The 72,089-nt window shown below is 40.5% G+C and overlaps 1 protein-coding gene across 1 annotated transcript; it reads right to left on the bottom strand.

Annotated features, from left to right (window-relative positions):
• Nucleotides 1-19,623: 19,623 nt before the first annotated feature.
• LOC128694845 (aldehyde dehydrogenase, mitochondrial) lies at nt 19,624-58,052 on the bottom strand. Its single transcript, XM_070094296.1, has 7 exons — nt 57,831-58,052; nt 45,868-45,972; nt 42,127-42,267; nt 41,712-41,958; nt 38,067-38,254; nt 20,269-20,418; nt 19,624-19,821 (listed from the first exon to the last, which is right to left on the bottom strand). The coding sequence occupies exons 1-7, from the start codon at nt 57,963-57,965 to the stop codon at nt 19,639-19,641; spliced, it is 1,149 nt and encodes a 382-aa protein (XP_069950397.1). The 5' UTR covers nt 57,966-58,052; the 3' UTR covers nt 19,624-19,638.
• Nucleotides 58,053-72,089: the final 14,037 nt, after the last annotated feature.

Raw genomic sequence — 72,089 nt, 5'->3', positions numbered from 1 at the left:
GAACCACGTGATCGCTAGCTCCAAGGGGCCTCTCGTAAGTGATGTCCTCAATGTCTGAACTGCTCAGGGTGAACACAAGATCCAGTCTTGCTGGCTCATCCTCCCCTCTCTCTCTGGTTGTGTCCCTGACATGTTGATGCATGAGGTTTTCAAGTACCACATCCATCATCTTGGCTCTCCATGTTTCGGGACCCCCATGTGGCTCCAGGTTTTCCCAGTCGATCTCCCTGTGGTTAAAATCGCCCATTACCAGTAACTTTGCTCTGCTCGAGTGAGCTCTTCTTGCCACCTCAGCCAGTGTGTCCACCACTGTGTGTGTGTGTGTGTGTGTGTGTGTGTGTGTGTGTGTGTGTGTGTGTGTGTGTGTGTGTGTGTGTGTATATATATATATATATATATATACAGTGGACCCCCGGTTAACGATATTTTTTCACTCCAGAAGTATGTTCAGGTGCCAGTACTGACCGAATTTGTTCCCATAAGAAATATTGTGAAGTAGATTAGTCCATTTCAGACCCTCAAACATACACATACAAACGCACTTACATAAATACACTTACATAATTGGTCACATTCGGAGGTAATCGTTATGCGGGGGTCCACTGTATATGTATATGTGGCATTTATGGACAGGGTGGATAGGGGGGCAATGTGGCAGATGTTGCAGGTGTATGGTGTAGGAGGTAGGTTACTGAAAGCAGTGAAGAGTTTTTACGAGGATAGTGAGGCTCAAGTTAGAGTATGTAGGAAAGAGGGAAATTATTTCCCAGTAAAAGTAGGCCTTAGACAAGGATGTGTGATGTCACCATGGTTGTTTAATATATTTATAGATGGGGTTGTAAGAGAAGTAAATGCGAGGGTCTTGGCAAGAGGCGTGGAGTTAAAAGATAAAGAATCACACAAAGTGGGAGTTGTCACAGTTGCTCTTTGCTGATGACACTGCTCTTGGGAGATTCTGAAGAGAAGTTGCAGAGATTGGTGGATGAATTTGGTAGGGTATGCAAAAGAAGAAAATTAAAAGTGAATACAGGAATGAGTAAGGTTATGAGGATAAAAAGATTAGGCGATGAAAGATTGGATATCAGATTGGAGGGAGAGAGTATGGAGGGGGTGAATGTATTCAGATATTTGGGAGTGGACGTGTCAGCGGATGGGTCTATGAAAGATGAGGTGAATCATAGAATTGATGAGGGGAAAAGGGTGAGTGGTGCACTTAGGAGTCTGTGGAGACAAAGAACTTTGTCCTTGGAGGCAAAGAGGGGAATATATGAGAGTACAGTTTTACCAACGCTCTTATATGGGTGTGAAGCATGGGTGATGAATGTTGCAGCGAGGAGAAGGCTGGAGGCAGTGGAGATGTCATGTCTGAGGGCAATGTGTGGTGTGAATATGATGCAGAGAATTCGTAGTTTGGAAGTTAGGAGGAGGTGCAGGATTACCAAAACTGTTGTCCAGAGGGCTGAGGAAGGGTTGTTGAGGTGGTTCGGACATGTAGAGAGAATGGAGCGAAACAGAATGACTTCAAGAGTGTATCAGTCTGTAGTGGAAGGAAGGCGGGGTAGGGGTCGGCCTAGGAAAGGTTGGAGGGAGGGGGTAAAGGAGGTTTTTGTGTGAGGGGCTTGGACTTCCAGCAGGCATGCGTGAGCGTGTTTGATAGGAGTGAATGGAGACAAATGGTTTTTAATACTTAACATGCTGTTGGAGTGGGAGCAAAGTAACATTTATGAAGGGGTTCAGGGAAACTCGCAGGCCGGACTTGAGTCCTGAGATGGGAAGTACAGTGCCTGCACTCTGAAGGAGGGGTGTTAATGTTGCAGTTTAAAAACTTTAGTGTAAAGCACCCTTCTGGCAAGACAGTGATGGAGTGAATGATGGTGAAAGTTTCTTTTTCGGGCCACCCTGCCTTGGTGGGAATCGGCCAGTGTGATAAAAAAAATTTATATATATATATATATATATATATATATATATATATATATATATATATATATATATATATATATACATATATATATACATACATATATGTATATATATACATATATGTATATGTATATACATACATATATGTATATGTATATACATACATATATGTATATGTATATACATACATATATGTATATGTATATACATACATATATGTATATGTATATACATACATATATGTATATGTATATACATACATATATGTATATGTATATACATACATATATGTATATGTATATACATACATATATGTATATATATATACATACATATATGTATATATATATACATACATATATGTATATATATATACATACATATATGTATATATACATACATATATGTATATATATATACATACATGTATATATATATACATACATGTATATATATATACATACATGTATATATATATACATACATGTATATATATATACATACATGTATATATATATACATACATGTATATATATATACATACATGTATATATATATACATACATGTATATATATATACATACATGTATATATATATACATACATATATGTATATATATATACATACATATATGTATATATATATACATACATATATGTATATATATATACATACATATATGTATATATATATACATACATATATGTATATATATATACATACATATATGTATATATATATACATACATATATGTATATATATATACATACATATATGTATATATATATACATACATATATGTATATATATATACATACATATATGTATATATATATACATACATATATGTATATATATATACATACATATATGTATATATATATACATACATATATGTATATATATATACATACATATATGTATATATATATACATACATATATGTATATATATATACATACATATATGTATATATATATACATACATATATGTATATATATATACATACATATATGTATATATATATATACATACATATATGTATATATATATACATACATATATATATATATATATACATACATATATACATACACACACACACACACACACACACACACACACACACACACATACAGTGGTCCCTCAATCGTCCATAATCCTTTCCTGGAAGTGGGACTATTATCGAAATGGACGATTTACGAATCAATTTTCCCCATAAGAAATAATGTAAATTCAATTAATCCGTTCCTGACACCCAGTATTAAAACAAAAAAATTTTTTACATGAAATATAGATGTAGTACATAAACAATACAGTGGCACATGATGAATTAAACATTAACAGAATAACACTTGCCTTTATTGGCGATTCTTCTTTGTGTATGGAAGACTGGAGAAGGAGACTGACTGGATGATTTATTGTTTGGAAGGGAAATCCCCTTCCATCAACACCTCGGGTACCAATTGCTTTTCTGGGGTTACTTATCTTCTCTGTTTCTTAATGCCACTAGGACCACCCTGAGAGTCACTGAAGTCCTGTCTCGCAAAAAAAACTGTCCAGAGTGCTCTGTTTCTGGAGTCTCTTTAAAACTTCCCTAAAATGGGCCAAGACTCTGTCACTGTACAAGTTGCCGATATGGCTTGCAACATCCTTCTCTGGGTGATGTTTCTCCATAAATCTTTCCATCCTACCCCACATTTCAAAAATCTCCTTAATTTCTGAAGAAGGCACCTTCCTCCATCTCTCTTCCTCCTCCTCTGCAGCAAGATTCTGAGGTGCGATCTTTTGCTCTTCCTGCTGAAGCTCTTGCAGCTCCTCAGTAATTAGCTCTTCGTTGTGGTCCTCCACCAACTCTTCCACATCCTCCAAACTCACATCCAACCCCATGGAACTCCCCAGTGCCACAATGGATTTAACAACTGACATAGGCTCATCAGGGTCAGCCCCAAACCCTTCAAAATCTCTCATGTGGACACAATCTGGCCACAATTTTCTCCAAGCAGAGTTCAAAGTCCTGGTAGTCACTCCCTCCCAAGCCTTACCTATAAGGCTTACACAATGGAGAATACTGAAGTGTTCTTTCAAAAAATCTCGTAGGATCAAGTGAGTGTCTGAGGTCACATTCAAGCACCTCTCAAACATTGCTTTGATGTAGTTTTTTAAAGTTTACAATGACCTGCTGGTCCATGGGCTGGAGGAGAGGAGTGGTATTCGGGGGCAAGAACTTTACTGTGATGAATCCAAACTCCTTCAGAATTAGGTCATCCAAGTTTGGAGGATGAGCAGGTGCATTGTCAATTACTAGGAGGCACTTGAGATCCAATTTCTTTTCCAGGAGGTAATTCTTCACACTAGGGCCAAACACTTCATTGAACCACTCGACGAAAATGTCCCTTGTGACCCCAAGCCTTACTATTAGATTTCCAAAACACACAATTTACTCTTCATAACATTGTTTTTCTTGAACACACTGGGATTTTCAGAATGGTACACTAGTAACGGCTTCACTTTGAAATCCCCACTAGCATTAGCACAGAACATTAGTATCAGCCTGTCTTTCATAGGCTTGTGTCCTGGCAGCACCTTTTCTTCCTGAGTAATGTAGGTCCTCTTTGGCATTTTCTTCCAAGAGGCCTGTTTCATCACAATTGAACACTTGTTCAGGTTTCAGTCCTTCACTGTTTATGTACTCCTTGAATTCATGCACATATTTTTCAGCTGCCTTGTGGTCTGAACTGGCAGCCTCACCATGCCTTACCACACTGTGTATGCCAGTACGCTTCTTAAATCTCTCAAACCAGCCTTTGCTGGCCTTAATTCACTCGCATCATCACTAGTTGCAGGCAATTTCTTTACCAAATCATCATGCAACTGAATAGCCTTTTCACAAATAAGCGACGTCATAAGACTATCTCCTGCTAATTGTTTCTCATTTATCCACACCAATAATAACTTCTCAACATCTTCGAGTACTGGTGATCTCATTTTTGTCAGCACATTTACCCCCTTTGCAACAACAGCGTCCTTAATTTCCTTTTTCTTGGCTATGATGGAAGATATGGTTGTACGGGATTTGTTATACATCCTGGCCAGTTCGCCCACAAGTACGCCACTATCATATTGTTCAATGATGTTTTTCTTAAATTCAATCATATTTCACACCTTTACCAAAGGCTTGGCACTAGGAGCTTTCTTTGGAGCCATGGTAGCTTATTTAGCACTTTAATAACTTGCAAGCACTAAAATAAATGAAATATTACGAAATATTTCGCTGGAGCACGCGAGGAGACCGTCGCTCACTGGTAAACAATGGCACACTGGCTGGGAAGGAAAGGCCGAGGCGGCTCGAGGCAGCTCAGAGCGTGAGTACGCGTCCAGGACGAAGGACTATTAGCGAGTTACCGGACCATTTGCGAGCCAATATTTTGACGAAAAAAAACAGGACTATTTCAAAAATGGAAGACTTTCAGGCCGGACGATTATTGAGGGACCACTGTATATATATGTATGTTATGTATGCAAAACCACCACTGTTAAAGAATAATGAAATTCCAAGCACTTTTGTGACTACTCACATTATCAAGGAACATTAAACCTGTTAAACTTTGCATTGTTGATGCAAAATTTGTATTTAATGATGTTTTACACTCAGAAGTTTGGTATGGCAATGAGAAATCCTCTTTCACCTGTTCTTAGTAACCTATACATGGAATTTTTTGAAACAAGACTGCTTAACACAATCCTCCCTAATAGAGCTAAATGGTTCAGGTATGTTGATATTTTGTGTCTTATGCCCAAGAATGTAGATAAGAACATAAGAACATAATAAGGAAGAAACACTGCAACAGGCCTACTGACCCATGTGGAGCAGGTCCATGTCTTCCCCCCCAGATTAGACCAATGACCCACCCCCCGGATTATCCCAATGTCCCACCCAGTCTGGTCATCCCCACTCATGGATGGAGCACTGTACCAGACCCAGCAGCACAAGCAAGTCAGGTCCAACTCACACCCACCAACACCCACTCATGTATTTATCTAACCTATTTTTAAAACTACACAACGTTTTAGCCTCATTAACTGTACTCGGGAGTTTGTTCCACTCATCCACAACTATTACCAAACCAGTGCTTTCCTATATCCTTCCTGAATCTGAATTTTTCCAACTTTAAACCATTGCTACGAGTCCTGTCTTGGCTGGAAATTTTCAGCACACTATTTACATCCCCTTTATTTATTCCTGTTTTCCATTTATACACCTCAATCATATCCCCCTTAATTCTACGCCTTTCGAGAGAGTGCAGATTCAGGGCCTTCAGTCTATCCTCATAGGGAAGATTTCTGATACATGGGATCATCTTTGTCATCCTCCTTTGAACGTTTTCCAGAGCATTTATATCCATTCTGTAATACGGTGACCAGAACTGAGCAGCATAGTCTAAATGAGGCCTAACCAAGGATATAGAGTTGAAGAACAACCTGAGGACTTCTATTATTTATACTTCTAGATATGAAGCCAAGAATTCTGTTAGCTTTATTGCAAACACTAACGCACTGTTGTCTTGGTTTTAGGTTACTGCTAACCAGAACTCCTAAACCCTTTTCGTAATCAGTAGTATTAAGATCTACATTATTTAATTTATGTGTGGCATGGTTATTTAACCCTTTCAGGGTCCGTCCCATAGATCTACGGCTTTACGTTCAGGGTCCAAACCGTAGATCTACGCCATGAGCTCAGCTCTCACTGATAAACTGTGAGTGGTACATTTGGGCCTAGATATGAGAGAATACATCTATGTGGTATGTGTGCACCACATAAAACAGATCCTGCAGCACACTGTGTATAATGAGAGAAAAAAAATGAAATCATGATTTTTCGATTAAAACAGCAACTTTGCAGTGTTTTTTTTGTATGTTTTTTATAGTTGTATTTGCGATTTCTTGGTCTCATTTGATAGAATGGAAGACACATTACAGAAATAGAGATGATTTTGATTGGTTTTAGCATTGGAAATGGCTTGAAACTGAGCTCAAAGTAGCGGAAATGTTAAATTTTTGCCGATATTCAAGAGTAAACAAACGACCTCACAAGTCTAATACACATCAGCTGGTGGGTCTAATATACATTCACAAATATGGTGATGATATTTATACAATTATTACAGTATTGCATAACAGTAAATCTTCTATTTTTTGGTGTGAATAAAAATTCATGATGTGAATAAAAAATCAAAATGGAATTTATTTGTAAAGCCTCAAAACATAACTAATGAACAGAGGAAATGTTAGTTTAGTGCCAGGAATGCCTACATTGTTCATTCTGGACCCTATTTTGAAATTGGAATATTTTGAACTGTGTTAAATTGGCCAAATTAACAATTTCCGATCACTTTATTTTGTAGTTGAAACAGTTGACTTGGCGATTTCTTGTGCTCAATCGATAGAATAGAAGTAATACTAGTGAAATAGCTAAGAATTTGGTTGATTGGAATAATGTAATTGGCCTAAAATGGGAGTCAAAGTCGGCAAAATCGCCGATTCGTAAATATCGCTGACACATCAAAATTCGCGAGAGCATAATTTCGTCAATTTTCCACCAAATTTCGTACTTTTTGTTTTATTACCTTCACAAAAAGATTCTCTACGATTTCATAAGAAAAAATAAATTTTTTTTTTGAAAATTCTTGGACACTGGTGCGTGACTCCAGATTTGGGCCTTGGACCCTGAAAGGGTTAACTGTCCAACATTTAGAACTTTGCATTTGTCAATATTAAACTGCATCTGCCACTTCTCTGACCATTGCGTCAGTCTATTCAAATCATCCTGGAGTGCTCTAATGTCCTCATTAGAATGAATTGGATGGCCTATTTTGGTGTCATCAGCAAAATTTTTTTTTTTTTTTTTCCCCCAACAAGTCTGCCGTCTCCCACCGAGGCAGGGTGACCCAAAAAAGAAAGAAAATCCCCAAAAAGAAAATACTTTCATCATCATTCAACACTTTCACCACACTCGCACATTATCACTGTTTTTCCAGAGGTGCTCAGAATACAACAGTTTAGAAGCATACACATATAAAGATACACAACATATCCCTCCAAACTGCCAATATCCCAAACCCCTCCTTTAAAGTGCAGGCATTGTACTTCCCATTTCCAGGACTCAAGTCCGACTATATGAAAATAACCGGTTTCCCTGAATCCCTTCACTAAATATTACCCTGCTCACACTCCAACAGACCGTCAGGTCCCAAGTACCATTCGTCTCCATTCACTCCTATCTAACACGCTCACACACGCTTGCTGCAAGTCCAAGCCCCTTGCCCACAAAACCTCCTTTACCCCCTTTCGAGGACGACCCCTACCCCGCCTTCCTTTCCCTATAGATTTATATGCTTTCCATGTCATTCTACTTTGATCCATTCTCTCTAAATGACCAAACCACCTCAACAACCCCTCTTCTTCCCTCTGACTAATACTCTTATAAACTCCACACCTTTTCCTAATTTCCACACTCCGAATTTTCTGCATAATATTTACACCACACATTGCCCTTAAACAGGACATCTCCACTGCCCCCAACCGTCTCCTCGCTGCTGCATTTACCACCCAAGCTTCACACCCATATAAGAGTGTTGGTACTACTATACTTTCATACATTCCCTTCTTTGCCTCCATAGATAACGTTTTTTGACTCCACATATGCTTATGTCGCTATTTATTCCCTCATCTATGTCGTTTATGTAAATTGTGAACAACAACGGGCCCAACACTGACCCCTGAGGAACACCACTTGTGGCGTGCCCCCATTCTGATTTCTCCCCATTTATGCAAACTCTCTGCTGTCTATTTGTCAGCCATGCCTCTACCCAGGAAAAAATTTCTCCTCCTATTCAGTGTGCCCAAAGTTTCCTCAATAGCCTCTGGTGTGGAACTCTATCGAAAGCCTTACTGAAGTCTATATACACAATATCACATTCATTACAATGATCTACCTCCTCAAACACCTTAGTGAAAAAAGTTAGTATATTCGTAAGACAGGAACGCCCCTTTGTAAAACCGTGTTGAGAATCATTAATCAATCTGTGCCTGTCAAGATGGCTACGAATTGCTTCAGCAATTATTGATTCCATAAATTTTCTCACTATGGAGGCAAGGCTTATTGGTCTATAGTTCGAAGCCAAGGACCTGTCACCTGCCTTGTAAATAGATATTACGTTTGCCATTTTCCACTTATCAGGCACTATGCCAGTTTGTAGTGATATGTTAAAAAGATTAGCCAAAGGTATGCTAAATTCCTCTTTACATTCCTTTAACACCCTTGCAAACAGTTCATCAGGACCTGGGGATTTGTTAGGTTTTAGTTTCTCTATTTGTCGGAGGACCATGTCACTAGTTACCGCAATCGTACAGTTTATCATCATCCTGTTCTACATAATCTATTATTTCAGGAATATCGCTAGTATTTTTCTGGGTGAAAACTGAGAGGAAGTAGGTATTTAGAATTTCACACATATCCTTATCACTGTCAGTGATCTGACCAGAGTTACTCTTAAGTGGGCCAATATTGTCCCTAATCTTACTTCTGTATACCTGAAAGAACCCTTTTGGGTTAGTCTTTGAATCCCTTGCGACCTTAGCCTCAATCTCTTTGCTTTTCTTATTCCTTTTTTTATTTCTCTCTTTAATTGAATATATTGATTTCTTAACTGCCCATCCCCTCTTTTGATACGCCTATATATGCCTCTCTTTTGACCAACGAGATGTTTTAATCTATTGTTCATCCATTTGGGATCATTTTTGTTAGAGCTAATTTCCCTACTCGGAACAAAAGTTGTCTGGGCAGCTAGAACTATGCTCTGAAAAACGTCATATTGGCAACCAAGATCACCTACCTGACCCATAGTCAGGACATCCCAATTTAGCCCACCCAAGTAATTTTTCAGTCCCATGAAGTCTGCCAAGCGAAAATCTGGGACAGATTTTATTGCAGTTATCTGGGTAATTCCATGATATATTGAAACTAAGTGATTTGTGATCACTTTCCCCAAGCTCATCATTAACCTCAAGATTATTAGTGAATCCTTGTTGGCAAGAACCAAGTCAAGCAGATTGTTTCCTCTAGTTGGTTCTGTCACAACCTGTTCTAAAAAGCTATCCTGAACCGTATCAAGAAAGTCCCTAGATTCAAGATTTCCTGTCATATTGTTCCAATCAATTTGTCTAAAGTTAAAATCTCCCATTATCACAACATTTTCATATCTAGATGCCTTATGAATTTCATCCCATAACAGCTTACTGCCCTCCCTATCAAGGTTTGGGCGCCTATAAATCACACCCAAAATTAATTTCTCACGACCCCTCGAGAAACTGAAGCCAAACCGATTCTGTGTTCGATGTTTCTAATCTTATATCATGTCTAAGACAACAATTTAAATTTTCTTTGACATACATTGCCACACCACCACCCTTCCTGTTGACCATATCAGTGTGGAATAGTTTATAACCCTGTATGTTGCATTCAGAAGGCAGGTTGAATCAGGTCTCTTATACCAATAATATCTATATTACCTACACTTGCAAGTAATTTTAGTTCATCTATCTTATTTCTTAGACTCCTACTATTTGTATAGTAAACCTTAACCCTTTCAGGGTCCAAGGCCAAAATCTGAAGTAGTGCCCCAGTGTCCAAGAATTTTCAAAAAAAAATTGTTATTTTTTCTTATGAAATGGTAGAGAATCTTTTTGTGAATGTAATAAAACAAAAAGTATGAAATTTGATGGAAAACTGACGAAATTATGCTCTCGTGAATTTTGATGCGTCAGCGATATTTACGAATCGGCGATTTTGCCGACTGACTCCCATTTTAGGCCAATTACATTGTTCCAGTCAACCAAATTCTTAGCTATTTCACTAGCATTACTTCTATTCTATCGATTGAGCACAAGAAATCGCCAAGTCAACTGTTTCAACTACAAAATAAAGTGACCAGAAATTGGTAATTTGGCCAATTTAACACAAAGTTCAAAATATTCCAATTTCAAAATAGGGTCCAGAACAATGTAGGTATTCCTGGCACTAAACTAACATTTCCTCTGTTCATTAATTATGTTTTGAGGCTTTACAAATAAATTCCATTTTGATTTTTTATTCACATAAATGAATTTTTATTCACACACAAAAAATAGATTTACTGTTATGCAATATTGTAATAATTGTATAAATATCATCACCACATTTGTGAATGCATATTAGACCCACCAGCTGGCGTGTATTAGACGTGTGAGGTCGTTTGTTTACTCTTGAACATCGGCAAAAATTTAACATTTCCGCCACTTTGAGCTCAGTTTCAAGCCATTTCCAGTGCTAAAACCAATCAAAATTATCTCTATTTCTGTAATATGTCTTCCATTCTATCAAATGAGACCAAGAAATCACAAATACAACTATAAAAAACATACGAAAAAACGCTGCAAAGTCGCTGTTTTAATCGAAAATCACGGTCTCAGTTTTTTTCTCTCATTATACACAGTGTGCTGCAGGATTTGTTTTATGTGGTGCACACATACCACATAGATGTATTCTCTCATATCTAGGCCCAAATTTACCACTCGCAGTTTATCAGAGTGAGCTGAGCTCATGACGTAGATCTACGGTTTGGACCCTGAACGTAAAGCCGTAGATCTACGGGACGGACCCTGAAAGGGTTAAGGGAGCCAGTCACTTGTTGCCCTCTGCTATCCCTCTGTTTGTTGATCAGTTGATTTGACATTACTAGCAACTTTATTTTGAATATTGTCTTTTAAACATATCCCTGAGGTATCCCGGTAATAACTGCTATTTTTAACCCTAATGCTGCAGCCTGATTGTTTCCCCACAAACACCCATACCTCTATAATCTATCAGTTTAAATTCCTACACAAGTCATCAATTACCCTCTCAATTGAATTGGCTAATGCAACCACTCCATTCCCAGAGATATATACACCTTTTAAATAGCTTAGCCCATTCTATAAAATTTACTGTTGAGTTTGAGGAAAATAACTCACTGCCTTTTCTAGACGTTTTAATTATTAAGGGTAATAATGAATTCAAATTTAAAATTTACAGAAAACCTACAAATAACTGTTCCAATGTAGACTATTATTATTCTTCACATCAAGTGTGAGGGAAAAGTTCAACAGATAGGAGTAGTGATCGAGTATATGGTGATGATAGTTTGATTGCCAGTCTGCTTGTTAAGGTAGGGTCAGTGTCTAGCTTCCGCTTCCCCCCCCCCCTTTTTTCCACCCGGAAAGGTGACATGTGGGGCTCCAACCAAATGGATAATCACTTGACTCGCAGCTCCCAGCACAACTGTAAGTAAAAGCCTCTGCTCCTATTCTAGTGAATATATTGGTTAAAAGCTTCACTTTTAACCAATTCTAAGACTTAGTTCATTCTGCCTTCATTTCCATGTTTTGCTTTTAAATCCTCACCATTCTTTTAAGTGCCTTACACTTATCATGGAGAGTGATTTCTCAAGCAGTGGTTAACTTTTGTCTCTTTCTAGCTTGGAATGTCAGCTTGGGTCATCTGGCAACCACAGAAACAGTGTTGAAGGAGACGAACTTCACAAGAGTTCTGGGACGTCACCTTTTTATCTACATACCCGAGTGTAGCCAACCCCAGGCAACTACCCTTCATCTTTGCAGTGGTGAAAGACCTGCGTTCCTATCATCTTGACGGATTATTCAAGGCTAGACACACTGACGAACTAGTCGTTGGGTTGTCACTCAACAGCTGTGACCCCCCCCCCCATCCTCAGCAATGGCTACTATTTCTACAAGGCACGTGTCAACATCAACCAGACACCCAAGTCTAACTGTACATATTAGCGTTGAATTCAAATATCATTTTTATATTTCATTTCTCATTCATCTTTCACGTAGGATAAAAGTTCATATTTAAATGTTTTATATTTTCAATTATAACAATAAAGTGTTTATATTTGTATGTTATTATTCTTTTTCTATTCATTAATTTTCCTAAGGAGGAGCGAGCCTTGGTAAGACCTACTTAAGATCTTACAGGGTTGAATAAGCCTTCACAAGTGGCGACCTTGCCAGGATCACTCGAATAAATCAAGATTCAACTCCATGTCAAATCTACTATTGGAACTTCAACGCCACATACCACAGACGGTTACCACCAGCCATGAGTAATCATTCTCTATGGTAGGACTACTGTACAGGTATTTAAAAGATTTGGTGATTGTTATAGTCTCAATTTGTTGTAAGTCAAGGCAGGATATACTAGTTAATTCTGCCACCTTTATTTTTGAGCTTGAAACGATTTGGAAGAATAGACTCTAGGGACCCGAGATTTTCCAGTGACAAGTTGTTTCATTGAGCTCTATTATATCAAGGGAACTGTTGTAGGACACACTTGATCTGTTGGCGAGAAGACTGGATGGTTAAGGGACCCCATTCAACTTACTGTTTGGTTGGAGCCGGCATAGAACCCTCAGTTTTCATTCATACATGCTGTTTAATCGAAGCAGGGGTTGAACCCACCGATTTAGTTTGAGCAGAGCAGGAATTGAACCCTCCATACCACGGGCGGGGATAGAACCCACGATCAAAGAGTCTCAGAACTCCAGACCATCGCGTTAGCCACTGGACCAGCAAGCCACAATAAGATTCGTCCATCTAGGTATATTTCTACACCATAGGAAGGTTAGCATAGACACCACTGACCACAAATGCAAGTTTTTACAGACGAATCTCCAGCTAGCGTGGCCGTGACGAACTCTAGCACAAGTCCCCTCAAAGCCGTTAACATGAGACACTCTGATCGCAGGTTCTATCCCCGCCCGTGGTATGGTTTGTTTGCAATCGTGTCATTACAATTTCGTGAGTCATTGAACCCTCCGTTTTCTTTGATACCCGTTTCATTTTCCCCTGGTAGTTTAAGTTATTCTTGCAAGCATGGAGGAATACCAGTTTTGGATTAACACTGGGAGTAAGTTAGGAATAACGGGGAAAAATTTAGAAGCTTTCATTAGCGCTAAGATCCAGGAAAGAATTGATAGAGAAAGAATTGAGAGAGAAGACAGTTGGAAAGAGAAAGAGAAAAAGGAGATAGAATAGAGAGAACCAAGAAAGAATTAGAAAGAGGAGAAAAAGGAGAGAGATCAAATTGAAAGAGAAAATCAAGAGACAGTTAGAAAGAGAAAGATAGAGAGCTCAGGAATTGATCACAGTTATGAATCTCTTAGACTTCATGGTTGCTGACCAGTTCCTGACAGCTCTTCCCCACCAGATACAAACATTCATTAGAGAACGTAACCTGATTAAAGCTGAGGAAGTTGCTGAGGCCGCTGACTTGTATGCTGAGGCTCACAATTCCTATAAAGACCTAAAGGGATCGAACCCTAAGGGCAAGGGTTCAACAGATCTTAAGAAATCAAAGCCTCTAGTGGAAAGTAAACTGAAGTCTTTTATTCCGGTTTGTCATTTATGTGGTGTTAAGGGACAAACGTCCCGATTGTCCTTCTAAGAAGGTGCAAAAAGTTGGTAGGTGTTTTAAAGACTGTAATGACCAGGCACCCTTCTGTTCGAGAACAGTTAATGGACTTAATGTATCTACCATTTTACGAGACACTGGATGCACGTGTTTACCTGGAGTTTACCTGGAGAGAGCTCCGGGGGTCAACGCCCCCGCGGCCCGGTCTGCGACCAGGCCTCCTGGTGGATCAGAGCCTGATCAACCAGGCTGTTGCTGCTGGCTGCACGCAAACCAACGTACGAGCCACAGCCCGGCTGGTCAGGAACCGACTTTAGGTGCTTGTCCAGTGCCAGCTTGAAGACTGCCAGGGGTCTGTTGGTAATCCCCCTTATGTATGCTGGGAGGCAGTTGAACAGTCTCGGGCCCCTGACACTTATTGTATGGTCTCTTAACGTGCTAGTGACACCCCTGCTTTTCATTGGGGGATGTTGCATCGTCTGCCAAGTCTTTTGCTTTCGTAGTGAGTGATTTTCGTGTGCAAGTTCGGTACTAGCCCCTCTAGGATTTTCCAGGTGTATATAATCATGTATCTCTCCCGCCTGCATTCCAGGGAATAAAGGTTCAGGAACCTCAAGCGCTCCCAGTAAGTGAGATGTTTTATCTCAGTTACGCGCGCCGTGAAGGTTCTCTGTACATTTTCTAGGTCAGCAATTTCACCTGCCTTGAAAGGTGCTGTTAGTGTGCAGCAATATTCCAGCCTAGATAGAACAAGTGACCTGAAGAGTGTCATCATAGGCTTGGCCTTCCTAGTTTTGAAGGTTCTCATTATCCATCCTGTCATTTTTCTAGCAGATGCGATTGATACAATGTTATGGTCCTTGAAGGTGAGATCCTCTGACATGATCACTCCCAGGTCTTTGACGTTGGTGTTTCGCTCTATTTTGTGGCCAGAATTTGTTTTGTACTCTGATGAAGATTTAATTTCGTGTATAGTCATTTCTGACAAGCTGTTCCCTAACCTTAAAGAAACTCGCACCTCTGCTATCCTTTCAGACTACTTGGGCCATACAGACTTTTCCTACCATCCATTGTTACATTAGGTCTAAATGGTTCACAGGTTGGTCCAAAGCCATACTAGCTCCCATCACCTCTTGCTTCATACTAATAGGTAATGTAAAAGGTGCCATTCTTCCTTCTGAGGTTGACCTTTCATCACCAAAGATGGACATAAGTTTTTCAGCTCCTCTTCCTGTAAAGTCATAAAACCCCCTCGACAGCTCAGATGAGGCAATGTCTCTTGATATTCATGTGGGGTTAGATACCAGTGATACTACTCTTGAAAGTGAGGTAGTAGGATCACCGGTTCACTTGTTAGATGAAAGTGAGGATATCGCCTCCAATACTATAAATGTCTTGACTAGGGTTCAGACCAAAGCCCAGGCTTCTCCTACTGTCCATCCTTTGATTTTCCCCAATTTTAAGCCTTTAGATATATCTAAGGACTCCCTTGTCAATTTACAACGTAATTGTCCTTCTCTTCAGAACTGCCATAATGCAGCTAGCAAAAATCAAGTTATCCAAAGGAAAAACTTTTCACATAAATTTGAACATACAAGAGGTTTTTTTTTTTTTATTTATTTTTTTATTATCACACCGGCCGATTCCCACCAAGGCAGGGTGGCCCGAAAAAGAAAAACTTTCACCATCATTCACTCCATCACTGTCTTGCCAGAAGGGTGCTTTACACTACAGTTTTTAAACTGCAACATTAACACCCCTCCTTCAGAGTGCAGGCACTGTACTTCCCATCTCCAGGACTCAAGTCCGGCCTGCCGGTTTCCCTGAATCCCTTCATAAATGTTACTTTGCTCACACTCCAACAGCACGTCAAGTATTAAAAACCATTTGTCTCCATTCACTCCTATCAAACACGCTCAAGCATGCCTGCTGGAAGTCCAAGCCCCTCGCACACAAAACCTCCTTTACCCCCTCCCTCCAACCCTTCCTAGGCCGACCCCTACCCCGCCTTCCTTCCACTACAGACTGATACACTCTTGAAGTCATTCTGTTTCGCTCCATTCTCTCTACATGTCCGAACCACCTCAACAACCCTTCCTCAGCCCTCTGGACAACAGTTTTGGTAATCCCGCACCTCCTCCTAACTTCCAAACTACGAATTCTCTGCATTATATTCACACCACACATTGCCCTCAGACATGACATCTCCACTGCCTCCAGCCTTCTCCTCGCTGCAACATTCATCACCCACGCTTCACACCCATATAAGAGCGTTGGTAAAACTATACTCTCATACATTCCCCTCTTTGCCTCCAAGGACAAAGTTCTTTGTCTCCACAGACTCCTAAGTGCACCACTCACTCTTTTTCCCTCATCAATTCTATGATTCACCTCATCTTTCATAGACCCATCCGCTGACACGTCCACTCCCAAATATCTGAATACGTTCACCTCCTCCATACTCTCTCCCTCCAATCTGATATTCAATCTTTCATCACAAGAGGTATCTTGTATAAATCGGTATTCAAATTAAATTCAGACGAGATAGACTATTCCATCTTACTTGTGCCAAGTCAATGCAGGGAGACTGTTTTTAAAATGGCTCATGACCTGCCAGTGGCCAGACATTTCTCACATCGTAAAACCTTGAATAAAATTAGGGAAACCTATTTTTGGCCCAAAATGTCCTCAGATATCACTACATATTGTAGATCGTGTAAAGTTTGCCAACTGTCATCCTCCTGAGGTACCCGGCGAGTACCTATGGTCAAAATGCCAATCTTTACGGTACCGTTTGAAAGAGTAGCTATTGACAGTGTTGGTCCTTTATCACCACTTTCATCTGGGAAACAGATATATTTTAACATTAGTTGATTATGCTTTGAGTTTCCCTGAAGCTGTACCTTTAACCCGTAAATGGTCCAAACGTATATATACGCTTTTTCAACATTTGAAAGCATGTAAAAAAAGCAATTTTTTTTTTTTACATTTGAAAATGTGTAAAAAAACATAGATCTACTTTTGGAGCACTACACATGTGAACGTAGATCTGCTTGGACCGTTTACAGGTTAAAGTCCATAACTACTACAGAGGTGGCTGAAGCCCTTTTGTCCATCTTCTCCAGAGTTGGCATCCCTAGAGAAATTTTGTCTGACCGTGGGACAATTCACATTTGAATTAATGCAACATCTCTACCAATCTCTGAGAGTGAAACCTCTCTTCACAACACCATATCATCCCAGCTTTAATGGGAGGATTGAGCGCCAGCATTCAATTCTCAAATCCATTTTAAGGAAACTTTGCTCCCTTAAACCTAAGGAGTGGCATCGTTACCTACCCTGTGCTTTGTTTGCCATGAGGGAAGTTCCCAGTGACAATTTGGGGTTTTCACCTTTTGAACTTCTCAATGATAGACAGGCCAGAGGTCCATTGTCCATCCTTCATGACTTATGGACTAATGAGAAGGTAAATGCTGAGGTTCAGTCTTCTTATCAGTTTCTCCTTGACCTTAGATCCAAACTTAAGACCTCTGACAGTTTTGAAAAACTTAAGCTTATCAATGGACCAGTCATTACACATCAAAGATAGTGGTTATCTTTGTACTTAGCAAATCAAAATTGTAATTACACATTGTAACCTTTACAAAGAAATAAACTTTACACACCCTAACCTGAGCCTCACTAACCTCTCAAAACTCTTTACAGCATTTAGTAACTTACTAACTATTCCATATACTTACAACATCTGCCACATTGCTCCCCTATCCACTATCATATGCCTTTTCTAAATCTATAAATGCAATGAAAACTTCCCTACCTTTAACTAAATACTGTTCACATATATGCTTCAGTAGGTAGTAGGTTGGTAGACATCAACCGCCCAGGGAGGTACTACTGTCCTGCCAAGTGAGTGTAAAACGAAAGCCTGTAATTGTTTTACATGATGGTAGGATTGCTGGTGTCTTTTTTCTGTCTCTTAAACATGCAAGATCTCAGGTACATCTTGCTACTTCTACTTACACTTAGGTCACACTACACATGCATGTACAAGCATATGTAAACACACCCCTCTTCTATTTTCTTTCTAGTTCTTGTTCTTGTTTATTTCCTCTTATCTCCATGGGGAAGTGGAACAGAATTCTTCCTCCGTAAGCCATGCGTGTTGTAAGAGAAGACTAAAATGCTGGGAGCAAGGGCCTAGTAACCCCTTCTCCTGTATAAATTACTAAATTTAAAGAAACTTTTGTTTTTCTTTTTGGGCCACCCTGCCTTGGTGGGATACAGCCGGTTTGTTGGAAAAAAAATAAATGCTTCAATGTAAACACTTTATCTACACATCCCCTACCCACTCTAAAGCCTCCTTGCTCATCTGTAATCCTATTCTCTGTCTAACCTCTAATTCTTTCAATAATAACCCTACTGTACACTTTCCCTGGTATACTCAGTAAACTTATTCCCCTATAATTTTTACAATCTCTTTTGTCCCCCTTCAATTTATATAAAAGAACTATACATACTCTCTGCCAATCCCTAGGTACCTTCCCTCTTTCATACATTTATTGAACAAAAATATCAACCCCTCCAACTCTATATCCCCCCCAGCTTTTAACATTTCTGTCATAATCCCATCAGTTCCAGCTGCTCTACCCCCCCTTTCATTGTACATAATGCCTCGGGCACCTCCCCCCACACTCACATCCTGCTCTTCTTCACTTCTAAAAGATGCTGTACCTCCCTGGCCAGTACATGAAATTACTGCCTCCCTTTTTTCATCAACATTTAAAAGTTCCTCAAAATATTCCCACCATCTACCCAATACACACACACCCCTCTTGGTTTTCTTCTATTTTCTTACTAGTTCTTGTTCTTGTTCTTGTTTATTTCCTCTTATCTCTATGGGGAAGTGGAATAGAATTCTTCCTCTGTAAGCCACGTGTATCATAAGAGGTGACTAAACTGCCAGAAGCAAGAGGCTAGTAACCCCTTCTCCTATATACATTACTGAAGTTAAAGAGAGAGACTTTTGTATTTGTTTTTGGGCCATCCTGCTTCGGTGGGATACGGCCAGCTTGTTGAAAGAAGAAAGATCCTATATCTATATAGTAGTTATTGATGTCAGCTAGGTCTGTACATGTACACTGTACATGCTATGAGAGCATAAGACTATCTTAATTCTTAGAAAATGAGGAAAACCAAAAATACATTTACTCTATATACTCAAGTGTAAAAAAAAAAATAAGAAAAATTACCTGTGGTCCTTGTTCAGTCTTGAAGTCAAATGGATCACCAACACTGCGAATCTTGGCACGCTCAACACTACGCTCAACAAATTCATCATACACAGAATCTTCAACAAAGATCCTTGTTCCAGCACAGCAACACTGACCCTGTAAAACATTTTTATTATTTCCAACATATTTCCTCAATATCTAAATGTCTTAATTTACCTGATGGCCAGTTTCTAGTAGCCTTGCCAAGCACAGGTATAGTGTGCATTTCAAAATGGAACAGTTCTTGCTCGTTTCAATGAGTATGCTGTTTTGAAATGTTTTTCACCTCTACTGGAGAATTACTTCAAGTTAACTGTTCAGCACTATGGCTTTCAGAAAACGTATTCAGTTACAAGACGAAATAAAAAATAAGTCCAAAAAAATCACCTTGGCTTAAATTATTTAGCACGTGCCAAACACATTAAGGAAAAAGGCAGAAAAATTACATTTAAAATTTGGAATTTGTTACACAAGAGGATTCTACAAGGTCACAAGTGAAGGCACTTTTCATTGGAATAAGGAATCAGATACAGATAGTAATCACAATGAATGCTGCTTACGAACCTGATTGAAAAATACTCCAAAATGAGACTGTTCAACAGCATACTCCAAATCAGCATCTTTAAAAATAATATTTGGACTCTTTCCTCCAAGTTCCAATGTAACACGTTTTAAGTTGCTAGCTCCTGCAGCTTGCTGAATCAGGTGTCCAATCTAAAATGTTTTAAACAAATGTAGAAAAATATATAGAATACTGTATATATAAATTTCATATAGTCGGACTCGAGTCCTGGAAATGGGAAGTACAATGCCTGCACTTTAAAGGAGGGGTTTGGGATATTGGCAGTTTGGAGGGATATGTTGTGTATCTTTATACGTATATGCTTCTAAACTGTTGTATTCTGAGCATCTCTGCAAAAACAGTGATAATGTGTGAGTGTGGTGAAAGTGTTGAATGATGATGAAAGCATTTTCTTTTTGGGGATTTTCTTCCTTTTTTGGGTCACCCTTCCTCTGTGGGAGATGGCCGACTTGTTGAGAAAAAGAAAAAAAAAAAAAGCTACCCTTCCTCCTGTATGAATTAATAAATTTAAAAAGAAAAACTTTATTCTCTTTAGGTCGCCCTGCCTCAGTCGGATACGGCCAGTTCGTTGAAAAAAAAAAAAATGTTCTACTGTACAATAATTAAATTTCATAAATATCACTAATCAGCTGATTTTGTATAGTATGTATTTTATGTAAGATTCATAAAAGTTGTGAAGCACTGAAACCCAATAGTCATTCAATACCTCTGAAATTTAAAACCAAAAGTTCCATAAAAAAATAACCAACATACAGGAGGGCCCTGATTGAAAACATTTCATCAATGTAGCAGTTTTTAACCCTTTCAGGGTCCGTCCCGTAGATCAACGGCTTTACGTTGTGTCCAAACTGTAGATCTATGCCAAAATTCTAGCGCCGTCAAATTTAGCGCAAAAACGCTCATAGGCCTACATGTGAGAGAACGGGTCTGCGTGGTGGGTGTGCACCATAAACAAAAAATCTAGGCGCCCGCATAGCATTGTGGGAACGTCGGCTCAGTTACCCTTGTTCACCATGCCTCGTCGCAAGTCAGCTCTCACTCCCCGGAAAATTGGGACTCTCCTCTTCCTATCTGATAGTTCCGACACTGACGGAAGTGGAAATGAAGACGAATTCTACGGCTTTGATCAGTTAGTGACCGAAAAGAATGACCAGGATATCGATAATAGTGCAGAAAACCCTGACGATCCTCAACCTTCTACCTCTGGTGTGGGCACTCGTGACTCACGGTCGGTTGTTCCTCATCGCAAGAGAAAACTAATATTTTCGCGTGGCCAGGCCTCTGACTTCAGTAATGATGATGATAGTGATGTGGACTGTGATTTTATTGCACTCGACGATCATTCGAGTAGCGATAGTGAGGAATCATATTCACCAGTGAAGCGTCGGTATGTTTGCCGCCGCATGCGCTCGAGTAGTGTACCCTATGCTGTGCCCAGGGGACGGAGTACATCCCGGAGTACATCCCGTGGCCCAACACCAGTTTTAGGTAGTGATAGTGAGGATGATGTGGCTACATTTGGCATGGATAGACCACAGGCATCAGTGGATGGTGTTAGTGGTGATGGTAGTGGCACCGCCATGCGTGACTCACCAGGCCACGCTAGGACCCACGCTGCTGACTCGTCAGTTCAAGGACAAAGCGGAGCGCCAGCCACCAGCCCACCACAACCACCCGCACAACCAGCCTATGATGTCCAGTATCCACCAGCAAACCGTATGTGGGATTGGCAGCAAAATCCCAATTTTGTTCCCAAGCCTCACCACTTTGATGACTCTCAAAGTGGAATTCTACCTACTTGTCCCCTTGGAACCACGGCCAATGAACTGGAATTCTTTGAATTATTCTTTGACCAGCCAGTGATGGAAATTATTGTCAGGGAAAGTAATAAGTATTTTGAGTACACCATGGCAAATACGGTCATAGCACCACAGTCAAGACTACACAGGTGGAAAAAGAAGACTGTTGCAGAAATGTATTTGCTTTTTGCAACAATAATGCTTATGCCTCAAGTCTATAAGCATAATATAAAAGCATACTGGTCCACAGATCTGCTAATTTCTACCCCGGTCTTCAGTGAAATCATACCAGTGAACAGGTTTATCTTACTCTTACGTATGTTGCACTTCTCTGACAAAACCAGGCCTGACAGAAGTGACAGGTTATACAAGATTAGAAATGTTTTCATGTATCTCAAACAAAAGTTCAGCATATACTTTTATCCATTCAAGAATCTTGTAATTGATGAGTCTTTGATTTTGTTCAAAGGTAGACTGTCATTCAAGCAGTATATACCGAGCAAGAGGAAACGCTTTGGTATAAAACTGTTTGTACTCTGTGATTGTGACAGTGGCCTGGTGTTGGATATTGTTGTATACACGGGTAGTAAAACATTGAAAGATACCAAGATATTATTGGGAATCTCAGGTGACGTAGTGAGAAACATGATGGCACCTTATCTTGGTAAGGGGCATACATTATATACCGATAACTGGTACACAAGCCCATTACTCAGTGATTTCATGCGAGTGAACAAGACAGATGTGTGTGGCACAGTGCGTTCTAATCGTAAACACATGCCCAGGCTCAACGCAGGTGCTCGTGGTGATGACGTGCAGGTGTTTACTGCCAATGACATCATGGCATTACGGTGGCATGACAAACGAGATGTCACATTGTTGACAACCATTCACCGTAATGAAATGCAAGACAGTGGCAAAGTTGATTGAGTGACTAATGAACGTATTCGAAAACCAGTGACAGTGATTGATTATACACAAAACATGCGCTTGGTTGACAAATGTGACATGCAGATTGGTTTTGTTGACTGTGTTCGTAAGAGTTACAAGTGGTACATGAAACTTTTCTTCCATCTCATGGACATTTCAATGCTCAATGCATATAATATGTACCAAATAAAGACTGGCAACAGACCACCGTATGGTGAATTTTGTTTGTCTGTTGTCAGACAACACCTGCTATACAACACGGTCCTCGAATTCCTCAGGATATACCCAAGCGTTTGAGGAGGGAAGGTGATCATTTCATAATACAACTTCCTTCAACTCAGAAGAAATTTGCTCAGAAGAGATGCATCGTCTGTGCACAAACAAAAAGATGGCAACAAAGATGCAAAGACACTCGGTTTATGTGTGAGGAATGTAAGGTGCCTCTGTGCATGGTGCCTTGTTTCAAGGAGTTCCACAAGCTCCAGCAGTTCTAAAACCATGTCCAGTGATTGTAAATATGTAAATATATGATAGAACATTAGTATTATACAAAATTTGTGCATGTTTATTGTAATAAAAAACATTGGTAAACAATAATATGATAATAACTTTAGTGCGGTTATTGTGTTCAATACAGTGAGTTTATATATATACATTATATACAGTATTGGTCTCTCAGGCCCCAAATGTTAGTAGGAATAGAAAAAAATTGGAAAAGAAAAGAAAAAACAACAAAAACAGCAAAATAATGTAATGCGCGTATGTGGAATTCGTTGATGTTGCCGCCACCACATCATTTTCGACAAACTTCTTGGCACTGTATCTCGGTAAGTACTGATCAGAATTTTTTTTTTTGTCTTATTACCTTCACAAAAATATGCTCTTTAATTCTGTAAGAAAAAATAATTTTTTTTTTCAAATTATTATTATTAAAATCAAAAATAAGCGCTAAGCCCCAAGGGCTATACAGCATTTTTTTTTTTTTTCAAAATTTCTTGGACACTGGAGCACCACTTCAGATTTTGGCCTTGGACCCTGAAGGGGTTAATTATACCTATTCTTTATTTATTTAAAACTTTCTACAATATATCCACATCTCACTAAGCTAACGATGAAAATATTTTAAGATAAGTAAAGTATGTACTGTATGTGCATTTTTTATGGCTAGTTCTAGTGCTCACCTAATATATAATAGTGTAAACATGTTTTCAGGCTGTTTTATGTTTTTGAAAGTGAAATACACTTTACAGCAGTAGCTTGGAATCTTACCTGCTGTATAAGCAGGGCCTGCCTGTATTTAAGTAAGTCAGCCTTTGACAAAATTATTAAAATACATTAAAATTATATATACTACCCATACTACTACTCATGGCCAATGTAATTCCTATTTTTAAAGCATGGGACAAGTCATTACTGTCAAATTACTGCCCAATAAGCCTAACCTCAATTGTAGGTCAATTATTAGTCAATTATAGCTGATAATATAAGAAATCATCTTGATAAGCATAATTTGATTAATGATACTCAGCATGGATTCACAAGGGGCCATTCCTGCCTAACTAACTTACTAACTTTCTTCAGTAAAGCTTTTGAGGCCGTTGATCACGATAAAGAATTCGATATTGTACATTTGGATTTTAGTAAGGGTTTTTGATAGAGTACCACGTCAGACACTCAAAGAAAGTGGCAGCTCACGGCACTGAGGGAAAAGTGCTGTCATGGCTCAAGTCATGGCTCGCCAACAGGAAGCAGAGAATGTGCGTAAATGGGGTTAAGTCTGAATGGGGAACTGTAACAAGTGGTGTTCCACACGGATTAGTTTTAGGCCCGTTGTTTATAATATATATCAATGCCCTTGACAAGGGAATTACTAGTGATATGAGCAAATTCGCTGATGACACGAAGACAAGATTGATGAACTGACCACATCAACTCAAGGCTGAGGGACTGATTACTTCATTCTCCTCCTGTTCAAGTTTATCCTTTGTATGGACTGATGAAGCCACTGTGTGGCGAAAGGTTTCCTCAATAAAGATACCCAAGTGTTGCTCATGCGTCTAATTCAACAACAGGTAGGATAATCGATTCAAACATAGATGTCACAGAACTTTAGGAGGATTTAGACAAACTCAATTAGTGGTCAGAAAGGTGGCAGATGCAGTTCAATGTAGATAAGTGCAGAGTTCTAAAGCTTGGGAATTTTCATCTTCATAATGTATGTGTAGAATACAGAATGCAAAAGGACTTGGGTGTTATGGTAAGCAGCAACCTTAAACCAAGACAGCAATGTCTAAGCATGCATAATAAGGCAAACAGATTACATGTATTGGGATTTATATCAAGAAGTGCAAGCAACAAAAGTCCAGCAGTTATACTAACGCTTTACACAACATTAGTAAGGCCTCACCTATATTACGCAGCTCAGTTCTGGTCTCCATATTATAGAATGGATATCCAATAAATTCTTTAGAAAACATTAAGCGAAGAATGACAAAATTAATTCATAGCATTAGAAATCTTCTGTATGAAAAAAGATTGAAGACCCTTAACTCTTAAACGGTCCAAACGTATATATACGTTCACCCGCACAGCGCCCCGAATATTTTGGGAAAAAAGTTTTTTTTTTTTATAGGAAAAAAACAGCATGTGGTACCCAGGCATCCCCAATTTTTTTCATAAGGTGCACACTGAGTGCGCACACCCATTCTCTTATGTCTAGGCGACTCAGGCTTATCGTGCCAATGTTGAATGAATGACGAATGAAACGTATATGTAAGTTTGGGGCGCTATGCGAGAGAATGTATATATACGTTTGGACCTTTTAAAGGTTAAATTACATTCACTTTTAAGTCTAAGAATGAGGGGAGACGTGATCAAAGTGTGTAAGTGGAAGATGGGTAATAACAAATGGGATATAAATAAGGTCTTGAGGATATCTCTCCAGGAGAGAACCCACACTAATGAATTCAAATTAGATAAATTAAGATTTAGAAAGGATATAGGAAAGTATTGGCGTGGAAATAGGTGATGAGCGGAACAGTCTGCTTAGTAGGGTTATTGAATCTAGGACCTTGGGTAGTTTCAAATTTAGGGTTGATAAATACATGGAGGGGGGTTGGATTTGAGGACGACTTGCACATGAGTTAGAGGATTTATCAGAGATTGTTAGGGTAGAACTAAAGTGGGTTGGGCAAATATTCTGTTAGTGGGTTGTATTTGTGAAGGACCTGCCCAGTATGACCAATAGGCCTACTGCAGTGTTCCTCTATTCTTATGCATGTCTTCACAGACACCAAGGAATTAAAGCTATATTTATAAGAACATAAGAACTTAAGAATGGAGGAACACTACAGAAGGCCAACTGGCCCATACAAGGCAGGTCCTTATCAAAATGACCTCTACTCAAAGCTTCCCAAGAATTTACTCCCATACCCAATGACAAATCAAACCCAGCCCCTCCCACTCATATTTGTCCAATCTCTCTTTAAAGCTGCCCAAAGTCTTAACCTCGATCACCCTACTGGGAAGATTGTTCCATACAGCCACAACTGTTACAAAACCAGTAGTACTTAAGAACATAAGAAAGGAGGAACACTGCAGCAGGCCTGTTGGCCTATACTGGGCAGGTCCTTTACAATCTATCCAACTAACAAAACATTTACCCAACCCAATTTTCAATGCTACCCAAGAAATAAGCTCTGATAACTATGCACTCGTATGCAAGTCCCACTCAAATCCAACCCCTCTCACTCGTGTATTTATCCAACCTAAATTTAAAACTGCCCAAGGTTTTAGCCTCAATAACCCAACTAGGTGAACATCAAAATGGTATACAATACCGACAGGTTGGTAGGTAAGACACATAGGCAACAGTTAGGCAACTTTATTCTGAAACGTTTCGCCTACACAGTAGGCTTCTTCAGTCGAATACAGAAAGTAGGCAGGAACAGTAGAGATGTGAAGATGATGTAATCAGTCCATCACCCACTGACCTCTCAGTGGCTACATTCTCACTACTACTACTACTCTGCACCTCTCCTTCCGACAGTATTTAAGTCTTTGCACTGTCGCTTGATCTTCAGATAGTTCCTGACTATGGAACTGAACTTCTCCAGGCTGAGGGACTGACAACCTCAAATTCTACGACTTCAAGGGTGATGGACTGATTACATCGTCTTCACATCTCTACTGTTCCTGCCTACTTCCTGTATTCGACTGAAGAAGCCTACTGTGTAGGCGAAATGTTTCGGAATAAAGTTGCCTACTGTTGCCTATGTGTCTTACCTACCAACCCAACTAGGTAGACTGTTCCACTCATCAACTACCCTATTTCCAAACCAATACTTTCTTATGTCCTTTCTAAATCTAAACTTGTCTAATTTAAGTCCATTACTGAGGGTTCTCTCTTGGAGAGATATCCTCAAGACCTTATTAATGTCCCCTTTATTAATACCCATCTTCCACTTATACACTTCGATCATGTCTCCCCTCATTCTTTGTCTAACAAGTGAATGTAATTTGAGGGTTTTCAATCTTTCTTCATAAGGAAGATTTCTAATGCTATGTATTAATTTAGTCATTCTACGCTGAATGTTTTCTAATGAATTTATGTCCATTCTGTAATATGGAGACTAGAACTGAGCTGCATAACCTAGGCGAGGCCTTACTAATGTATAAAGCTGTAATATAACCGCCGAACTTCTGCTGCTTACACTTCTTGATATAAATCCCAGTAATCTGTGCCTTATTACGTACGCTTAGGCATTGCCATCTTGGTTTAAGATTGCTGCTCATCATAACCCCAAAGTCCTTTTCGCAATCTGTATGGCTAAGTTCTACATTATTTAGCTTATAAGTCCTAGGGTTGTGGACACTCCCGAGCTTCAGAACCTTACATTTATCTACAGTGAACTGCATCTGTCACTTTTCTGACCAGGTATTGAGTTCGTCTAAATCATCCTGAAGTTCCCTGATATCTACGTTTGAATCAATTATCCTACCTATCTTTGTGTCATCAGCAAATTTGCTCATTTCATTAGTAATTCCCTCATCTAGGTCATTGATATATATTACAAAAAATGGGCCTAAGACAGATCCCTGTGGAACGCCACTTGTTACAGATCCCCACTTGGATTTAACCCCATTTATGGACACACTCCTTCCTGTCTGTGAGCCATGACTCGATCCATGACAGCACTTTTCCCTCAATGCCATGAGCTGCCACTTTTAAAGAAAGTCTTTGGTGCAGAACTCTATCAAAAGCCTTACTAAAATCTAAGTAAATAATATAAAATTCTTTATCGAGATCAACAGCCTCAAAAGCTTTACTGAAGAAAGTTAATAAATTGGTTAGACAAGAATGGCCTCTTGTGAATCTATGTTGAGTATCATTAATCAGATTGTGCTTATCCAGATGGCTTCTTATAGTCTCAGCTATAATTGACTAGCAATTTGCCTACAATTGAGGTCAGGCTTATTGGGCGGTAATTTGACAGTAACGACTTAACCCAATTTAAAAATAGGACTTACATTAGCCATCTTCCACATATCAGACATTACACCTGTTTAAAGAAATAAATTAAAAATACTACTAGTTAATGGTTCACAGAGTTCCATTTTGCATTCCTTAAGAACCCTTGAAAAAACCTCATCAGGTCCTGACAACTTATTCTGCTTCAGTCGGTCTATTTGTTTCATAACCATTTCACTAGTGACTTATATAATTTATCCCCTTCAGGCCCACTATAAAAATTAATTACTGGGATATTGTTAGTGTCTTCCTGTGTAAAAAACGAGAGAAAATAATTACATATTTAAAATCAAGCACATTTCATTCTCTTTGTCAGTAAGATGCCCATAATTATTTTTAAGGCGACCTACCTTATCTCTAACTTTTGCTCTATACACCTGGAAAAAACTTTTTGGGTTAGTTTTCGAATCCCTGGCAACTTTAATTTCATAGTCTCGTTTAGCTTTTCTTATCTCCTTTTTAACGTCCCTCTTAACCCTTTGACTTTCAGCCGTATATATACGTCTTGCTAACCGTCGTGTTTGACGTATATACACCTACCATCCGACTTACAGCCGAGTTCAGTTCCGAGAAACCGGTCGTAAGTTGAAATGGTCGCAAGTCGAACTTTACTACTGAATATCAACAAAACATTTTTGTAATGACTATTTTATTGTTTTATTTTGGTATTTCATGTTTTACTTTACTTTTTGTTGTTAGTATTGTATTTTACACTAAGGTTTAGGATAAACACTGTGTACAACACAAATAGTTGTTTATTTCCCAGAAATTTGGCATAAAAAACACAGTCGTAAATCGAGTGGTCGTAAGTCGAGCAGGTCGTAAGTCGGATGGTAGGTGTATACTCAAATTCTAGCAGCTTCAAATCAAGCAGGAGAAAGCTGGTAGGCCCACATGTGAGAGAATGGGTGTGTGTGGTCAGTGTGCACCATATAAAAAAAATCCTGCAGCACGCAGTGCATAAAGAGAAAAAAAAAACTCCGCCCATTTTTTTTTTTTAATTAAAATGCCGACTTTGTGGTTATTTTTGTATAGTATTTATGGTTGTATTCTCGTTTTCTTGGTCTCGTTTGATAGAATGGAAAACATATTATAGAAATTGGGATGATTTTGATTGGTTTTACTATAAAAAGAACCTGGAAATGGAACTCAAAGTACGGGAAATGTTTGATTTTTGCCAATGTTCAAAAGTAAACAAATTCAAATTCAATTCAAAGTTTATTCTCTATAAGGATTACAATGCCGAGTTTACAGAATTTGGTTATTGTGTAGTTTACATGTAGTAAAATACTAATTACAGAGGGGGCCACTAGAACACCTAGCATGGCTAGGCATTTCGGGCAGACTTAGATTAATTCTTAATTTTAAAATATTACAAATTATGAGGCAAGTTGGTATTATGGCTAAGTGACTAAATACTAGTTTGTGAGTTTAGCAATGTGAATGATTTTGTTTTGGCACAACACATCGTTTCAGTATTGGGGTATCAGAGGCCAACTTATGACTAGTTAGGATTCATTATTTTAAGATTGAGATTGATATTTCTGTTTATGGTCAAATGGGTGAGCGAGTGTAAGTGTGAACCACCAGGTGGTATTCATGTATGTAATTAGTTGACAGGGTGTATCAGGGAGATAAGATGTTTTCTAATGGTAGTTTTGAAGGTGATGAATGTGTCTGCAGTTCTAGAGTTTTCAGGTAGGGTGTTCCAGATTTTAGGGCCTTTGACATACATTGAATTTTTGTAAATGTTTAGTCAGACACGGAGGAATGTCTAGAGATGTTTGTGTCTGGTGTTATGCCTGTGGGTTCTGTCACAACTATCAAGAAAGCGTTTTAGGTCAAGTTTAATATTGGAATTTAAGGTCCTGTAGATGTAGATTGCACAGTAGTAAGTGTGGATGTACTGAACAGGGAGTAAGTTTAGATCTATGAAGAGTGGGGAGGGGGGGGTTGCCAGAGATGGGATTTAGTGATTATTCTTACTGCAAATGATGTCATTGTCCAATAAATGTCCAATTAGCCATTCTGATATGCAGTCATGAATGGGTTGACATTATTTATACAATTACAATATTGCAGTAGTCTGCATAACAGTAAATCTTCTATTTTTTGTTTGAATAAAAATTCAAAATATAAAGCAAGAATATCAGAGGGGCCTGAAGATGTGACTGATAAACAAAGAAAAATGTTATTTTAGAGCCAGGAATGTCTGCATTGTTCATTCTGGACCCTATTTTGAAATTGGTATATTTTTTAATTTGCATGAAATTGGCCAAATTGCAAAGTTCTGACCACGTTATTGGGTAATTGAAATCGGTAAATAGGCAGTTTCTTGTACTCAATTGATAGAACAAATGGAGTTCTAAAGAAATAGCTATGAGTTTGGTCAACTGGAACCATGGAATTAGCCGAAAATAGGGCTCAAAATGGGTGAAATCGCTGATTTGTAAATATTGCCGAGGTCGCTAACTTCATGAGAGCATAATTCCGTAAGTTTTCGACCAAATTTTGTGCTTTTGGTGTCTTTACCATCGGGAAAAGATTCTCTATCATTTCATAAGATTTTTTTTTTTTTTTTCAAAAATTTTTCGACACCAGGACACTTCTCAGGATTGGGGGTTTCGACAGTCAAAGGGCTAATGTCAATATACTGATTCATAAGATGACTCGCCACTTTTGATATGCCTATAAATTCCTTTCTTATGCCCTAAAAGATATTTGAGCCTATTATTCATCCATTTTGGATCATTTCTGTTTTATCTAATTACTTTATACGGGATAAATGTTCTTTGGGCAGCATGTATAGTGTTCAGAAAACTGTAATATTGATAGCTCTCTTTATTACCCCAGTCAACAGATAAGTGTTCTCTAAGCCCATCGTAATCTGCTAAGTGAAAATCTGGGACTGTTACTGAGTTATCCCTACTATCATACTTCCATTCCATACTAAATGTAATTAATTTGTGGTCGCTAGCACCAAGTTCCTCTGCAATTCTAAATTATTAACAAGGGATTCCTTGTTTGCCAGAACTAAGTCAAGCAGGTTATTTCCCCTTGTAGGTTCTGTCACAAACTGCTTCAAAAATCAATCCTGAACTACTTCTAAAAAGTCGTTAGAATCTAAATTCCCAGTTAGGAAATTCCAATCAATATTACTAAAGTTAAAGTCCCCTAGAATTACAATGTTATCGTGCCTTGTGGCTTTAATATCCTCCCAGAGTAGTCTTCCTCAGTCTCTATCCAAGTTTGGTGGATGGTACATCACGCCTAATTTTTCATGCCCCTCAGTAAATTCTACCCAAACAGACTCGGTATGTGTCTGCAACAATTTAAACGATCACGGACAGAGTGCCACCCCACCCCCCTTCCCAATACTTCTGTCTACTTTGAACAATTTAACCCTTTCAGGGTTTCGGCCGTACTAGTACGGCTTACGCCCCAGGGTTTTTGACGTACTAGCATGCCTAAATTCTAACGCCCTCAAATCTAGTGAGAGAAAGCTGGTAGGCCTAAATATGAAAGAATGGGTCTATGTGGTCAGTGTGTGCAGTATAAAAAAATCCTGCAGCACACAGTGTGTAATGAGAAAAAAAAAAAACTGACAGTGTTTTTGGATTAAAACAGCGACTTTGCACTGTATTTTCGTATGGTATTTATTGTTGTATTCTAGTTTTCCTGGTCTCATTTTATAGAATGGAAGACATATTACAGAAATTGAGATGATTTTGACTGGTTTTACAAAGAAAACTACCTTGAAATTGCACTTAAAGTAGCAGAAATGTTTGATTTTTACCAAAGTTCAAAAGTAAACAAATCATGCTATGCGTCCAATACACGTCAACTGGCAAGTCTAATATTCTTTCACAAGTGCACTGATAATATTTATACCATTTCTACACCAATGCAGTAGTCTGCATAACAGTAAATCTTCCATATTTTTTGTGAGAATAGAAATTCAAAAGAATGCAAAAGAATGTAAGAGGGGCATGGGGACATGACTAATGAACAGAGGAAATGTTATTTTAGTGCCAGGAATGTCTTTCTTGTTCATTCTGAACCCTATTCGGAAATTGGCATCTTTTGAAATTTATGTGAAATTGGCAAAATTGCTAAATTCTGACCACTGTATTGGATAGTTGAAATCAGTAAATGGGTGGTTTCTTGTACTCATTCCATAGAAAAAATGGAGTTCTAGCAAAATAGTTTTGATTTTTGTCGACAAGTACACTGGAATTGGCTGAAAATAGGGCTCAAAGTGGGCAAAATCGCCGATGCGTAAACATTGTCGAGACCGCTAACTTCGCGAGAGCATAGTTCCCTAAGTTTTCCATGAAATATACTTTTGGTGTCATTATGATCGGGAAAAGATTCTCTATCTTTTCATAAGAAAAAATAATTTTTTTTTTTTTTTTTTTAAATTTGGCCGACCCTGAGAACAAGTCTCTGAGAGGGCCTGTCGACCCTGAAAGGGTTAAAACCCTGTATGTCCTTTCTAAATCTACCTATGTCCTTTCTAAATCTAAATTTATCCAACTTAAATCCATCATTTCTGGTTCTCACCTGGTTCGACACCCTCAGTACTTTATTATTATCTCCTTTGTTTACGCCTGTCATCCACTTATACACTTAACGCTATCTCCCCTCATTCTACGTCTCTCCAGAGTGGGGAGATTTAAGGCTTTAAGTCTATTTTCATACAGGAGATTCCTTACACAGTAAATCATTTTAGTCATTCTTCTCTGTATGTTCTCCAATGAGTCTATATCCATCCTGTAGCAAGACCAAAACTGAGCGGCATAATCTAAATGAGGCCTCACTAGTGATGTATAGAGCTGCAAAATAACTTTTGGACTTCTGTTACTTATACTTCTAGAGATAAATCCTAGTAATCTGTTAGCCTTGTTGCTCACACTAAGGCACTGCTGTCTTGGCTTTAGATTTCTGCTTACCATGACTCCCAAGTCTTTTTCACATTCTGTATGATCAAGCTCTACTTCACCTAGTTTATAGCTTCGAGGGTTATTTTCATTACCAAGGACTAGTACCTTACACTTATCCACATTGAACTTCATCTGCCATTTTTCAGACAAAGACTAACCCTTTCAGGGTCGACAGGCCCTGTCAGAGACTTGTTCTCAGGGTCGGCCAAATTTAAAAAAAAAAAAAAAAAAAAAAAATCTTATGAAAAATAGTTTATTTTACTGAACATTATAGGCTAAACAAAAATTTTTTATCAATACTTACAGAGATATGGAGGTGTGAAGTTGATGAAAAAGGGGCACCATGTGGCTACATCGCCGACTTCCGTCACCCGGTATTCTTTTATTTACTTTCTTATGTACTAATTTCTATTATTTTTTAATTTTTCTTTTTCCAAGTAACTTTTATGGCCTGTGAGACCAGTATGATCAGTATTTTGTAAGTTATTTCTTTTTCAATACTACACAATAAGGGCATAAACACTGTTGTCATTGTTTTGTTTACAAAAAATATTTGCCCAAACAAACAATATGAAATGTTGTTTATTACTATTTTTCTATATTTTATATACACATATACAGTCACAGGGAATGTTTCTAGTTCTGCAGCCTGTGGAAGTCTTTGAAACATGGTGTCATGCACAGTGGTGTTTTACATTCTTCACACATAAAACGAGCGTCTCTGCGTTGTCGTGGGCGTTTTCTTGTATGTGCACAGACGTAACACCTCTTTTGAGCCTTCTTGAAAGCAGTAGCAGGCAGTTTTACCAGGAAGTGATCACCATGCTTCAAACGAGAAGGAAGTTGTTGAAAATTTGGTGGGCGGTCTATTGCAGGTGCTGTTCCTTGGTACTTGAATACTATTTGTCTGATGACAAACAGAATTCGCCGTATGGTGGTTTGTTTCTGGTCCTCGTCTTATACATATTATAAGCATTCAGCATGGAAATGTCCAGAATATGGAAAAAGAGTTTTATGTACCGCTTATAACTCTTGCGAACACAATCTGCGAACACAATCTGCGAACACAATCTGCGAACACAATCTGCGAACACAATCTGCGAACACAATCTGCGAACACAATCTGCGAACACAATCTGCGAACACAATCTGCGAACACAATCTGCGAACACAATCTGCGAACACAATCTGCGAACACAATCTGCGAACACAATCTGCGAACACAATCTGCGAACACAATCTGCGAACACAATCTGCGAACACAATCAGCAAACCCAATCTGAATGTCATATTTGTCCACTGAACGCATATTGAGGGTGTAATCCATCACAGCTGCAGGTTTTAGAATGGGTTCATTGCTTTCTCTATGCTGCCTGCCAGTGTCTGCCATTTCATTAGGGTGAACTGATGACGACAGTGTGACATCTCGTTTGTCATGCCACCGAAATGCCATGATGTCATTGGCAGCAAATGCCTGCACCTCACCTCTACGAGTGCCAGTGTCAAACCTGGGCATATGTTTCCGATTTGCACGCACTGTGCCACACACATCTGTCATGTTCACTCGCAAAAAATCACCGAGTGTGAGGCTTGTGTACCAGTTATCTGTATATAATATATGCCCCTTACCAAGATATGGTTCCATCATTGTTCTAACCACATCACCAGAGATGCCCAATAACTTCCTGGTATTTTGCAATGTATAACTTCCAGTGTACACAATATCCAATACCAGACCACTGTAACAATCACAAAGCACAAACAACTTTATACCAAAGAGTTTCCTCTTGCTTGGTATGTACTGCTTGAGAGTCTTCCTTTGAACAGAATCAAAGACTCATCAATTACAAGCTTCCTGAAGGGATAAAAATACATACTGAATTTCTCTTTCAGATACACAAGCACATGCCTAATCTTATATAACCTGTCGCTCCTGTCAGGTCTGGTTTTGTCTGAGAAGTGAAGCATACGTAACATTAGCACAAATTGATTCACTGGCATTATATCACTGAAACCTGGGGTTGCAGTCAGGCGGTCTGTTGACCAGTATTTCACACTGCTTATACACATGTGGCATAAGCATTATTGTGGCAAAGAAAAAAATACATCTCAGCCACAGTTGTCTCCTTCCACTGGTGAAGATGTGATTTTGGTGAAAGTATCGTGTTTGCCATGGTGTACTCGTAGTATGTGTTGCTCTCCATGACAATACTTTCCATCAGGGGTTCGTCAAAGAATAACTCGAAACATTCCAGTTCACTGGCATTGTTCCCGAGTGTACAGGATGGCCGTATTCCACTTTGGCTGTCATCAAACTGGTGGGGATTTGGAACAAAACTGACAGCTTCCTGCCAATCCCAGGTGCGGTCTGCTGGTGAGTACTGGACAATGACAGGTGGTTGTGGTTGTGGAGGTTGTGGAGGCTGGTGTGGTGGGTGGGTGGGGGATGGTGGCCTTTGTTGTAGTTCAGCTGAGGCAGCGGCGTGGGTGGCAGCGTGGGTGGCAGCATGGCCCACTGCTGGTGCCTCACGGCCGGCACCACCACTACCACCACAATGCACATTTTCCATCCCAATTGCAACACTATCATCATTTTCACTGTTCCTGTTGTACAGCCATGGGATGTACTCCGAGATGTACTCCTTCCCCTTGGAATAGCATATGGCACACTACCAGAGCGCATATATCGTCGTATATACTGACGCTTCACTTGGGAATATTGCACTTCACTATCACTACTGGAACTAGTTTCAAGAGCTTGTAGTTCATATTCACTATCATCACAAATGCTCACATCTGAGTCTGGGATTTAAGAAAATAGGAGTTTCCTCTTTGATTCTGGTACAACTGAATGTGAACAAGACGGCCCAGCACCAGAGGTGGAAGGCTGAGGGTCGTTTGGGTTTTCCTCACTATTACCGATATTATGGTCATTAGTTCCGGTTAAAACCTCACCAAAACCTTGAAACTCATCTTCACTGGCACTTCCATCTGTATTAGAACTGTCACTGGGGAACAAAAGTGTCCCAATTCGCCGAGGAGTGAGGAACTTCTTACCGCGAGGCATGGTGGGTATTCTTTACAAAGATGGTGTTCCCACAATGCACCACTGGGTCCCAGATTTTTTTCCTACTGCGCACACCCACCACACAGACCCATTCTCTCACATCTAGGCCTACCAGCCTTTTCCCGCGAGATTTGACGGCGCTAGAATTTATGCGTACTAGTACGTCAAAAACCCCTGCACGTAAGCCGTACTAGTACGGCCGAAACCCTGAAAGGGCTAATTAGTCCAAATCCTCCTGGAGTTCACCGCTATCCTCCTCAATGTATTTTATGACCTATCTTTGTATCATCAGCAAATTTACTCATGTCACTCGTAATCCTTTCATCATGGTCATTAATGTAAATTATGAACAAGAGAGGGCCTAAAACTGATCCTTGTGGAGTGCCACTAGTGACTAATCCCCATTCAGATTTGACCCCATTAATAGAAACTCTTGCTTTCTATTGGTAAGCCATGCCTCTATCCATGCTAGAACTTTACCTCCTATACCATGAGCTGCCACTTTTCTTAGAGTCTCTTGTGAGGTACTTTATCAAAGGCTTTACTAAAATCCAAATAAACAATATCATAGTCTTTATCACTGTCTACTGCCTCAAATATTCTATTGAAGAACGTGAGTAAATTTGTCAGGCAGGAACGACCTCTCGCAAACCCATACCGAGATTCACTAATCAAATTATGCTCAAGGTGACTTCTAATAATGTCAGCTATAACTGATTCTAATAACTTGCACACTATAGATGTCAGGCTTACTGGATGGTAATTTGAAGTAGTGGACTTATCCACTTATCTTACACTTCACGCATTACTATTAAAAATGCTCTGCAGTCAAAAGGTTTTAATCTTCATAAACTAAAAATTTACCATACCCCCGGCCGGGATTGAACCCGAGGTCATAGTCTCAAAACTCCAGCCCGTCGCGTTAGCCACTAGACCAGCTAGCCACAACTAGGTAGAAATATACCTAGTTGGATGAATCTTATTGTGGCTAGCTGGTCTAGTGGCTAACGCGATGGGCTGGAGTTTTGAGACTATGACCGCGGGTTCAATCCCAGCCGGGGGTATGGTTTGTTTGCAATCGTGTCATTACGATTTCTTAAGTCACTAAAAATTTAATGCAACAAACATCTCTCACAGCCCATTCCTTAATATACTGTGCATCTGGCAAAATATTAACCATACCATACATCTGATATTTAATATCTGGTGAAAATTAGTCTAGCTCAGCAGAAAAGCAATGCATGTTTTTTCTTGAGAGGGAATGAATGTATTGTATATTAGAACCTATTATTCATGTTTACAGAGCAGTTATGTGTACAACTGATTTATAGTAAAAAAAATCTTGACTCAGATTTTTATTTTTTTCTACACCAAATTCTTACATATACCACTTTAGTCTGTCGTAGTGACTACCTACTAAATGCAAAATTCGTCTTTCTCAACATGCATAAAAAAAAAAAAAAATTACCCCGGTGGCTGTAATATGATAAGGAGTGTATATTGTACTAACCTCTGTTGACCCTGTGAATGCAACCTTGTCAACATCCATGTGTGAAGCAATGGCTGCCCCAGCACTGGGACCATATCCAGGAATAACATTTACCACACCCGCTGGGAATCCAGCCTCTGCTACCAGTTTGGCCACATACAAGCCAGTCAGGGGAGTCTGTTCGGCTAATTTCATGACAATGGTGTTGCCTAGGAATAATAACTTGTATTATCCATCCCGGGGAAAAGGAATATCATTAAAATATAACGGCAGATTATTACCTGCTTCAAGAACTAGTCTTTACACAACTTGTAATACATTACAGCATATAATAAAGGCTAGATATTTTATCTGTAAGCCATGAGTATTGCAAGAGGTGACCAAAATGCCAAGGAGCAAGGGGCTAGTAACCCCTTCTCCTGTATATACATGTATTACTAAATGTAAAAGGAGAAACTTTCGTTTTTCCTTTTGGGCCACTCTGCCTCAGTGGGATACGACAAGTGCGTTGAAAAAAGAATTCCAAAACATGGTAGAATGACTTGGAGAGCGTATAAATTTGTAGGGGAAGGAAGGCGAGGCAGGGGTCATACTCAAAAAGGTTGGAGGGAGGGGGTAAAGGAGGTTTTGTGGGCGAGGGGCTTGGACTTCCAGAAAGCGTGTTAGATAGGAGTGAATGGAGACAAATGGTTTTTTGGAACCCGATGGGCTGTTGGAGTGTAACCAGGGTAATATTTTGTGAAGGGAGTCAGGGAAACCAGTTAGCCGGACTTGAGTCCTGGAAATGGGAAGTACAATGCCTGCACTTTAAAGGAGGGGTTTGGGATATTGGCAGTTTGGAGGGACATATAAACTCATATCCGAGCACCTCTGCAAAGAGTGATTATGTATGAGTGATGGTGAAAGTATTTTTTTTTATTTTTTTTATTATCACACCGGCCAATTCCCACCAAGGCAGGGTGGCCTGAAAAAGAAAAACTTTCACCATCATTCACTCCATCACTGTCTTGCCAGAAGGGTGCTTTACACTACAGTTTTTAAACTGCAACATTAAAGTTTTTTTTCTTTCTTTTTGAGTCACCCTACTTCGGTGGGAAACAGGCAACGTATTAAAAAGTTACAAAATATAGTACACCTACCACTCGGCTTACGGCCGAGCTTGGTCCCGACCAACTGGTTGCAAGTCAAAATGGACATAAGTCAAACCTTAGAAGATTGCCGATGTACTGGGTAGTAGTAGTAGTTATACATGTGGTGGAAATGTCAGCAGGTACATGAGAAAGGTAGGTTACAAAAGATATGGCTTGGGTAGCATAAAAAATAGGTTGGGCAAATGTATATGGATAGATTTAAAAAGGCATGTTTCAGTGTCCCTTATAGAAAAGGCAGCTTGTCATTGGACTCTTCTTCAGCATTAATAAGAACATAAGAAAGGAGGAACACTGCAGCAGGCCTAATGGCCTATGAAAGTTAAGACATGAGCAACATCTGCATATCTTTATTGTAGACGCTTCGCCATTCAGTGGCTTTATCAATACAGATTCTAGGACATAATTAGAAGACAGTAGAACTATATACAAAAGATGAAGTAATCAGTCCCTCAGCCTTGGGGTTAGTGTTCACATCATCATGGTGGTGAAACTGGAGCAAAGGCAAGGAGACTGGCAGTTATATAGGCGTCAGTGGATAGGGACATGTAGCAGACGAGGTCAGTCACTGGTAGGCGGGATTCCCCAGTGGAAGTAGGTCCTACCCAAAGGAATGGGTTAGTTGTAGTAGCCGTGAAGGTCTTGTAGGTGTCCTCTGAATCAAGATTCCATCATGGAATCTTGGTTCAGAGGTGGTAGTAGTAGTGGAACTACTACTGCTGTTACCACCACCTCTACCTACACGACACTTTACCTGGCTCCTGCCACTATATATACGCGTTTTCTTAGTTTTCTCTGTATTAGGACTGAAGAAGCCACTCATGGCAAAACGTTTCCTTTAATAAATGTCCTGAACTGTACACAAGTGTCTTTTTCCACATAGAACATTTGCAGCTGCTACAAGAGAAAGAAAGGTTATAAAAGCTAAGGCTTGGGTAGTTTCAAATTTAGGTTGGATAAATACTTGAGTATTTAGTAGTACCAACACTCTTATATGGGTGTGAAGCTTGGGTGGTAAATGCAGCAGCGAGGAGACGGTTGGAGGCAGTGGAGATGTCCTGTTTAAGGGCAATGTGTGGTGTAAATATTATGCAGAAAATTCAGAGTGTGGAAATTAGGAAAAGGTGTGGAGTTAATAAAAGTATTAGTCAGAGGGCAGAAGAGGGGTTGAGGTGGTTTGGTCATTTAGAGAGAATGGATCAAAGTAGAATGACATGGAAAGCATATAAATCTATAGGGGAAGGAAGGCGGGGTAGGGGTCGTCCTCGAAAGGGTTGGAGAGAGGGGGTAAAGGAGGTTTTGTGGGCAAGGGGCTTGGACTTCCAGCAAGCGTGCGTGAGCGTGTTAGATAGGAGTGAATGGAGACGAATGGTACTTGGGACCTGACGATCTGTTGGAGTGTGAGCAGGATAATATTTAGTGAAGGGATTCAGGGAAACCTGTTATTTTCATATAGTCGGACTTGAGTCCTGGAAATGGGAATTACAATGCCTGCACTTTAAAGGAGGGGTTTGGGATATTGGCAGTTTGGAGGGATATGTTGTGTATCTTTATATGTGTATGCTTCTAAACTGTTGTATTCTGAGCACCTCTGCAAAAACAGTGATAATGTGCGAGTGTGGTGAAAGTGTTGAATGATGATGAAAGTATTTTCTTTTTGGGGATTTTCTTTCTTTTTTTTTTTGGGTCACCCTGCCTCGGTGGGAGACGGCCGACTTGTTGGGGGGGGGGGGGGAATTAATCGAGTGATAGGAGTTGGATTTGAGCGGGACTTGCACCTGAGCTTATTGCTTGGGTAGCATTTGTTCTGTTAGTGGGTTGGATTTGTGAAGGACCTGCCTAGTATGGGCCAGCAAGCCCATTGCAGTGTTCCTCTTTCCTTTTGTTCTTATATGGATGGATTTGAGAAGGCATGTTTCAGTGTCCCTTCTCTATTACGTAAGAACATAAAAGAACGAACACTGTAGCAGGCCTGTTGTCCCAAACTGGCCATGCCTTCTCAAATCCATCCATCCACATACATTTGCACTACCTATTTTTTATGCTACCCAAGCCATAGCTTTTGTAACCTTTCCTTCTCATGTACCAGCTGATATTTCCACCACATGTATAACTACTTCCTCTACTTGTGTGGGCGAAACATTGTTAATAAAGGCTCACATTATACTGCAGAGTCTGACCATGCATTTGGCAGCCCGGCTGCCAGACACACGGTCGTAAGTCGAGTGGACGTACGTCGAACAGGTCATAAGTCGGATGGTAGGTGTAGTGTCCATGACCCAAGTATTGCTGTCGTATTTTACACAATTATTCTACACCACTGACTGAAATGCTAATGCAGTACTTGAATTATTTTAGCTTTTCATAATACTGTGCAAGTTCTATTCCTTCAATATATTTACCATAACCTAAAATATTTTAGTTTCCAAAAGTGATAAAATCGAGGACAAATCCAAGCATAAACGGTGAACAAAAATAAATTTTCCTGTAAATTTTTTATGTTTACATTACTATATACCTGTAGCAAGAGCAGGTCCAAACTTCCAAGCCTGCATGAGAAGAGGGAAGTTCCAGGGAATGATCTGACCACAAACACCAATTGGTTCATGCCTCGTGTAAGCAAAGTGTGGACCATCAGTGGGAATGGTCTGGCCATGAATCTTATCGGCCCAACCAGCAAAGTAGCGTAGATTTCTAACAGCAAGTTCAACATCTACCATGATAGAATTTGTGTATGGTTTTCCATTATCAAGGGTCTCGAGGCTCTGGAAAATTAAAATGCTTTGGTTATTAATTTTTTCATAAAAATATTAGTATGTATAGTTAAACTAATTTATAAAAATGTGGACAAATCTTGTGATACAGTACTGTACTGTGTAACATACTATATTATAAATGACAGTACCATTTATTTAAATGTAAACTTCACTTACAGCTAGATAAACTTTGTCACGCTCTACAAGATCAGCCAACCGATTTATGAGGCGCCCACGATCATATGCATCCATCTGCCGCCATTCAGAGTTAAGTTCAAAAGCTTGACGAGCTGCTCTCACTGCTTTTTCAACATCAGCCTGTGGTTTTAAGCAAATTAGTGTTCACAGTATTTATTAGTAGTACTTTAATTAGTACACAACACTACCTAAAAAAAATAATAGCTTTAATGCCAGGAATGTGTTACCAGGAAGGAGCATACCCAGGGTAAATGTTTACATGACAAATACAGCCTCTCCTCACTTAACGATGGAATTTCGTTCCTAAGACCACGTCGGTAAACGAATTCGTCACTAAGCGAGGAGCATACTACGTATAATGGTATTGGGTTTGTGTCAACCATCTCTGATGTTTTAATGTCACCTTCGCACCATTTATAACATTTCTGGTATATTTTTAAATGTTTATACAGAAGTGTACTGTACATGTATATTGTGATAAACAGAATAGAGGAAATCAGCTCTAATATACATTATATAGGTATGCATACTGGTCAGAGCCCATTGTAAGTACGAGTTGTCGATAAACGAGTACATCACTAAGTGAGAAGAGGCTGTATCAAGTTAGACCCCTGGGTAAAGGCTAGCGTGATATCCATAAAAACCCTTAATCAGATCAATGAAACATCAGAATTCTGATGCCATCAACCTAACATCTTTAAGAACATTTGTAAATGAAATTACAATACATGTATATTTGACCACGACTCCTCTCACATGCTATTCCATTTGACAGATTTTTACCTTTCAATTTATTGAGGGGAATTTCAAAAATTTAATAATTATCAAGTAAGCATCAGCAGAACATCAGGATGCTGATGTAGGCTGACAATGTTCTGCAGATACATAATTTTGATAAAATGAAGTATCATTTGCCATATTCCATATCTAGGGTGGCATATTTCTTCCTCAATATAATTTGACTAATAATTCAATGCAGACACTCTTCTTTGTACAACAATTTACCAAGTCAAGTATGATCTGTAAAAACTTCAAAGTAGCAGCTTTCATCCCCAAGAGAAATGATCTTTTTATAACAGGGTAGTTACACAAATCAGCTACACATCTCCAAGTAGTCAATGACTAAATTAGCCAAGTGCCATTACAGGTCTCCCTCAACATTCACGTTTTCAACTTTCGCGGGCTTCACACATTCGCGAATTACCAACTGCCAAATTCCCAGCCTCCAAATTCCCAGCCGCCAAATCACATTTAAGTTTCCCGCCACCTGCGAGTCCCTACTACCCTCCCTCCAACCCCCGCAACTGGCAGCCAGCCCTCCCACCAGTGTGGCGAGTGTTTTGTTTGTTCATTATTTGCTATTAAACTACAGTATAAATAATGTAAACCCATTCATGACTGCATATTGGAATGGCTATTTGGACAGGTATTGGACGGTGACATCATGTGTTTACTCTTGAACACAGCAAAGAATCAAACATTTCTGCTACTGCTAATAACAATAGTAGTAGTAGTAGTAATAATGCTAATAATAATAATAATAATAAATTATAATAATAATAAATACAATAGAATTGAAGAAGGAAATTGTACAAAAATACGAGGGAGTGGTTGACACATCGTCAGTGTGGCTGTTTATGCTGGAGTGAGCATTAATATCTGTGCTCTTCCAAACATTTCACAATAATTCATTGTGTTTGGTGCTTGTAGATTGAGTGCGACTGGAGTGGTAGAGGCAGTGGTAGAGGCAGTGGTTGAGGCAGTGGTTGAGGCTGCCAATCTACAAGCACCAAACACAATGAATTATTGTGAAATGTTTGGAAGAGCACAGATATTAATGCTCACTCCAGCATAAACAAAGCCACACTGACGATGTGTCAACCACTCCCTCGTATTTCTGTACAATTTCCTTCTTCAATTCTATCGTATTTATTATTATTATTATATTATTATTATTACTACTACTACTACTACTGTTATTATTAGCAGTAGCAGAAATGTTTGATTCTTTGCTGTGTTCAAGAGTAAACACATGATGTCACCGTCCAATACCTGTCCGAATAGCCATTCCAATATGCAGTCATGAATGGGTTTACATTATTTATACTGTAGTTTAATAGCAAATAATGAACAAACAAAACACTCACCACACTGGTGGGAGGGCTGGCTGCCAGTTCAGGGGGTCGGAGGGAGGGTAGTAGGGACTCACAGTGGTCGAGGAAGTGGAGGCAGTGGTATTTAATAATATATATGTTATTAAACCATAACATGTATGTATTTAGTACAATTTACGACGTTTTCATGTATTTTATGATTGTTCATGGCTCAACAAGTTAAGGAAGAAGTATTATAATTCCCTACAATATATTGGGGCACCAAACATTCACGATTTTTCAACATTCGCGAGGCTCTTGATCCCCTAACCCTCGCGAATGTTGAAGAGACCTGTATATTTATATTTAGTAGAGCATTAATAATACACAGATTTTCCCCTGACAGTTATACAGTATATGTATGTGGGTAATTCAAGTGTTAATCATACAGTTAAACTTATTATAGTGAATAACAAATTTTATGGGTTAGTTACAAATGTAATAGACCCAGTACATGATCTATCCTCCATTTTTTGGGTTATATTTTGCTTCATACACAATCTGCCTCCCTTTGATTAATAATTTATTGGGAATTGTCCTATCCCTTTGTCAATACCTGTACATTATCTTTCATTTTTTTAATGCTGGCCATCTCCCAGTGAGGAAGAGTGACCCAAAATAGAAGAAACACTTTCACCATCATTCACTCAATTACTGTCTTGCCAGAAGCATGCTGACATCACAGTTCAGATGACTATCTGTACTGCAACATCGCCACACCATCCCTATAGAGTGGAGGCACTCTACTTCCCACCTCCATGATTAATATCTTGATGCAGTAAATTTTAATTTGGACACGTATTACCTGTAGCTTCAAAACTACATTAGAATCACACTGGATTTCAGGGGAAAAATATATCTAAATGGGAATTTTGTCGCAAGAGTTTCCTGGTTTCTGTCATTCTAAGCTAATTACAGTCAACATGCTAGAGGTCTCGGGAAATTACGCATACAGTACAGTACTAGTTTCATGATCTGGTACATTGATTTAGCTCAAGTCACAGTTGTGCCAATCTCATAAAAACTCATACCTTGCATGATTGAAGTGATATATGTACCAAGTTGATTAACACGTAAGAATCATACCACAGGCGGGGATAGAACCCACGATCAGAGAGTCTCAAGAGACTCTGATCGCAGGTTCTATCCCCGCCCGTGGTATAGTTTGCTTGCAATCGTGTCATTACGATTTCGTGAGTTAGGCAAGAATATTTATATAGTACTGAATCTAACCATCTAGACCTTATAATTACTATTACACTCATCAGGGAGTGCTATACTCTTAGGGGTCTTATAGTGCCTGTGTAATAGTAGGCAATCAGAATTAACCCATGAAGAGAAGGGCGACTCCAATTCCTTGGATGAAGACCCATTTGCAAGCACTTACAATTACATCCCCCACTACAGTATTTCCCATTGGTTACACAGTACTCTTCTGATGATGGTCTTTGCTTCAATACAGTGTTCACCCTGAGTTCACCAAGAGATAAAAGCAGTAGATAAAACTACATGTACCACAATAGTGCAACGATATGTTTCCAGACAGATAAATATCTGCTGTACTTACCTTGTCACCTTCCTCCACCATGGTGATGACCTCCCCTGTTGAAGGATTGACTGTTGGAAACTGCTTCCCACTCGATGATTTATGGAACTCATTGTTGATGAAGATCTGGTGGCATAGTAACAGTGATAATCTGAACATCATTTGTGTTTAAATACATTATTTTATTATTTTGAAAAACTATAGAACTGGATGGGAACATAAAAAGTCCGGGCTGAATGGTATTGCCCTTGATACTGGCCATGTAGTCAGAAACTGTAAGGCTGGAGATGATGTCCTGGTAGTCAGTAAATGGGGGGCTGATAGTGCTGTCCTGGGAGACAGTAATGGGGAAGCTGGAGGTGCTGTCCTGGGAGACAGTAATGGTGAAGCTGGAGGTGCTGTCCTGGGAGACAGTAATGGGGAAGCTGGAGGTGCTGTCCTGGGAGACAGTAATGGGGAAGCTGGAGATGCTGTCCTGGGAGACAGATTAGATTTTGCCACCGAAGTGGCTAGTTTATTGTGCACCCCATATCCATCCTGTGGACGGTAGCGCGAGAGCATGTGGATACACAAAAGGCCTAGGAACTAGGCCCCAAAGGGTTAACAGGAATACATATGGATTTATATCTACATATCTATAGTTCACTTATCTGTTACAAGCAAATTTAGGAAATTTGCTTAGTATATCTGGTATCTTATTTTCATTAATAAGATATCTTGACATGTCACATAGGTTATTATACTGTCTGTCTCTGTATTCCTCAATAAGTGGACAATTAAGCACATAGTGTTCAAGACAGTGACCATATGCCTGATCACATAATTTACATTTAGTTTGATCATCATCTGTGTGTCTCCCAAACTGCCAGAAGTACTTGTAACCAAGCCTAAGCCTGGCCACTACAACATCAGTCAGTCTGTTCACATTGCAAGTTGCTCCATAAACATACTTATCTACGTTCATGTTATCATAGTGGGTTATAGATCTACTCAGGCTTCTAACTGCATTCCTATAACAATCATCTTCATTATTTACTTCTCTCCTAATATTATTCCTAATGCTAGACACAGTTATACCAAAGTTATATTCTACGTTCTCCTTCTGGATAGTATCCTGGGAGACAGTAATGGTGAAGCTGGAGATTTTGTCCAGGTAGTCGGGAATTATACGCAGGAAGGAATACATATAAATGACCTCATAGGGGACAGGAGCCATAGTAGGGAAACAAGTGTAGTCAAAGATAAGATAAAACCAATATTGCAAACTAGAAATACCGCAGGAAATAGCAAACAAGAGGACTCAACTAGCAATAGTGAGGATATATTACCAAAAACAACTGGTGGGAGCTCCATTGTTGGTGCTAGGGAGGATAGAAGTAAGACAGGGAAACATGCACCAACAGGGAATACAGTCACAGAAACCCAAGGCAAACGGAAACCAAGCCTGTGCACATACTATGCACTCGGTATCTGCTGGCATGGGAAATCTGGAAAAACAGATGGGACGTGCAACTATGACCACCCTAGGAAATGCCATGCCCATATGACAACAGGAAAATGCAAACTCCCTTCCTGTAAGCTTTTTCACCCTGAACTGTGTACCTCTTCAGTACAGGAAAGACTGTGCTATAACTTAAATTGCCAGGCATACCATCTAAAGGGGACAAAAAGATACAAAACATCCAGGCCATGGGAAAACCTGGGTAGCCACAGCCACTCAAGAGGGAGAGGTTTTTTAGTGCCAGGAAGGAAAAAAAACTGGCAGGAAATGGCAGAAATCGTACACCAAATCCAGTCATTCCTGGAGTGGAACCACAGTCGATGGCCTCCACTCCAAACCAACAGATACAGATACTAATGCCGGAAAAAAAATCCCCCCCCAGTACCAACAATACCACCAGTCCGATAACATTCTTCTTTGCAAATATACAGGGTCTAAAGCCAGCAACAAATAACAAAATACCTTTCATCCGTGGACTGCTTGCAGAGGCAAAGGCAATGTTCGCGGCTTTCACTGAGACCCACATAAAGGATCACTTGGACAACGAAATATGGATCCCAGGTTACAACCTATACAGATGTGACAGAGTGAACAGGCAAAAGGGGATGGTTGGCCTGTACATTGCAGAGTCACTTGTTTGCACAGAACTGCTAAATGCCTCAAATGATGTAGTGGAAGTTTTAGCAGTAAAGGTCGAGAACCAAAACCTAGTCATTGTGATAGTCTACAAGCCTCCGGATGCAACATCCCAGCAATTCCAGGAACAGCTGTTAAAAATTGACCACTGTCTGGAAAACCTTCCAGCTCCTGCACCCAACATCTTGCTCCTGGGGGATTTCAACTTAAGGCACCTAAAATGGAGGAATATAGCAAATAATATTGTTGCAGTAATAACACCAGGAGGCAGCTCTGATGAAAACTCACACTCACGCGAGCTTTTAAATCTCTGCACAAAATTCAATTTAAACCAGCAAATAATAAAGCCTACTAGACTGGAGAATACACTAGACCTCATCTTCACTAACAATGATGATCTGATAAGAAATATCACCATATCAAAAACAATATACTCAGATCACAACATAATTGAGGTTCAGTCATGTATGCGCGGAGCCCCAGACCGACATAATGAGATTAGTCACAAGGGAGCATTCACCAAATTCAACTTCAATAACAAAAACAAAGTGGGACCAAGTAAACCAAGTCCTAACCGATATAAGCTGGGAAGATATACTAAGCAACACAGACCCCAACTTATGCCTAGAACAGATTAACTCGGTGGCACTCGATGTATGCACAAGGCTTATTCCTCTAAGAAAAAGGAGGAGTAGATGTAAAACAGAAAGAGACAGGCGCTCCCTTTACAGGCGACGGAAAAGAATAACAGAGCGGCTAAAAGAGGTCAATATATCTGAAATGCGTAGGGAGACACTGGTCAGAGAAATAGCAAGCATCGAACTTAAGCTAAAAGAATCCTTTAGGAGTCAGGAATCGTGGGAAGAACTAAAAGCCATAAATGAAATCGAAAGAAACCCAAAGTATTTCTTCTCCTATGCCAAATCAAAATCGAGAACAACGTCCAGTATTGGGCCCCTACTTAAACAAGATGGGTCCTACACAGATGACAGCAAGGAAATGAGTGAGCTACTCAAGTCCCAATATGACTCAGTTTTTAGCAAGCCGCTAACCAGACTGAGAGTCGAAGATCAAAATGAATTTTTTATGAGAGAGCCACAAAATTTGATTAACACAAGCCTATCCGATGTTATCCTGACGCCAAATGACTTCGAACAGGCGATAAATGACATGCCCATGCACTCTGCCCCAGGGCCAGACTCATGGAACTCTGTGTTCATCAAGAACTGCAAGAAGCCCCTATCACGAGCCTTTTCCATCCTATGGAGAGGGAGCATGGACACGGGGGTCGTCCCACAGTTACTAAAAACAACAGACATAGCCCCACTCCACAAAGGGGGCAGTAAAGCAACAGCAAAGAACTACAGACCAATAGCACTAACATCCCATATCATAAAAATCTTTGAAAGGGTCCTAAGAAGCAAGATCACCACACATCTAGAAACCCATCAGTTACACAACCCAGGGCAACATGGGTTTAGAACAGGTCGCTCCTGTCTGTCTCAATTATTGGACCACTACGACAAGGTCCTAAATGCACTAGAAGACAAAAAGAATGCAGATGTAATATATACAGACTTTGCAAAAGCCTTCGACAAGTGTGACCATGGCGTAATAGCGCACAAAATGCGTGCTAAAGGAATAACAGGAAAAGTCAGTCGATGGATCTATAATTTCCTCACTAACAGAACACAGAGTAGTCGTCAACAGAGTAAAGTCCGAGGCAGCTACGGTGAAAAGCTCTGTTCCACAAGGCACAGTACTCGCTCCCATCTTGTTCCTCATCCTTATATCCGACATAGACAAGGATGTCAGCCACAGCACCGTGTCTTCCTTTGCAGATGACACCCGAATCTGCATGACAGTGTCTTCCATTGCAGACACTGCAAAGCTCCAGGCAGACATCAACCAAATCTTTCAGTGGGCTGCAGAAAACAATATGAAGTTCAACGATGAGAAATTTCAATTACTCAGATATGGTAAACATGAGGAAATTAAATCTTCATCAGAGTACAAAACAAATTCTGGCCACAAAATAGAGCGAAACACCAACGTCAAAGACTTGGGAGTGATCATGTCGGAGGATCTCACCTTCAAGGACCATAACATTGTATCAATCGCATCTGCTAGAAAAATGACAGGATGGATAATGAGAACCTTCAAAACTAGGGAGGCCAAGCCCATGATGACACTCTTCAGGTCACTTGTTCTATCTAGGCTGGAATATTGCTGCACACTAACAGCACCTTTCAAGGCAGGTGAAATTGCCGACCTAGAAAATGTACAGAGAACTTTCACGGCGCGCATAACGGAGATAAAACACCTCAATTATTGGGAGCGCTTGAGGTTCCTAAACCTGTATTCCCTGGAACGCAGGAGGGAGAGATACATGATTATATACACCTGGAAAATCCTAGAGAGACTAGTACCGAACTTGCACACGAAAATCACTCACTACGAAAGCAAAAGACTTGGCAGACGATGCACCATCCCCCCAATGAAAAGCAGGGGTGTCACTAGCACGTTAAGAGACCATACAATAAGTGTCAGGGGCCCGAGACTGTTCAACTGCCTCCCAGCACACATAAGGGGGATTACCAACAGACCCCTGGCAGTCTTCAAGCTGGCACTGGACAAGCACCTAAAGTCAGTTCCGGATCAGCCGGGCTGTGGCTCGTATGTTGGTTTGCGTGCAGCCAGCAGCAACAGCCTGGTTGATCAGGCTCTGATCCACCAGGAGGCCTGGTCTCAGACCGGGCCGCGGGGGCGTTGACCCCCGGAACTCTCTCCAGGTAAAACTCCAGGATATTATAAAAATTGGAGGGAAAGAGTACTGTAATTCTGCTGTTCCATGACAAACTCCTGCAGATTAAATACAGTACACCTGGAGGGTACTCGAGGTGGGGGGTGTTGCAACCCCTGAATGGGTTACAATTATTATGTATATATGTAATGTATATTATCTTTTCATTTAATTTTATATTGCTTATATTTGCGATAATAGCTAAATCGTAAATGTATGACTTTATATTATTATTTGACTTTTATATTGTTATTTAGCTTATGTTGTTAGGATGTATATAAAATGTGCTCAGTTAGTCTTGATTGTCAAACTACTGTAATTATCGCTTGTCGCTCGTTATACTGCCGGCTTCTGAGCTGCAGTTGTCCATGTAGCTATCACGTGATCGAGGGGGGGGTGTCCTCACCTCTCGTGAAATTGTCAGTCTGCTAGAGACTCGCTTGCTGGTTGGACAGATAGTCTGTCAGACAGTCTGCTGGAGACTCGCTTGCTGGTTGGACAGCTTGTCTGTCTGACAGTCTGCTGGAGACTCGCTTGCTGGTTGGACAGCTTGTCTGTCTGACAGTCTGCTGGAGACTCGCTTGGTGGTTGGACAGATTGTCTGTCTCATTATTCTTGTTAGTTCTGTAGAACTCTGTTCTCAGAACATTGTAAAGACTTAGTGATTTTCGACGTTGTACTGAGGTTGTGTGTCACTTAGACACTCTGAACATCTCAGGTCCTTAGCTATAGCTTCTGACCTAATTTTGTACTGGTTCCTGTGTATTGTCACAGTCACAGTTTTACCTATGCTGAACATAGCTTCAGTATTATGGGAGTTTTGTAACTTTCGTGGAGGATCTGCTGATGGTCCCTACTTAGTGTCGTTATATTATTTCCCAGTTCCTAATTCTGTGTTGCAGTCGCTTGATATTGTATTGCTATTGGGCTTAGCATTCTTTGTTGTTCAAGCTGACTGTTCGGGTTGCCAGTCGGTCAAGAAGTTAGTTTATTTGAGGACTTTGTCAGTCACTTGTTTAAGTCTTATTCGAGTCTTGAGACATAGCTAACTACTTAAGAGCACTTACACGCATACACACACTTACTTGTACATATTTGTAATATCTTATTAAATGTTAATGTACCTGACGGTACTTAAGAATTATAAATGTGATGTGCTTTCAGCACAATAATATTGAACTCGAGAGATTGATTTTATTTTGATTGCTGTGATTTAATTTACTTTGATAATATACCTCTAGACAACTTATAGACTTAATAAATTTATTAAATTTTAATTTCTCTAGTTAGTAGCCTACCAGTTGTAATCCTAAAGCACTATTGAACCATACTGAATTTTAATGGATAATTGGACAAGGATACTGACTACTTGTTACGAAAACCCAGTAACAGGCTGGATGCTAGAAGGGCAGTCCTTTCTAGTATTCACTGGAGATCTCTAAGCTTTTAGAATCGCGTTTTTTGTAACAGGGGGTCAACATCCCCACAGCCTTGTCCATGACCAGGCCTCATGGTGAATTAGGGCCTGATCAACCAGGCTGTTGCTGCCAGCCACATGCAAACCAACATAAGAATACAGCTTGGCTGGAGTATCTCTGGTCAGTATTTTTAATTTACCAAAGTTTCAAAACGTTCAAATACGTACATACAGTATTTCAATAAGTACCACAGAAGGATTAACAGAACATAATGCTATTACTTGAGGGAACTGGGATGGGTGATCTACCCTTAAAAAGTAAGTTGGGAACCAAATTATTTTAGGTCTAGACATCTCAAGTCAGCCTGCAGTCTAAAATATGTAAATATTACTCACTTTGGCCACTAAAACAGGAAATGTCAGATTTGACTGTTCATTTACAAAATTAAAAATGGTGCAGTGCAATATTATTATAATGAAGAGGGAATTACTAAATCTGTGTGAACATGTGAACAATATTTCCAGTTCCTTCACACTAATTCTGGTGATGGAGGAGGAGGTAGAAGATATGTAAATTTTATAAATACATACTGAAAATGGATGCTACAAGCATTGTTTAATTTCTGTTGATAATTAGGTATCACTAAAGGGGGGGCCTTTTTTGTGGTTGATTGAACTTTTTATTCTTCCTACTTTCCAATTTTATTTAACTCGTAATAAACAGTAAATATGAGGGGGATAATCTCTATTCATTAAGTTACCTATAAACTTAAAATTCTAATAGGAAAGATGCACTTTGTATGTACTTATCTCCCAGTTTCCTTATCAGTTCCACCTACAATGGCTTAATCTTATACCACTGGTGGTCAGAATTTTTTGGGAGCACCTTATCACATCTTCACTGTTCACCTGCCATCTTCAGTTTCCCACAAACTAGATACTGTACATATGTAGAGTCCACTTAAGGTTTTATCACCATTTTAATATATAAGCTACCTACAGTCTTACATTACTTTTAAACTGGCTCAAGTCTTACCTAAAAAGTTAAATTACTAAAGATTGTACTGAATTAGAACCTAAGTGCCTACCCTTTCCCTAATTGTCATCTCTTATCATCATTAAAGGCGAACTAGTCTGGTTATAATAAAGTCAAGATAATTTACTGCATAAAACCACTAAAAATTTCAAATCGTGTATTATAATCAACACTAAGCATTAAACCACCAAGGTCATACAGCGCATTCAAATCATATAGAGTCCCATGAGGTTCAAGTACGGTAATTTAATCTTATGCTTAAATTAAACAGGTACAGGTACACATTGGTACCTGTATCATACATATGTAGTAACACGAGTGTCAATTACCAAGGATAACCTAAAAAGTACAGTGGACCCCCGGTTAACGAACTTTTTTCATTCCAGTAGTATGTTCAGGTGCCAGTACTGACCGAATTTTTTCCCATAAGGAATATTGTGAAGTAGATTAGTCCATTTCAGACCCCCAAACATACACGTACAAATGCACTTACATAAATACACTTACATAATTGGTCGCATTTGGAGGTGATCGTTAAGCGGGGGTCCACTGTAGTTACTTTCATCCACTTTAGTAATGATGACATTGATTTACCTAAGTTTAACACAAATGACCCCTTGCCATATATTGATGATTATGACAGTTTTATGAAAACAGGCCTTCACTTTATTCATGTCAATGCAAGATCACTTTTTCCAAAATTGGCAGAGATTACGATTCTAGCTAACAGAACTCAGGCAGCAGTTATAGCCATCTCTGAATCCTGGTTGGACGATACAGTGACTGACGAGGTCAAAATAGGTTACAATATAAAACACACAGATAGGTAAAGAAAAGGTGGTGGGGTATGTGCCTACATAAGATATGACAGCCTATAATCTAAGACCTGATTTAAATGACAATAAACTGGAGATTCTATGATTTGAAGTGTTGCTTCCTAAGACCAAGCCCATCTTAGTAGGAACTAGTTGTAATACCCTGCCACCCAAGACCAGTTCTTAGGGGGCTTTTCGAAAGTCTTGTCCAGGCCTGGTGGCCTGGTGGCTAAAGCTCCCGCTTCACACACGGAGGGCCCGGGTTCGATTCCCGGCGGGTGGAAACATTTCGACACGTTTCCTTACACCTGTTGTCCTGTTCACCTAGCAGCAAATAGGTACCCGGGTGTTAGTCGACTGGTGTGGGTCGCATCCTGGGGGACAAGATTAAGGACCCCAATGGAAATAAGTTAGACAGTCCTCGATGACGCACTGACTTTCTTGGGTTATCCTGGGTGGCTAACCCTCCGGGGTTAAAAATCCGAACGAAATCTTATCTTATCTTATCTTAACAATTGTGAGACAGCAATACTGGGAGACTTCAATATCTGTTTTCAACAGTAAAATAATGGGCTATGTAAAAGGTATAAAAATTTGTATTTGTATTTTGTATAAGCAAATTCTAGGTTTAAACAGTTACACTCCACTAATTAATGCCCCAACCCAGATCACAGTCAGGCATCATTACCACAGGCCTTGGTTTTATTTATTTATTTTTGTCCTTGCAAATAGTACATTGAGATTTTGTATTTACAATAATGGGTTGCAATGCAAAGAGCCTCTATTATGCCTAGGGATTATGGGCCAACTTAACATTATTGGCTTACAGACTACTTAACACTAAGAATTGTCATAGTTGTACAGTAGAATAAATTATATCATAGTTGTACAGTAGATTATTAATTATAAGTGAATCTAATTTATACAAGACAAAAGATATATTCATATACTGTATTCAAAAATGCTTTTTGTGAAAACAATGATTCAATTATATTCCTGTCAACTATGGATAAAAGGTTCAAAGTAATTGTTGAAATTATGATGTGGGAGTACATAAGTGAGTATATGTGTACTGAGTATTTAGCATTTAGTCTAGAGTGATTAAGTGGCTTTTGAGAAGAGTCTTAAATTGATTTTCAGACCGGGTTACTTTAGTATCTTCTGGTAATGAATTCATTTACTGCACCAGGAAAATCACTAGGGAATGGATAGGCCTACAGAGAACAATAAAAATTAGGTCAACTAGAAACTACAGTAAAGAAACACTGGTAAACAGGCTACACAATTGTGACTGGACAGTGATAAGTTTCACAGACGTAAATGATGCCTGGAAAAATTCAAAACAATGTTCACTGCCATCCTTGATAATATTGCACCAGTTAGAGGGTAGGATTAAACAGAGAACCGAACCCTGGATGACTACCGAAATATTAGATATGAAATTCAGAGACCAGTTGCTAAAAAAGATTTAAGGCAAACAGGCAGGATATTGCAGTGCTAAATGAATTCCAAAGGGTGAGGAAGAGTGCAGAGACTTATAAAAGGAGAGCAAAAATCGAGGAGTACAAGAATAACCCTAGAAAGCTCTGGCAACAACAAACAGTTGGGGTATAGTCATAAACCAGTAGTTAGATCTAACATAGTACTAAATATAGATAACGAGGTATGCCATGAAACGACTGAAGTGGCAAATACACAGACTGTCGCATAAACACTAGTAAGTAAACTACCAACTATCAAATACCTTTAACACAGACTCTGATACGTTTAAAACATACTATACCAATAAGGGGTAACCCCAAATAGTTGTCAACGAGTAAGTGCATCTCATGATTTAATGCAAAAAGAACTACGCAGATTAAACCCAACTAAGAGCGCTGGCCCAAATAACATCCCGTCTAAGTTCCTAAAAAATGGTGCTTCTGAATTGCCATTCCCCATTGCTCACATAATAAATTTGTCCATCACCACTAATACCATACCAGAGGGGTTCAAGGAGGCCAGAGTTACTCCTATCAATAGCAGATCTGATGTCAGCCACTATAGGCCTGTTAGTATACTCAAGTCTAATATCAAAAATTTGAGAGGGTGGTGTACTGTCAAGTAGTTAAGTATCTTATTGACAAAAATATTCATCATAGTTACCAATCAGGCTTTAGATCTTACTCAACCGACACCTCCTTAATTAATCTGACGGATTAAATGAGAACTGAAATGTCGACAGGGAACCTCAACTTAGACTTGCAAAAGGTCTTCGATACTGTCAATCGCAATATACTAAGTAAGAAACTTCAAGCTATCGGCATATGTTCCATAGACTGGTTTAAGTCCTATCTTAGCAGTAGGAAACAAATTGTCAAAATCAACAAAACAGAATCAGAACCCCTGCCGATAGTATGTGGACTTCCCCAAGGTAGTATTCTGGGTCCCTTATTATTTGTGTTATGTTAACAACATGCCTGTCAGTGTCAAGTGCAAACTCCTACTTTATGAGGATGACAGTGCTCTGTTAGTGTCAGGTAAAGGCCCACAAGATATAGCTAATGTAATAACACTAGAACTGGAGTCCTGCAGGAAATGGTTAGTAGACAACAAACTATCGTCACGCCTCGGGAAAACGGAAGCCATACTCTGACACGAAACATACACTGAGAAGCGTAAATAATTTTAATGTCCAGTGTAATGGGGAACCCATCACTTCAGTTTCCTCAGTAAAATATCTGGGAATCCCCTATGACCCATGCATGTCAGGAGAACTGATAAGGGACAGTGTTGTAAAGAAAGTGAATGCCAGACTAAAGTTCCTCTACAGACAAGCACAATGTCTACCTACTGAGGCTCGCAGGACCCTATGTCTAGCCCTTATAGTGTCATATGGACTACGCTTGCTCTTCATGGTACTCTGCCTTGAAAAAAAAATGCAAATCACGCAGAACAAAATGGTAAGATTCATCCTGGACCTGGGTCCAAGAGAACATGTAGGCCAGGATGAATTACAACAGTTGGATATGCTGAATATTGAAGACAGCGTAAAACAACTGAAGTTAAATCAAGTTTATAAAATTGCTCACAAACAATGTCCAGAATATCTTGCTGCCAATTCTGTCAAGGCTGGGATCCGGAGCAATCATAGTACTAGGGGGAGAGAGCACAACTTTGTAGTACCCACAGTCAATGGCCAGGCTTCAAACACCTTTTATTGTACAGCAATAAGGGAATGGAAGACTGCCCGCACATGTCAAAGCCAGTCATAGCATGAACCAGTTCAAGAGAGCCAAAAGGTGCCCAATAAATGTAGCGACAGAAAGGGAAGAGAATTATTTTTTTAGCTAACACATGTAATCTTCCCTTCTTCCTAGTGTATCTCCTTTATAGCATAATAAGACATTATCTCGTTTATAGAATAATAATAAGATATTGTCTCCTTTACACTGTAATAAGGTAAAATGACCCCAATGGAAATGTCACTGACTTTTTTAAAAGGTTATCCTAGGTTCTCTACACATACGTTGCTATGTATTATAATCTATGTAACCATTTGTGTATACCTGAATAAACTTACACTGGGGTTCCTGTAATGTACTGTATCTTGGTAGTTTCAACAGGTTAGACAGTGACAGCCACCCTGTACAGTTTTTTTGTCATAATCATTACATGCATATCATCATGATGTGTTATGACAGTGTCATGACAAAACATTAATGCTTTCATCAAGTTCTGTAGTTTTCTACACGTCAGCACTTTGGCCAGACTTGCCAGTTGTTGCACTAACTTACCCCTGTGTAAGGAACGTCAGGTTTGACTATAGGTTGAGGGATGGCAGGAGCAGAGTAGGCTGCAGCCAAGGGTAAATTTGGCTTCCCTACTGCCTTGAGGAAGACTGGATGACGGAGCAGGCTACGTAACATCATAGTGTAACAGCAGAACACTAGTGAAGACCAAGGTAGTCTGCCTAGCAAGGTCCGGGTGGCAACTGATACGTCACCACCTGTATCTCCCTGTTGCCAGCCTCGACTCCATTATAACTGTTGCCTAACCAAGATAGCCTAACGAAGCCGAATATTACTTTATTTTTATATCTGATTAATATCTAGGTACTTAATGTACTACTAGGTAACGTAGACAGCTTTATTAATTCACAAAAAAGTAATCAAGGGCAGCAGGAGTAAAACTTATCCACATGTCCCAGTATGTACTTAATGCTGAGCTTACTTTAATTTAGGAATTAGTGTATCTTTGACTTAATAACATTGTGTACAAATAGGTTTTCAACCCAGTTAACCAACCAGCTTAGCCGAGTATACCTGCAGAGGGTTTCGGGGGTCAACGCCCCCGCGGCCCGGTCTGTGACCAGGCCTCATGGTGGATCAAGGTTTGATCAACTAGACTGTTACTGCTGGCAGCACGCAACCCGACGTACGAACCACAGCCACAGTATTGACTTAGGTGCCTGTCCAGGCACCTAAAGACAGTAGTGAGGTCCTTTCGTTTACTTTAATAGGTTAAGTGTGCTCCATACCTACTGTAGATAGTTTTACAGAGTACTGACTTTACTCACACCTATCCTATCTGTGGTTGTTAAGAGATCAGTTACACGATGGGTTCAGGGAATGATTCCCAAATTTAGTTTGTTAGACTTAATGCCTATCTATTACCTAATGGTTCTTAATTAAGGCTGCATTTCACCTAAATGTTAACATTACATGTACTTCAAGCCATAAAATAAAAATGAAAGTAAATTACATAAACACTATGGTAACTTCTGACAGGAAGGGGACTGGCATACAAAGCAGTCTTTTCATTCCTCAGAAACATGCACACTTGATCTTATGCAGTGTGAAGCGTCTTCATGTACAGTAAGGCATGCCATGCCGCAGTCATGGGGTGTACAGTGAACATATTTTAAAAACATTAGTACAAAGTAGAGAACAACATCCAGTATTGGGCCCTACTTAAACGAGATGGGTCCTATACAGATGACAGTAAGGAAATGAGTAAGCTACTCAAATCCCGCTAACCAGACTTGCGGAAAATTACATTTATCTGAATGTATCATTATGTACATAACAGTAAATGAACAAAGATAATTATTATTTATCAGTTAGACAATTTTTTTTTTCTCGAAGAACACAAAACATTCACGCACTTGACAAACACAATTAGACACAGCTGACCAGCCCGTTAGATTACCCACTGAACACTCACAACTATCTCAAATCTCGTAACTCCAAGGCTTTATATTCAGGCGGGAAGTCTCTCTCCCATCTCCCCTCATATACCAACCTATTTCAACATTTTGTCCTATAAATCGTCCCCGCTAAAACCCTAATTCTACTGTTACCATCAACGTGCCTCATAGCCCATGACACGAAAATATAATCGGCCACAACGTATGACACCGCACGTTGTACACGCAAGTCAACCCCACCTACATCAAAGCTCAATGCCCGGAGTACCGACAACCCTCCCCCCTACCAAACGCAAAACCCTACTGAACCACTCCCGTACTATACCTAAAGTCTCACAGAAATACACAACGTGAAAAGCAGATTCCTCCATCCCGCACGCCGGACAACCCCAGTCTTCCTCCAAACGCCTATTATACAACACCACCCTGGACGGCAAGATCCCATGTAAAAATTTAAAAACCACTTCCAGTACTTGAGCAGGCAGACGCAACTGTTGAACTCGCCTCCATATATTACCCCACGCATACATGGGATACATTCCTTCAACTCGCACCACGACTACCTCCCTACCCGCCCTTTCTAAGGTACATAATTTTACACAGCGCACGTCCCTCATGTTCAATAATACGCGAAGCATCGCGTGGCACCAAATTAAATTCCTCCCTCTCCACCACCTGCGCAGGTCGTGATACAATTCACTTAACCCACCATGCATCCCACCCAGTCCGAGAAAACGACGCTTCACGTAACATGCCATGACACGAGCCTCTAGAGCAGTGGTTCCCAAACTGGGGGTAAATTACCCCCTGGGGGTAATTTGACCATTTTTGGGGGGTAATGGAGGGGTGACAGAAAAAAGTTATGAATTCTGAAAATCAAGAAAACGATGCGGTACCCGGTATGAGGATTATTGTTAACTTTGTCTTAGTATATAAAGTTGTAAAGTAAACCTATTATAAGTAAGTAATAAAGTTAAACCAAATAACAATAAACATCAAAAACTAATATACAGTATTAGAAAAGAAGAAATATATAGCTAAGTGTGTGGAAACCCAAAAGTATTTTGACAAGTATGCTTCAGGACAAAAGTCACTCAGTAGCCCAGATCGACCTGTCCAGTACTCGTCACTCACTTCCTGAGGCTGCCTCTATTTCACACTGTCAGTTTATCTGTGAGCATCAGCCGAGGTAGACATAAGCTGGTATGTATGTGTAAGATAAGATAAGATAAGATTTCGTTCGGATTTTTAACCCCGGAGGGTTAGCCACCCAGGATAACCCAAGAAAGTCAGTGCGTCATCGAGGACTGTAACTTATTTCCATTGGGGTCCTTAATCTTGTCCCCCAGGATGCGACCCACACCAGTCGACTAACACCCAGGTACCTATTTGCTGCTAGGTGAACAGGACAACAGGTGTAAGGAAACGTGTCGAAATGTTTCCACCCGCCGGGAATCGAACCCGGGCCCTCCGTGTGTGAAGCGGGAGCTTTAGCCACCAGGCCACCGGGCCCTGTGCAGTATATAGTTAGTATTTACCCACTGTTACTGTGAATTTGTAGCTATTATTAATTTTATATATAACGTATGTGTGGTTCTTACGTTTTCAATGGTTTTGCTAGGATTAGCAGAGTATGCGAGGCTGTATACGTTCACGTTTAGCCATATATATCAATAACAACATTTTGTGAAAGGGGTAACATACTTTATGTGGCATGTTAAATTGGGTAACAAGCTGAAAAAGTTTGGGAACCACTGCTCTAGAGGAATGAGACCCAACCCTCCCTGATGCATTGGTGTCTCCATCACCGCTCTTGTGAGCCAATCGCATCCTGAACCCCACAAAAATCGATAAACTCTATGCAAAAGACATTTGATGTCCCCCTGCAACAGAGGATACAGTGCAGCAACGTGCCATACTTTGCTATAAAGCAGGACATTAATGACCACCGCCCTCTGATGCAGGGTTAAATGTCGCGGCCGTAGACTATTTAAGCGCCCCAAGACACTATGTACAACCCTCCCCGAATTGCACGCCCTCATCTGATCGATCTCCCGCATATAATGAATACCACATATAGTGATACGATCAACCACAGTCCACCCCTCTGCATCCACCCCATCCCCCACCCACTCCCCCAACTCCATAATCTTCGATTTTTCTCTATTAACACACATATATGCCAAATATGTCAACAAGTCTCCCAACAAAACCCAATTGCTCTCGTGAACGTAATAACACAGTAGTATCATCTACATAACCCACAAGGGTCGGTCGACCACTACTCGAACCCCACGATGTCTCTATTCCCCGCCCACAAACAGCCCAGTAAAAAGGGTCCTGCATTCATGCAAAAAGCATTTGAGACATGGGGCATCCCTGACGAATGCCCCTGTTCAAGTGGACAAAAACACCTAACTTGCCATTAATTTGTACTTTAAAACCCGCTCCATTGTACAATGACCTCATTTCCAAAACCCTGCCATCTCATAAATTTCCACAGAACCTCCCTTTCCACACTATCAAAAGCGGCTCGCCAGTCTAAAGCCAAAACACCACCCCCACCCCTCACCCCGCATTCCTCAACAAACTCCCTGATATTCCCATGACCATCATACATTGACCTACCTGGCACACCAAACTGACTCTTATGGATTACCTTATCAAACACTTTCTTAATTCTATTCATCAATATTTTTGCATATAGTTTATAGTCACTACACATCAGCGATATGGGACAGTAGTCCTTAATCGCTAACGGCACATCACATTTCCTAACTAAGACCAACACTGCCATACACTGAGACAGACCTAACACCCCCCCCCCTCCTTCATCGCATTGAGTAAACAAACCATAAAAGTCCGTATTACCTCCCAATGTTTGATATAAAATTCACAAGGGATGCCATCAATGCCTGGAGCCTTCCCCTTACTCATTCCTTGTAGTGCCTCCCACACCTCTGCCTCAGATATAGGCCCACCCATGAGAAGGCGATCATAATCATTTAACTCGCATCGTACTCCTCTCCCCAAATCCTGTATCGCATGCTCGCTCACGTCTTTACTTTGCATCTGGAGCTTACTCCAAGTATCGACATAAAAACTTATCCCCTCAGTTGTTGTTAAGACCTGTCCCTCACTATACCCGTCAACTTCATCCTGCACCACTAAACTCACAATTTCAGTCGCTTTTCGCCTTTGTGTCTGACTTTGTAAGACGCAAGCAGACGGCTTGTCACCCCACAAAGCCTCCTCCACCCCACTCGAAATGCGCACCCCATCGAAAACCTTATTTTTCAATACTTGGATTTGTTCTTTAATAGTATCGATCTCATCCACTGGGTAAACCCCAGATGCCTCTCCCTGCACATAACATTGTCGTAGATGACCCTCCAGGTACCTCTGAAAACCATACTCCAAGCGAGTGGCCTCCTTACACCAATGCACATAAAAATTCTTAATTTGAGGCTTCACAACCTCATCCCACCTTCGTACTAAATCCCACCCCTCCCAGGAGTCTACTCCCATAGACGCCCAGAAGTCCGCGAATAGTTCCCTATCATCTGCACTTTGTAGCATCCGCGTATTCAGTTTCCAGTATCCCTTAAAACGATGCGGGAGACCTCCCCAGTCAAGCTCTACAAAAACTCCCCAGTGGTCGGAGAAAAAGACATTCAATACACGCACATTGATTACGACCACCCGCCAAGACACATACACCCTATCTAAACATGCTGCATAGCCCCTATGCACAAAAGTATACTCAATCCCCAAGTCACGTCCTCTGCGTACATCTACCAACCCCAACCCAGACAACAAGTCACCCAAAACAAGCGAACAGAAACCCGCCCCCCTCGGTTCAACGTCTTTACGGCGCACCACACAGTTCCAGTCACCACCAACCACTGTAATTTCTGGCAGGGACCTCAAATAATATACCAAGACATCTCTAACAAAAGTATTTTTAATATTAACACAGTCAGCACTTTTCAAGGCAGGTGAAATTGCTGACCTAGAAAATGTACAGAGAACCTTCACAGCGCGCATAACGGAGATAAAACACCTCAATTACTGGGAGTGCTTGAGGTTCCTGAACCTGTATTCCCTGGAACGCAGGCGGGAGAGATACATGATTATATACACCTGGAAAATCCTAGAGGGACTAGTACCGAACTTGCACACGAAAATCACTCACTACGAAAGCAAAAGACTTGGCAGACGATGCAACATCCCCCCAATGAAAAGCAGGGGTGTCACTAGCACGTTAAGAGACCATACAATAAGTGTCAGGGGCCCGAGACTGTTCAACTGCCTCCCAGCATACATAAGGGGGATTACCAACAGACCCCTGGCAGTCTTCAAGCTGGCACTGGACAAGCACCTAAAGTCGGTTCCTGACCAGCCGGGCTGTGGCTCGTACGTTGGTTTGCATGCAGCCAGCAGCAACAGCCTGGTTGATCAGGCTCTGATCCACCAGGAGGCCTGGTCACAGACCGGGCTGCGGGGGCATTGACCCCCGGAACTCTCTCCAGGTAAACTCCAGTTAGACAAGTAGGAATTTGGAACACCTAGGTCGCAAAAAATGCCCCCCTTCGATACCTACCACTGTCATATCCACAAGTTGCTCTGGACCTATTAATTACAAATAAAATGTACATAATTCTGGTAAATATATGTTTGTGGACTGTATATTAAAATTAATAAATGATTATATATATATATATATATATATATATATATATATATATATATATATATATATATATATATATATATATATATATATATATACACACATTTATATAACAGAAGAAGAATATATCTTTATCAAAACACTCACCAATTTGACTGGAGATTAATGTGTCATGTACAGGACCCCCCCCCCCCCTTTTGCCTACATTTATGAAAAATTTACTGGCCAGAATTTAAACATAAATTAAACAGCTTATATGAGGTTCCCGGAGTTATCCTGTCCTGTCACCTGATACTCAAATTATCCAGGAATGCACATCCAACAATTTAGGCTCCTATTTGAGAGGTGTCAGCCCAAATTTAACCTCTAGAGCACGAAAAATTCTTCCCATTACTAATGTCTGTTACTCAATTAAAAAACAAAAATGGCAATTGTCCTTGCGCAGGCGCAGGCTTCCCATTTTTATAACAGTTTTTATTAAATACAATATGGCCATCTTTTTACACATAACTACTGTATTTCTGGAAAATATATACAATATTTTCCAAAAGACTGAGAGTCGAAGACCTAAATGAATTTTTATGAGAGAGACACAGAATTTGGTAGACTCACACCTATCTGATATTATCCTGACACCAAAAGACTTCGAAAAGGCGATAAATAACATGCCCATGCACTCTGCCCCAGGCCCAGACTCATGGAACTCTGTGTTCATCAAGAACTGCAAGAAGCCCCTATCATGTGCTTTAAACATCCTATGGAGAGGGAGCATGGACACAGGATAAGTAAGTTTATTTAGGTATACACAAATACAGTTACATAGATTATCACACATAGCAGCATATGCGTAGAGAACCTAGGATAACCCAAAAAAGCCAGACAGAGTGACTTATTTCCATTGGGGTTGTCCCACAGCTGCTAAAAACAACAGACATAGCCCCACTCCACAAAGGGGTCAGTCAAGCAATAGCAAAGAGCTACAGACCGATAGCGGTAATGTCCCATATCATAAAAAATGTTTGAAAGGGTTCTAAGAAGCAAGATTGCCACCCATAATTTACACAACCCAGGGCAGCATGGGTTTAGAGCAGGTTGCTCCTGTCTGTCCCAACTACTGGACCATTATGACAAGGTCCTGGATGCTCTTGAGGACAAGCAAAATGCAGATGTTATATACACAGACTTTGCAAAAGCCTTTGACAAATGTGACCATGGTGTAATAGCACACAAAAAGCATGATAAAGGAATAACAGGAAAAGTTGGTAGATGGATCCGTAATTTCCTAACAAATAGAACACAAAGAGTAGTAGTCAACAGAGTAAAGTCTGAGGCGGCTACGGTGAAAAGCTCTGTACCACAAGAACTGCAAGAAGCCCCTATCATGAGCTTTTACCATCCTATGGAGAGGGAGCATGGACACTGGGGTCGTCCCACAGTTACTAAAAACAACAGACATAGCCCCACTCCACAAAGGGGGCAGTAAAGCACTAGCAAAGGACTACAGACCGATAGCACTAACATCCCATATCATAAAAATCTTTGAAAGGGTCCTAAGAAGCAAGATCGCCACCCATCTAGAAACCCATCAGTTACACAACCCAGGGCAACATGGGTTTAGAGCAGGTCGCTCCTGTCTGTCTCAACTATTGGATCACTACGACAAGGTCCTAGATGCTCTTGAGGACAAGCAGAATGCAGATGTTATATACACAGACTTTGCAAAAGCCTTTGACAAATGTGACCATGGTGTAATAGCACACAAAAAGTGTGATAAAGGAATAACAGGAAAAGTTGGTAGATGGATCTATAATTTCCTCACAAACAGAACACAAAGAGTAGTAGTCAACAGAGTAAAGTCCGTGGCGGCTACGGTGAAAAGCTCTGTTCCACAAGGCAGGCGGGAGAGATACATGATTATATACACCTGGAAAATCCTAGAGGGACTAGTACCGAACTTGAACACGAAAATCACTCACTACGAAAGCAAAAGACTTGGCAGACGATGCAACATCCCCCAATGAAAAGCAAGGGTGTCACTAGCACGTTAAGAGACAATGCAATAAGTGTCAGGGGCTCAAGACTGTTCAAACTGCCTCCCAGCATACATAAGGGGGATTACCAATTGACCCCTGGCAGTCTTCAAGCTGGCACTGGACAAGCACCTAAAGTCGGTACCTGACCAGCCGGGCTGTGGCTCGTACGTTGGATTGTGTGTAGCCAGCAGTAACAGCCTGGTTGATCAGGCTCTGATCCACCAGGAGGCCTAGTCACTGACCGGGCCGCGGGGGCGTTGACCCCCGGAACTCTCTCCAGGTAAACCAGGGATGACAAGCCCATGATGACACTGTTCAGGTCTCTTATTCTATCTTTTTTTTATATTTTATTTAAAAAACACAGTTTACATGTATGGTATACAAAACTGACTTCAAACAAGAAATGTGAAGCATTATATAAGAAAACAACATACATATAACTAAACAGAGGACAACCCACACCTGAACATACCTTAAACACAAAATAGCTATACAATCCAAAACCTGACACTCTTATTCATATTGTGTATGAAACTTTATATACAAACAACAATCTCATAAACTAATACATTGCACACTCAATGGTACAATACTTATATAAAATTACTAACAAAAACCTACATGACACTTGAAATTGAATCATGGTATTCTTTTTTTTTTTATATATTTAAAATCTAACCAAAATATGCAAAAAGCCCTTAATAATTAACATAAGACTTTTACAGATCTAGAATGTATGATCACATACAAAGAAACACTAAGACACCTAATAAGCCTACCAACCCCCTACCTAGTTTCTTTAATTATAAACCCACAAAAAATATACCCTGCCTGTATACAGTGATATTAGTAAAAGGTGCTTGATTGAACATCAACTGACTATATGCACCATAAGTGATAAAAAAAATACATGTGATATCACCGGGAGACAGAGCAACATATTACCCCAAAAGCGTGCTGCCCAAGGAATTTGAATGCCCAAAGATTACAATATAGGACATTATACATCCCCCCCCCCACAGCGGTGACTGCTACCACATATACAAAACAACCTTACGCAAATGAAACTTTGTGCCCTTCATCAAAAGTTTTCAAACATTAAAAGGTCTGCTTATGAACATTCCCCTAAAAGGCCAGTATAACGTTGTACTTTTAGCGGTGATATCAGCATGACATCCGCTTACATATGGCTAAACAAATACCCAATGGGAATCCCGGGAAAGACCCAACGTATTTCAACAAACCTCGGCCATAGTCGGGAACTGGTTCAGTCTTGCAAGAGGCTGGAACATACTCCGAAATATTGCATTTTAACTGTATTATCGAGATGCATGACCATTTTAGAATTAATCCAAGATCTCAATTCCACACACGCCATATCCATACACACTTAGATGCACAGAACCATCCATAATACATACACGCCACTCACTAACTCCCGCCCTCCACCCTGAAGTCCCGAACATACCATTTGGTGCTACCACGGGGGGAGTCCAGCCCCTCGTTGCCTTACCCCACTCCCAGTTGCAGCAACCTTTGAACCGTAAGACTCCAATAGTTTGCAGGAAAACTTTTATCCCAACTTCTACCATATATGAGTTTATTTCTACAAGACATTCTGTAGATGTCTGCCACAATCGCCCTGATCTAACTGTTCCCCCGGTTTCCTGCATACCCCACGAGATATAGAGGAAATCAGCCACCACGTACATTATTGCTCTTCATACCTCCCTTGACACTCCACTAACGTCCAATGTTAAGGCCCGTAAGGTTGAGATACTTCCCCCACTAAGAAAATCGAAAACCCGCCCCAACCACGAACGAACTTTGTCCAAGGTATCACAAAAGTAGACCACATGAAAAGCTGTTTCTTCTAGACCGCAATGTAAGCAATCCACCTCCCTTACCAAACCCATCCTATTTATGACCGATTTTGATGATATAATCCCCATGACAAATCTGTACACCAATTCACGAACCCTCGGTGCCAACTTAAATTTACAAAATCCATCCCATATTTTCCCCCCCCCATTATACAGCAGAAAAAACAGACAACCCCTGCACAATTTCCCTACAGCAACATATGCTGACCATTTCCCCCACCTGGATCCATTCCACATTTCTCAACTTTAACAACAAATGCAACATGTCCTCACACTCGATTAATCCCCTGCCACTCCACCATTTGCACATTTCGATCATTACCTGACCCACCCAAGTGCACCTCTCACTGCCCACCCTGAGGAACCCCTGCTTTGCATAGAGGGCCTTTGCCCATGGCCCCAAAGCCAAGAGACCTAAACTCTCATGATGAACAAGAGTCATGACAACCTCCCGACTTAACCAAGCTCTCCCAAAACCCCAAACATAATGTAAGACCCTTCTCTGCAGTTCCTGAATATCCGCATCTCTTAAAGGGTACACCTCAGCCACACCCCATCCCTTACTATAAACAAGTGTATTAACCACTACTGCCCTCTGTTGCAATGAGACCTCCCCAGCTCTTAACCCCCGAAGTCGACCTAAAGCCTTGACCACCAATTCAAAATTTACCCTTCGTCCCTTCCTCTCATCTGTCATGTACACAATACCACATATTTTAAGTTGCACCACAACTGACCACCCATACCTTCCCCCCCCCCATCCATGTGCCCACCTCCAACAAATTCGATTTTGCCCTATTGATGCACATGCCAGTCTCTCCCCCAAAAAACTCAACAACCCATCCCACGGTCTGCAAGTCCTCCTCCCCTTTTAACAAAATCATGGTATCATCTACGTACCCAACCACACGTGCTGCACAGTCACTGCCCAGTGCCCCACGCCCCAAACCACCATCCACCAGTTCATAAAAGGGGTTTTGCATACAAGCAAAAAACAGCTGGGAGAGGGGGCACCCTTGCCTCAAACCCATTTCCATACAGACCAGCTGCCCCAGTTTACCGTTTACCTGTACTCGTACCATTGCTGAGGCATACAAAGTATCAACTCATCTTACAATCCCCTCCCCAAAACCCTGCTTCAATAAAATAAGGCTCAATAAATCTCTATCAACATAGTTGTAAGCATTTTGCCAGTCAAGCCCGAGGACACCCCAACCTTGACATTCCCCCAAAACTCCTTAATATGTACATGTCCTTCCCTCATGCTCCTACCTGGTATTTCTAGCTGTCCCTCGTGAACAACCGACCTCATGACCTTCCTCATCCTGTTTCCTAAAACTTTTGCAAAGGTTTTATAATCCGAACACATAAGAGATATTGCTCTATATGTGCTCAGACCCCTCCCCCTCCCTTTTTTGGCACCAACACAACTACCCCCATACTTTGTGTCATACCTAACCTCCCCTCCGTGAGCATGCAATTCAGTACATCAACCAAACAATGGTTAATATTTCCCCAGTGCACCCTATAATAATCATTCGAAATGCCATCTATACCTGGTGCCTTTCCTTTGCTCATACTAAAAATTGCCTCCTCTACCTCGTCCACTCGAATTCTACCTTCTAGTACCTTCCGATCCCTGTCACTTATAACTTTTTTGAAATATTCCCCCACTAGGCCACCCGCATGAACCCCCCCTACTTCCCGCTGTAGCTTTTCCCCAAACCAAAGATCAACATAAAAACTCATGCCATCCATGGTGAGGAGTACCTGACCTGGCAGGTAACCACTCAAACCCATGCATACTTCCAATTGCAAGAGGTACGTCACCTGTTGTCTGACCCTAAAATTGCGCAAGACACAACCCGAAGGTTTGTCACCCCATAGCACCTCTTCCATACCTGCTCTGACTCTAACCACATTGAAACGTTCATTATGAATTTCTGCAAGTCGACTACAGAGATATTCAATGTCGTCATACCTACTACTCCCCCCCACATAATAATCATTTAGCTGCCCCTCCAGATAACTTTGTAGCCCATACCTCCACCTCACCTCCTCCTTCCCCCACTTTCTATAATAACTTGCTATTCTGGGTTTAGCATGTGTTTCCCACCATTCCAACAAACACTCACCTGCCCGTCACATTTCCCAGAGATCCTTCCATCAATCCTGAAAAATGGACCCATCCCCCTCCCCCTCCAAGAGCCGCACATTCAGTTTCCAATAACCTGGATAAATCCAGATCATTCCATCCCAGTCCAAGTCCACTTGCACTGCACGGTGGTCTGAAAACCCCACATCAAAGGTCTGTACGTGCCCAACTCGAATTCCTTGTGTTACATAAAGTCTATCCAGATGGGCCGCATAGCTCCTGTGGATGTGAACGTGTGCTCCTCCCCCACCCACCCCGCCCCACCACGTCATAAACCCCTGCATCCCCCAGCAGATTCTTTAAGACAGGTAAAACCCACCCCGCCCCCCTCGGCTCAACATTGCCATGGCAGATAACGCAATTCCAATCCCCACCCATGACTGTAATTAAAGGCAATCCCTGAGTGTGAAACATTAAAACCTCCATCACGAAATCTATTTTAACTTCAGAGTTGCTTTCCACAGGCATGTAAACTCCAATAAAACAAACCCTCACCTCACCCCAGTACCCATCTACCCTTACCACCCTCCTGCCTCCCCCCTCCTCCCATCTCAGGTTATGCCAAGGGCTGGGCTCCTTCACTACTATAGCTACCCCACCCTTAAATTTTAAAGAACTGCTAACATACATTCAGTAGCCTTTTAACCATAACTCTCACCCAAACTTATAATTGTGTTCTTGTATGAAACATACATCCACAGCATACCTGCGCAAAAACCACTCCATCCATATACACTTAATCTCCACCCGCAGGCCATTTACGTTGATGGTAACACACTTGAATTCACAAAAGGAGGTTTTCCTCTATGTTTGTGGGTCTTTCCCATTCCCACACGTACATTACACTGACCTTCTTTGACATTTGACTTCCCAAGACCCCCACCCCCCGTGCCCTACCCGTATGATGGGTACTTGCTACAACTCCTTCCGTAAGAGGCACCTCAGCCACTTTCGACCATAATTTCTTCCCTGGACTCTGTCCCGGTGTCAGGACCTCATCCATATCTGACACTCCCGCCATCCATTTGTGGGAACCACCTTCCACACACATCTCACCAGGCGAGGCCTCCTGGTGGACTTCCACCACCACCCCATGCAACCACATCATTGTAGTTTCATCCAGGTCCCCCACATTCAGCAAATCCTCCTTCAGCAACTCTTGACACTCCAGTGGAACGTTAGGGTCATGCTCTGCCCCATCCAGGAGATTGTGTAGCACGTTCTCCAGCAAACTCTCCTGTGACAACTCCACAGGCTCCCCAAGCCCCACAGATGGTGCGGGCACGTTTGTAGTGTCCACCAACAGGGTGGCACATGCCATAGACTGCTTTTCCTCTTGTTGTACCTCCTCACTCCAAAGCTTAGTTCCCTGTCCAGTTGAGGGACCAGTCCCAAGATCGAAGGCCTCAGTTTGTAGGACCACAGGAGAAGGTTCTTGGATGCAGAAAACCAGGCACCTGGAGCACTGAGCAGCCATATGGTCATATGAGTTGCATAACCTGCATGTCTTCCATTGGCCTGCATAGTGAACAAAAACCTGGGTCCTGTAGTTTTTCAGATGAACATAAAATGAAATTGATTGCTTCAATGTCATCTTGAGGGTGAAGGAGCTCTCCGGGAGCCCCTCATATGGGCCCTCCCTCCACACTCCCTTGGTCGCTGCATGCACCATGCCGTATCTACCAAAAACTTTCCAAAGATCATATTCCTCCGCCTCGAAGGCACGTTCCATACTTTGACCCAGGTGACGTATGTGGAGACGTCATGCAGACATACTTCTACAGCTGAATTCACCGCCATTCTTCTCGGAAAGCTTCCACAATCCTGGAGTAAAAGCAAATTTCACAAAAATTCTCGACATCCCATTGAGAGCTACACCATATAATTCCTCTTTGGGGATGCTGTAGACGTTGTGAATAATGTTAGGCAACAAGACATGCATTGTTGCACCACTGAGAGAGCCATGGATGAATTCAACACAGACTGTGTTTACTCTTCTACCCTGACAGTCTGCCGTCTTGCATACTGTAGTACAGTGGACCCTCGACCAGCGATGGCATCGATTAACGATAAATCTGACTAG

This window comes from Cherax quadricarinatus, chromosome 45 (assembly GCF_038502225.1).
Source record: "Cherax quadricarinatus isolate ZL_2023a chromosome 45, ASM3850222v1, whole genome shotgun sequence".
In the NCBI taxonomy this organism is placed as follows: domain Eukaryota; kingdom Metazoa; phylum Arthropoda; class Malacostraca; order Decapoda; family Parastacidae; genus Cherax; species Cherax quadricarinatus.
The sequence above is the reverse complement of the archived record's forward strand: the minus strand, read 5'-3'. Positions and strand labels throughout refer to the sequence as shown.

Coding starts and splice junctions, on each gene's coding strand:
- LOC128694845 (XM_070094296.1), bottom strand. CDS start 57,965: ATGATGTTACGTAGCCTGCTCCGTCATCCAGTCTTCCTCAAGGCAGTA. Junction 45,973..57,830: donor CTGACGTTCCTTACACAGGG/GTAAGTTAGTGC, acceptor CTATGCCACCAG/ATCTTCATCAACAATGAGTT. Junction 19,822..20,268: donor TTGGAGTATTTTTCAATCAG/GTTCGTAAGCAG, acceptor AATGTTTTACAG/GGTCAGTGTTGCTGTGCTGG.